This window comes from Pleurodeles waltl, chromosome 5, assembly GCF_031143425.1.
Source record: "Pleurodeles waltl isolate 20211129_DDA chromosome 5, aPleWal1.hap1.20221129, whole genome shotgun sequence".
Classification (NCBI taxonomy): Eukaryota; Metazoa; Chordata; class Amphibia; order Caudata; family Salamandridae; genus Pleurodeles; species Pleurodeles waltl.
Genome location: NC_090444.1, coordinates 1,322,359,649 through 1,322,431,737, shown reverse-complemented (window position 1 = coordinate 1,322,431,737; position 72,089 = coordinate 1,322,359,649).

Sequence of the window (72,089 nt, the reverse complement as noted above, 5' to 3'; positions counted from 1 at the left end):
CCTTTTTGTTTCGGTTTTTTCAGAGTAGGCAGTGGATGCTCTGAAAAAATATTTTTCTGGCCATTCACAGAGGGGAAGGGGTCCCATGGGGACCCCTTCCCTTTTGCGAATGTGTTACCATCCACTTCAAGTGGATGGTAACTGCGAGTTGGTTTGCGACCGCTTTTGCGGTCCCAAAGCAACTCTGCATCGCGATGCGGTCGCAAATAAGAATGGAACACCCCTTCCTATTTGCGAGTCGGAATCACATTTTGCGAGTCGGTACCGACTCGCAAAATGTGACTCTGCATCGCGGAAGGCCTTTTGCGTCTCGCAAACTGCATTTTTCGCCGTTTGCGAGATGCAAAAGGCTTCCTACATCTGGCCCTTACTTACTAATCTGACTAATGCAAGTGCTGATTTGAAAGAATTGAAAGAACCAGGTGTTTGGGAAAAGGTTGGCGAAGGGTTTGGCTCAGCAATATTTGGGATGGGATTTTATTGAAAATATTACAGGGAATATTAATTGTTGCGGTTTGCTTAATTGGTATATGGGGATTGTCAGGACTCCCCAAGGTGCCTCCTGCGTTATCTGTCAGCATTCCCAGGAATTAGGATTCAATCATATCTCTGTTCTTGGTTAAACCTTCATGTTTCTAAGTAAACATAATGTGCTGTGTTACACAATTGGTTTTATCAATGCTTGTCTTACCAATGCTTGTTGCTAATGTGAGTAGCTGTAGACATGTGCTTCTAATTGGTTGTGGTGTAAACATGTGCTTCTAATTGGGTGTGGTGACTCATCCACATGTGGAAACTCAACTGCCTTTCTGATTAGCTATAAATAGCAGACTAAAGCATGCCTCCCTGCTTGGCTTTGTTTTGCTTCGTGATCCCAGTATCTGATTTAGCAGTCCAGACCCTGCTGTCATCCTTGTATTCAGGACTTTTGAAGCAATTAGTTTCTTCGTTCCTGTACCAGCTGACACAAGGCATTCCTCCAGCACTCCGGAAAAGGCTGCAGTTAAGTGACTAGTGTTCTCCAGGGAGTTTGTTCTTTGAGCGCCGCTCTTTCCTAGAACAGCTGGTGTATTTCATACCTCGTATTTTGGCAGAGGGCTTATCTTGAAGAGACAAATGCATTTCTGAACATTCTACATTATTATTGTAGTTACTTGGCTAAATGTGCTTCAGGAAATCTGCTTGAGCTCAAGTACTACAAAAAGTGACAGTGCAATTTTAAAAGAGCATTTACGTGACTTTTCTTTCTCTAATGGCATAACTCTTGGATTTAAACTGTGTCATTCTTGCCTGTGTTTCAGGTTGAGGAAGTTGCTTTTGAAGGGTTTTTCACACACACAGCGAAACCAAACCAAACTGTGCCACCCTAACTGTTTAAACCCAGAGTGGACATTTCTTGGATTGTGTTTGTTCCTTTTTATGCTTGCAGGAAAGTTATACGTGATATAATTAATGCCCTTGTTTTTTTTTCTTGTGCATGATAAGTGCAACCACAGTTCTAATTGTAATGTGCAACAGTGAATCTCTGTGAAGCCAGCCCTAGGGTCGCAGTACTTATTGTTATGGTACAAAGTTTGGGTTTTTGGTGATGCAGTGTTAGTAATTGTGCCAACAGTTATTATTATCCAAGAAAAGTGCTGGAGCATCCCGGTGTTCTTCTACCGCTCCTGTGCCCATATCAGAAAGAAAGATTCAGTTTCAAGGAGGTTGAGTGCACTAACTCTACTATCACTCTGTCAACAACGACCTCCCTCCCCCCAAAGATACAGGGTGCCTGGCTGGACCGGCAAGACGTGGCAGTGTTTTGTCTCTTTCTCTTACAGTCCCCCTTTCCTTTTGGGACGCCTGCTGGGGTTTCTGTGTCCACCAGGAAGTGCTGAGAGGTGTTCCAGGAGGTCAGGGTATACCATCACCCCTGCAGACATCCTGCTTTTCAGGTGAGTGGCCCGTCTTGACATAAAGCCAAGCCTCAACATACAGGGCTGCCTGGGCGATGGATTCCTCAATGGGTACTTTCAAAGGTTTAGCACAGGCTTTACCAGCTGATCAGGATGCTCCATCTTTATTAGATTTAACTAGGGCCCTAGCTGGATTACAGAAGGAAGTTCTTTCCTTAAAGCAAGAGAACCTGGAGTTGCACACTGAATTACAGCGGTATAAACAACAAGACACACCCTGGGGAGGACTCAAACTGAAACAAAGATCTCCAGTACTATAGGCCCCTCGGTTTGACCCATCTAAGCATGTTCCTAGACCTGATTCAGGCCCAACGACTTCCACCACACAACCCATGCAGGTAATGGTCACAACACCAACCCCTGTGCCCTTAGCTCCTCCAGAAAGGTTTTTTGGAGATAGTGCCAAGTTCAACATTTCTCTTAATCAGTGGCAGCTACAGTTTTTGTGTCGGGCAGCTGCATTCCCCAACGATGCTGCAAAGGTAGCTTTTATTATCTCTTATTTGGGAGGCAACGCAGCTAATTAGTCTATTCCGCTGGTGGAGCGCAATGACCCTATACTGTATGATTGCAACCAGTTCAAGGAAGCCTTGTGGAAACTGTTCGCCAAACACTTCTTTGTGCAATCCAGTGACAATGAGTTGCTGAATTTGCGCCAGGGAACAAGGATCTACTGTCCTATATCACCTCTTTCAATCGGTTGGTGGCAGAGACTGAGTGTCCCGAGGAGAAGAGGACCTCCCTCTTCTATCATGGACTTCGGGACGATCTCAATGATGTTCTAGCCCAAATTGTGGAACCTCCTACGGAGTGTTCTGAGTTTATTGACCTGGTGGTACGATTGGATTACCGCTTGAGTGAACGTAAGGGAGAATAATTCTGGGGTGACACACGCTTAGTGGTGCTCAAAACTGAGAAAAAGGAGTCCACTATTCCCACTCATGATACAACTGAGGCCATGCAAATTGGCAGTGTGTGGTGCCCACTATCTAAGGAAGAGAAAGAATGTAGGAAACAATTGAAACTGTATTTATACTGCGGTAAGGCTGGGCATTTTGCTCGGGATTGTCCTAACAAGCCTACTGCTCCAAAGAAAGCCATCAGAGCGGTAACAGGGCCTGAATTCTCTCTTCCAAACCAGGCAGAAAACTAACTGGCTCGATAACTTCTGACACCATTTTATTGAGCGCTTCTTTCAATAAGGTCTCACATCTTCTGGCTAATACCACCAGTCCAGTACCTCGACATTTAACTCTTATTGTGACGTTAGTGTTGTCCCCTCAGGTTCATAAGGTCATTCCCATATTGCTTGACTCTGAGGCTACCGGAAACTTTTTAGACTTGGGTTTGGCTAAAACCCTAAATATTATGACTGTCGGAAAAGACGTCCCTGAACCAGTCAGAGCCCTGGAAGGTCCAGAATTGTCCTCCGGGCTTATCGTTTATCAAACAACACCCTTGTCCATGCTTTGTGCGAACAACCATACAGAATAAATTCAGTTTGACCTCATAAATACCCCAGTATTTGGAGCCATTTTGGGGATACCCTGGCTTCAGTTACACAATCCCAAAATTGACTGGGCTGCAAGGACAGTGACATTAGACTCTAAACATTGCTGGCACTCCTCTTACCAAGACAAACCATTATTAGTGACACCCTTGCATTGTGGGTCCACACATAGTACGGCTATCAAGCCGGACGACACACTGGCCATTCCTGCACCATATAAAGACTTCCATGATGTCTTTAGTGAACAGAAGGCCATCCAGCTGCGGCAACATAGGTCATACGATTGTCGTAGAGACTTGATTCCAGGGGCAATGCTACCATGTAGTAGGGTGTATGTTCTTTCTGAGCCTGAGAATCAATACCTGCGAGACTACCTGGATGATCTATTGGCCAAGGGTTTAATTCGTCATTCAGCATCACCAGTATCGCCGTCTTTGTTCTTCGTGCCCAAGAAGAATCGTGAGTTGCGCGCCTGTATAGATTATCGCGCATTGAACAAAGTGACCATTAAAACTCGGTATTCACTTCTGTTGATCCCGGTACTTTTAGATCAGGTCCTTCAGTCGACCATTTATACGAAACTCGACCTCCGGGGCACCTACCACTTGATCCGAGTGATGAAGGAGGATGAGTGGAAGATGGTATTACGAACTAAATTCGGACTCTTCGAGTACACAGTGATGCCCTTCGGGTTGTGTAAGGCTCCTACAGCGTTTAAATTTTTCATCAATGAAGTGCTGCAGGAGTTTCTGGATATCTGTGTAGTGGTATACATAGACAACATTTTGATCTATTCATCTTTCACTGAGGAACAATTACGGCATGTTAGAGCGGTTTTACAACTGCTTTGTGAGCATCATCTCTTCGCCAAGTTGGAAAAATTTGTTTTTCACGCTACAACTGTAGAATTCCTGGGATATGTGATCACTCCCGATGGAATTTCCATGGATAGGTCCAAGGTACAGGCCATCCTGGATTGGGTAGCCCCAAGATCCATCAAGGAAGTGCAACAGTTCTTGGGCTTCGCAAATTTTTATCTGAGATTTATACCCCACTTTTCTACTGTGGTATCTCACATAACTCATCTCCTACGAAAGGGGGTTAAGTTTCTCTGGGATGCAGAAGCTGAGAAAGCCTTCCAACATCTTAAAAACACATTCACTGGAGCACCCATTCTCCATCATCCTGACCCGGCTCTGCCATTTTCCGTGGAAGCAGACGCTTCCCAAATGGCAGTTGGTGGTGTCTTGTCCCAACAAGATCCTGAGTCTGGGCATTTCCATCCAGTAGCTTACTTCTCAAATAAATTGCAACCACAGTGTGCCTTGCTGGACCGGCAAGACAGTACAGTGTTTTGTCTCTTTCTCTTCCACTCCCACTTTGCTTTTGGGACACCTGCCAGGGCTTCTGTGTCCACCAGGAAATGCCGAGACGTGTTCCAGGAGGTCGAGGGGCATACCATCGCCCCTGCAGACATCCTGCTTTTCAGGTGAGTGGCCCCGTCTCAACAGGTATTGTGTAAATTGTGCAAAAGAATTACATTGAAAAAGTCAAAGAATGATCAGAGGAGGGAAGAAAAGAAAAGGGAAAAATTGTTTAGGGAAAATTTGAGGGGGAAACAAAAGTATGAATGGATTAAATTGACAGAATTTTAGCTGATGCAAAAATTTGAAGGTAATAGTTAGTGTGATGACATATTTCGTCATCAGAGGAGGGATTGCTAGAGCAGGTGTTTTAAGAAAAAATTATTTATGAGTGTTTATGTATTTTGAATAATACGCTTATGTAGAAAATATAATAACGTAGAAAATTAATGCACACATTTGAAAATGTGATTATGAAGAATGCCCACCAATGCTAATGAAATGCACTAATCGATGATTTAATACCATGAAATGTTGAATATATGTTAGACTAATGCAGTAATATGTCATAATAAGGGTTATGCAGTAAGCTTTAGCTTTAAAAATTATAGGCCTTAACTTAGTGAGTGTCATGGCCTACTTACCAGGCCTCATGTAAAAGCTGTATTTCTTAGCACTTAATAAAATAGCTGACTAAGAGAGTTAAACTGTGAATGTCGATTGTATTACTTAAATGTGCTCCTAACGGATGCTTCTCATGAGATCCGACTGCTAAGAGATAATGTTCTTGCTAATGCAACATTTTATGTGTAATGTGTGTGAGACTGACTTTCCCAGAACAAAAACAATGAAGATACTGACTACAGTAGAAGCTGCAACAATATTGTTACCCGACAAGCCGGATGATGAGGACATCGCAAGACAAACCAATCAACGACATGTGAACAGAGAAATATTAGAATTCATAGATTTGGGATTTTAGTTTTATTGGACTAAGTATGATCATACGATTAACTGATCAATAGGGATTTGGGAGGTAGTTTAGCTAACTTTGACTTAACAACACTGCACAAAGAGAAAACAGATCATTGACCATTTTTCTTCCTAGCTCAAAGTTCATTCATTCTGACCATTGCCCATATTGCATCTTGACAAGAGACGTGCTTAATTGTTATGCTTAGAGACTTTTCCCTTTCCTGAACTCTCATGCTGAAGCCTGATGCACTGCTGATCGACTGATGTCCTGAAGATGAAGAATGATTCTGCTTTGCTGATCCATGCTGAGGGTAGGTATATTATAGCCTGTGATGATTATGCATATTTGTTTTTTCTTTCAATGTACCAAATGCTCTGTTTTGATAGAGCCATAGTTAGATGTTTTTCCAAATTGGTGTTACTAAATTGTTTTGCATGAAGCCCAACATGCGGATGCTAATCTGATGTTAGCCAAGGATCCTCAATAATTAAATTATGATAACAGGGACTAATGCTTGATGAATTTCTCTGCTAAACTTTATGTATATCATAACGTTGATGCAGCTGACTTTGTTTTTGATTTGCACCGTAACCTTAGAATGTGTTGATTAGCTCAAGCTTTGATTAGGTTACGTTTCTTCCGCCGCTATGGACAACCAATGTTGTTTCTGTATGTGTTTCATCTGATTTTGAGATTAATCTACATGACCTTAGCATTGTATACAGGGAAATAAACATTTTAAACTTCTACAAAAGGTGTGGTTATTCATGACTGAAAGGTCATGGTGCGTGACAATTATTGACTCCATTGACTATTGATTTATTGATTGCTAATGATTATTGAGTATTGTGTGTTGATTATTGATTATGCACTGGATCTATGGTAAGAACATCTTAATTGCGAGTCAAAAGGTTCATCGACCTGTATGCGTTCCCTTGTAAGTTTACTTATTAAGGTCAGACGCGCTAACAGAGGCATGTAAGCACCCTCCATGTATCAAATTAGTGCGGCCTCTACCCCTTTCAGTGATTTGACAGCACCGACCAAAGCAAATCTCAGATGGAAAGTCCCAGATGAACAACTAACTATTTAAGTGTCACTAGTGAAAAAGATGGTGTGGTCAAAAGGTCAGTGTTGGTGTGTTATGTCGTTAAGAAGATTTTCAAATTGTTTGTGGGCCTACAAACCACTTGACGTGACATGGACTATAATGCATTATTAGCAGTGCTTGAAGCACGCTTCAATAATCAACTAAACCCTTACTACAGATGCTTTGTTTTTACGCAAGTGCAACAGAAGGAAGGCAAATCAACAGATAGGTGCTATGCTCATCGATGGAACCTTAACAGCAAATGTAAAGAAGATGACCAAGTTGAAGAGGTGAGGACACAATAAATACTGGGCTGCCGTTCATTGGTGCTGCAACAGATAGTTGTTTGAGAGCCATGCATGAAACTTGATTCTATCCTCGCTTTTTGGAGAAACATATGAACTTTCAAATGTATGAGCTGAGAAGGTGGAGCGTACCTTAACTCACCTGACAAACAGAAGCCAATTCAGCACTGACCCATCAAAGCATAGACGGGCAATGCCATTTGGGGAGACATGCCCAGGACCTCACAGATGCTCTTGCAAGGACATGAAACATTGGCAAACATTTCTGGGTGTCCATCATCTATGACAGATCCAGGAGAGGAAGAAGAGATATTCGTTATCTCTTTTATGGATACGTCAGTCAAGAAAGGAAGCCATCAACCTAAATGTGAAGTGACAATACAAAGCCTAGAAGTAACCGCACTGACTGACTCTGGAAGAGTCTGCGAGCATCAAGGACCAGTATCAATATTTACAATTAAAACCCAAACCATGTCTAACTCCTATCAAAACAAGAATATATGCTCATAGTTGGTGAGGATGGCTAGTGAGAACATTTGACACAAGAGTACAGCATGATGGCAAATCAGTCAAAGGAACACATACACACTGTTGAGCGGTGTCACTGTAGACGACTTGTAACAGATTTTCTTTGCCAGAAATATAAACATAAAAGACACAGATCTCCTGAAATAATTAAAACATTTGTTTGGGGAGATAGAATGCCTCAACAGGAAGATCATAAAACTTCTCATTGACATCACCATAAAATCAGTTGCCTTTTGTAATTACACATACTCTCAGAATCCCTTTCGGAAGGCAACAGGGCTAGCAGATGTTACTGGACCCAAAAATGGGAGTTGTGGCCTTTTACTCCTGCTGTCCAGGGGTCCAACTTACTTTGACCCCGATTAACTGGGCCTAGTACAACCACTTTAAAACTTGACAGTGGTAGCGCGGGTCGCTCAGTTCTAGGGTTTTCAGGGGGATGTAGAAGCAAGGTATGCACGAGTTCATAAATCAAAATTGTTTGACCCCCCGATAACATCAATGTTCCACCCAATACTTCTTTTGGTAAGAAAATGACTCTTTATTCTGTACACAAACACAACACAGTAAATAAGTATAAGAATGACGCTTAAGGCTATCGGCCAAGCACTAATCTGGGCCAAGTTCCTCCCACAGGTATTTTCCACCCTCCCTCTTCCTCCATGCTAACCGACATGTCTCAGGGTGCTCTTTGGAGGGGACCCCACAGGTGCTACCTGCACTAGTAATCCTCATCCTTTCGCGGTCAAACCTTTTCTCCTTCGCGGTTCATGCTGGTAAGTTGGTGTGACAGCAGCAATGCTGCAGGATGGCTTTCGACCATGCTTTCAAGTCCCTCCTCTAGTTACAGGGACTTCTCTGACATGGGTGACAGCCTCAAATGTCCTAGTGGCTCCGTCCTATTATACAGGGTTCACGGGCATATGCAACAATCTCAATGAGATCCAATACCCTGGGCAACGGCCCCAACAGACCTTGGTGCACCATATGGCATACAGGGAATCAAAGACACACACAATGTCCCTGACAATCTCAGTTTCAACAGGTGATGGCCCCAGCAGGTTCAGTGGTAAAAAGCGGTGGCTCCAACTGTCTCCGTGGCACCCCTGTTGGGATACGGGAATCGTGGACACAGGCGATGGCCCCAATGTTGTGTACTATACCGGGTGACGATCTACAATTTCATGGTAGCACCAACGGTGGTTACTGACTTTAGCCAGAGGGAAGGATCACTCTCTATTAGCACAGAATCCAATTAGACTGTGCACCTCACACTCTGCTCAATAGGATCACCACTGGTCCTTGCTTCCACCAGGCTCTCTGTTCCTCCTCACAGGTCACTGTGGTCTTACCAGGCAGGCAGAAGGCTGGTGCTCAAGGTACAGAGCAACAGTTCTTGGTTTCCTGGCTGATGGCCCCTCACCCAGCTGGGAGACTGGCAGACCTTAGTTCCCAGTCCTGGTTGCAGCAGCACATAGAAGGTGGCACCCTTTCTTCTGATGAACAGTGCTATTGAACAAACTGTGGTACTCATGCTCCCACCTTTATAGTCCCCATCCAGGCACAAATGTGATTCACTATCTCAACGTTTCAAAATCAGGTTACGAAGTCAGGTTCTTTAAAATGATCTCTCCTCTGCCCTGCTTTTTGTTAAAGAGACAGTCTGCCACAACTGGATTGGCTCCAATTCTGACTGACCCACTACACTGGCCAAGGGAGTAACTGGGAATCACAACTGGCCATCAAACTCCACGGTTATATGCCTCATAAAGGTTTAAAGGCCTAAGCCTTCCCCTTTTTCATGGACTTTCCCTGGACTTAAAGTGCCAACTGTATCAGTCCCGCCAACCCCCTGATAATGATCCCAGGCCCCACTAAACAGTATAACTCTTTCTGGAATCAAAGACCCCTTTGATGTGCACAGAGGATGATCTGCTCCCCTTCTTGCAGTGTGACCTTTTCCATTCTAGCCCTCAGGAATGTCAGCAATCCACATCTGTTGTCTGTGGGGTTTTACTCCTCACCTCCTCTAGCCTTTCTATGCCATGGGCTTCCAAAATGGAACCCACAGGATGTTATGCACCATACACGGGCAAAACTGCATCCCAGTGCGCACATGCAAGTATATCGTGCTGTCTGGCTCTCCACACATTCACCATGTAGGCCAAGGGTGGAACTTTCACATGCACAGGCAGCCACACATGCCAGCACGCCAATACAAGTATTGCATGCTGTCCGATGCTACACACAATCGCCATGTACTCCAAGGGTGAGTTAAGTGCACAGCAACAGAACTTTACATGAGTGGGCCAGTTGGCACCACTACAGTGGCACAGGTAACAAGCATTCGTAAATGCATTAGGTTTCGCCGATGTGATTAATAATACAATGTTTTTGTTGTGTGTTGTAGCGTGGTGAATAGTTGTGCAATATAAGTTACTGAAACTCCGTTCTAGTGTCATGATTTGTTTAAAAAAAAGGCAATATATTACACAAATAAAAATTAGTCTTTGAACTTACACACTGTAGCAATCACACACCACCACTCCACTCAAACAAACCTGCCACGACTCCACACATTCACACAAGCAAATAAAGCATAAAACCAGTGTAGCCTGCCCATTTGTAACAAAAGCATTTGCATTTTTGTAGTCTTTGCTTTTCAAATTACGAGGCGTAAGACAGTTGAGAGCTTCCCACCATACAGTACAAACTCAGGTCTGTTTTCTGCACGATAGCATTAGAAGAAAACATACTCTAAAAGTTGCTCTTTGTTATTAATATATGCCAACAGTATAGCACTGCATGCTGACTAAGCTGTTTTGGAGTACTAAAGGACATAGCATGCATCATTAATGTTGCATTAGTTGCCCTTACATGACGTTTTGTTTGTTTATAGTAAATCCACCCTTTTGATTGTTCCTTTGCCCTTCAATACAATAATAATATAATTATTTTACTATCCTAAAGTAAATTATGCCTTTTAATAAGCCCCTCCCCCCAAAAAACTGGCAATTTACCACAAAAAATAAGCAATTTAGGAAAAAAATAAATGGGGGCCAACTGCTTAGGCCAGGGTGTGAAGGCTGTAAAACCACACAGAATTCCCAGTTCTGTGGGATTTAGCACTCATATTTACCACCACTTTGACTTGGGTATGAACAGGAGCAGGGCTTCTGTTTAGGATGCGGGCGGAGGGTGTGGGGGGAGGGGAGGGAAAGGAAGTGCAAGCCATTTCCTAGCAGGAGGGTGAGTGGGGCCAGGGAACCAGTCAGTGGACACGTTTTAAGGTTGAATAAAAGACCTTGCCAGAACATGCATGCTGCTGGATGCTAATGATGAGATTTGGGCCCAATTCATACAGTGCTGTGCAGGGGCGGCTCCTCCATTAAGGCCCAAGAGCGTCGTCCCATCTTCTGACAGCCAGCAGTGAAAACATGAAATAATAAGGTGATAAAGCAATGTTACTATCATTTTATTTTTCATCATCAAAAGCCAAGTCTAGGGTAGGGCGGGTCCATCCTGATGGATAGAAGGAAAGAGGAGTGGTGGGCACTGTAAGTGTGCATTCCAGGTTGGCTGTCTGTCTTAGGACGGCCAAACTGACATACACACTTAGGTGGTCATTTTGACCTCGGCAGTCTTTTTCCAAGACCGCCAAGGGACCGCCGTGCGGAAGACCGCCAGTGTTGGCGGTTTGCCGCTCGGCCTATTATGACTGTTGGCAGCTCTCTGTCCTTTTACGGACTGAGAGCCGCCAACAGCCATACTGGCGGGCGGCGGGGAAGTGGAGGTTGCTCCACCTCCACCGCCACGCCAACAGAACCCCGCCCAGCGAATCACGTCCTGTGATTCGCGTGGCGGTGTTCTGTTGGCGGTGTGGTGTCGGCAGAGCAGGCCCCATGGATCACGTCCCCTCCTGGAGGATCGTCGGACCAGGTAAGTCGATCGTCCGTGAGGGGAGGGGGTAGGGGGTGTATGCTTGCAGGGTGTTGCGTGTTTGGGAATGAGTGCGTGTATGTCTGTGGTTATGTCTGTATGGATGTGTGCGTGTATGTTTGAATGTGGATGTGCGTGTCTGACTGTGTGTGTGGTTGTTTGCATGTATGTCGGTGTGTGTGCGTGTATGTGTGTTGGTGGTGCCTGTGTGCGTGTCGTGTGTGTATGTGTGATGTTATGTTGGGGGTCGAGGTGGGGAGGGGGGTCCTGCCACCTTTGGGGGGTGGCAGGGGTGGTGGGGGGTAGGGGAGGGAGTCAGGGTGGGGGTGGACATGGAAGGAATTCCCTGGCACTGACAGTGCTTACCGCCATGGATTTCATGGCGGTTTCAAACCCCATGAAATCCATGGCGGTCAGCTGGGTCCAAATACCGCCGGCGGTATAGTGACGGCCGCCGGGCTAGAGACCCTGGTCTCCAGCCCGGCGGGCGGAACGGAGAACCGCCAGATGACCATGGCGGTAACTGCCATGGTCATAATACAAAAAAAAAGACCGCCAGCCTTACCGCCGCTTCTCCACCTTCCGCCAGGGTTGTAATGACCCCCTTAGATCCCTCCACAAGAGCTGTGCTGCACAGCTGGGTGGAGAACAGACACAGGCTCCTAAGCCCTGACTGAGTGCCAAACCAGGCCGCTCAGCCCAATCCTGGTGTTTCTCTCATGCTGAGTAACAGTATTACCAGCATGAGAGCAGCATCAGGATTGCAGTAGGGGAGTCTGGGACCCTGTGCTGTGTGCACCAGTCCAGAAGCGGAGGAGTAGAAGAGCACCAAGGGAGTGGCCAGGAGCAGCTGGTGAGTACTGTTTTATTTTTTTCATTATCACAGGAATCTGACACAATGTATGTAGGAAAGTACCATCATTCTTGGCATGTTACCCCCATTTTTACCTGTATGCCAGTATGTTTTTTCCTGTCTCACTGGGATCCAGCTGGTCAGGACCCCAGTGCTCATAATTTATGGCCTATGGTGTGGGTGGTCAGTAGTGCTTGACTGTGTCACTGAGGCTCTGCTAACCAGAACCTCAGTGCTTATGCTCTCTGTGCTTTTAAATTTGTCACTATGGGCTAGTGACTTCATTTACCAATTTCAATTGGCACACTGGAGCCCCCTTATAGGTCCCTAGTATATGGTACCTCGGTACCCAGGTCATTGGGATTCCAAGAGATCCTTATGGCCTGCAGCATTTCTTCTGCCACCCAGACAAGCCCTTCCACATGCCTGCCATTGCAGTGTGCGTGAAATAGTGCACACACTATTTCACAGCCATTTTCACTGCACTTAAGTAACTTATAAGTAACTTATAAGCCACCTATATGTCTAACCTTCATTTGCTGAAGGTTAGGTGCAAAGTTACTAACTGTGAACTAACTATAGTTCAGGACCAATTCCCAGGACTTTGTGAGTGTGGGGACGCCATTAAACATGTGCACTACATATAGGTCAAACCCTATATGTAGCTTCACAATGGTAACTCTGAATATGGCCATGTAAGTTGTCTAAGATCATGGAATTGTCCCCTATTCCAAATATGGTATGGGGGAGCCAATTCCATGCATCCTGGGGGCTCCACCATGGACCCCCAGTACTGCCAAACCAGCTCTCTGAGGCTTGCACTGCAGCTACAGCTGCTGCCACCTCACAGACAGGGTTCTGCCCTCCTGGGGTCTGAGCAGCTCAGTCCCAGGAAGGCAGAACAAAGCATTCCCTTTGGGAGGAGGGTGTTACACCCTCTCCCTTTGGAAATAGGTGTTACAGGCTGGGGAGGGGTAATCTCCATCAGCCTCTGGACATGCTTTGAAGGGCACAGATGGTGCCCTCCTTGCATAAGCCAGTCAACACTGGTTCAGGGACCCCCAGTCCCTGCTCTGGTGCGAACTGGACAAAGGAAAGGGGAGTGACCACTCCCCTGTTCATCACCACCCCAGGAGTGGTGCCCAGAGCTCCTCCAGTGTGTCCCAGACTTTGGCCATCTTGTTTTCCGAGGTGTGGGGACTCTCTGGAGGCCTCTGAGTGGCCAGTGCCAGCAGGTGACGTCAGAGACCCCTCCTGATAGGTCCATACCTGATAAGGTAGCCAATCCCCCTCTCAGGACTATTTAGGGTCTCGCCTGTGGGTTTCTCTTCAGATTCTACTTGCAAGTTTCCAGCAGCAATCCTCTGCCACTACTACTTCATCCTCTGACCTCGGATCGATCGCAGACTGCTCCAGGATCCGCTGTAACAGCAACAAAGTGTCCAGAAGGGCTACTTTTCCTCTGCACCTTCAGCTCCGGCCAGCAACTGCAACAGTTTCCACGGTGTGCACAATCTCGAGACTCCCTATCTTCACCCTGCACCAGAAGGACCGAAGAAATCTCATGTGGTGTGACAGACTCACTTCCCTGCTTGTGCAGGCACCTTCTAAGTCGACGACCAGTTCACTTGGACTCCTCTCCTGGCAACGAGTGTGCTCCTTGTAACACAGGGGGTCCACCACAGACTGTCCTAAGGTCCTGCCTCCCAATTTGGTAAGAGCTTGCCTTCCCCGAGTAAGACAGTACCCCTGTGCACTGTGTCTTCTTCACCTCCTGAGGCCTCTGTCTCTGTGCACTATTTGCAAAATTCCTTCATGCACAGCCTGGCCCAGGTCCCCAGCACTCTATCCTGCGATGCTCAACTCACTGAGTTGACCTCCGGGGGCGTGGGACCTTCCTTTGTAGTGCTGCACCAACTGCATATTGCACCTCCTTTGTCCCCGTGTCCTGGGACTCCCATGGGTGGTGTCTGGTCGACTGAGGGCTCTCTGAAGTGCTGAGAGCCCCCTCTTCCTCCTCACGCAGAGTTGAGGCCCCCAGGAACCTTCCTGGGTCCAGACAGCACCATTTCAACACAAACCGCAACTTTGCCAGAACCAAGGCTTGTTGGACGAATCCAGCACCAAAACTCACCTGCATCCAACATCTCTTCGTGGGACATCCATTGCATAATGCAGTGACCCGCTGACATCTTCCGTGGGTGCATTTCTGCCGTCTTCGTCCAACCGGGGACTCTTCTTTTGCACCCTCTTCTAGGTTGGCAGGGGCACCTGTCCTTCCTGGAACTTCTTCTGACTTCTGGACTAGTTCTCCTTCCTTTTCAGGTCTTCAGGTCCAGGAATCCACCATTTGTTGTTTGCAGTCTTGCTTGGTTCTTGCAGGTGTAGTGTGTCCTAAGGAAACTTGCAGTACTTTACTCCTACTTTTCTGGGCTCTGGGGTGGGGTAATTTACTTACCTTTAATGTATTCTTACTCTCCCAGGGATTCTCTACACACTGCACTTGTCTAGGGGGGAATTAGTGATTCGCATTTCAATTTCTTAGTATATGGCTTGTGTTGCCCCTAGTCCTATTTTCTCCCATTGCATTCTGTAGCATTTCCTATTGTTTGCACGATCCTATGTCTAATTACTTACCTTATTTTGATGTCTAGTGCAGTGGTTCCCAACCTGTGGGCCGGGGACCCCTGGGGGTCCGTGAAGCCTCCTCAGGGGGTCCGTGACTGCTTAAAAAATATAATAATATTAGGTCCCAGTTATCAGAAATGACTCAGTGGGGGTCCTCGGGTTCCAATAATGATTCAGTGGGGGTCCCCGGGCTCCAGTACTGATAAAATGGGGGTCCACAGAAGTCAAAAGGTTGGGAACCACTGGTCTAGTGTATATATTGTGTACAATACTTACCTCCAGAAGGAGTATTGCCTCTAAGATGTTTTTAACCTTGTGTCACCCAAATAAACTACCTTTATGTTTGGTAACACTGAGTATTGTCTTTACTTGTGTATAAGTACTGTGTGACTATAAATGGTATTGCAGGAGCTTTGCATGTCTCCTTGTTCAGCCTAAGCTGCTCTGCTATAGCTACCTCTATCAGCCTAAGCTTCTAGAACACATACTACATTTCACTAATCAGGGAAAACTGGACCTGGTGTAAGGTGTAAGTATACAAGGTACCCACTACAGACCAGGCCAGCCTCCTACAATGTACAGTAAAGGTAATTAACTGTATAGCTACAAGACAGGTTTCCATTACAGGAGTTCAGTTAGGATAGGGAGTGCGGTGTGGCCACAGTGAAAACACTTAGGCTTCAACTCAGGGAGCTATCCTTAAGTCAGATGGGCAGATTTACTTCATTAGTCAGCGATGCTGGAAAAAACATATAAAGTGGTGCAAATGCCTGTTTTGACAGAATATTTTGCGTCTGGATGCTTCTTCTGTTTTCACCAGAAGCATGTTTCTTCTTAATAACTATTATCTGGAGCCATCTAGTAATACAACTATGTGAATTGCCTCTATATTAATATAGACAGCAGGCTTGCTTTTATTTCAAAATCTATATATCGCTTTTATTTCTATCCTCCCTGAGACAGGCTAACAGCTGGGACAGGAATCTTTGCCTTATCCTAACTGTTTGCTCTCTTATCTCAGGTTTCCCTGTCTCAGAACTGACAGTTCTTGATCTTCATTGTGGTTCTCAGCACACTGCATAGTACAGCCAAATGAAAATGTTGACTGCTGCACCGTTCACCCTGAGTCAGATTCTTGGGTGGTGACACCTTATCTCTCCCACCTAATTCACAGCACTGCTACCACACTTGCCTTCTGCAGCTCATCCTTTCTGCCTAGAAACTGCTGCAGGCTAGAAAAAAATGGCATATTCCCTTGAGTGCATATAGTGTGCTCAAATTTCCACCTGCCTACCCCTGTGCCGTATCTTCAATTATGAAGGAGACTGTACTCACAGCGTTGGGCTGTGAGCCTCCATGCATGGCAGAGGCTGCAGAGACCTGCATTATGCCCCTGCCTAAAATACATAGTGGCCACCTGGGGCTTTCCCATGTGTGACACCTTAGAAAAGTCCCTGGCTTAATATTCCACAGCATGTGCCAGGGTCAGGCTTGTTGGAAGGCTCACACTTAGAATGGAATTGAGTGAAAGTGTGTGTGAATGTGTTTGCAAGTGCCAATGAAAGTAAAAGTGAGAGTGAATGTGACTTTAAGGGTGTATTAATAAGTGAAAGTGACCACGAGGGAGTGAGTGAAAGTATGAGTATGTTAGAAGGAGTGAGTGACTGGAGACTGAGAGGGAGTGGAAGCAAGGCAAGGGTCTAGCTATCAATTGCTCAGCATGTGCAATTGCACCAGGGCCCAGAGTCTCTGAGTGAAAAGGGGTGTGAGGGTGTTTGTAAGAGAGAATGAGAACCAGTGAGTATGAGTAACAGTAAGTGAGAGTGAGTATAAGTGAGGGACATTTTGGAAAAATGTGGTGAACTCCTGGCAGGTATTACACCCCAACACTTTAAAAAATCACCAGCCACCACTGGGGTTGTGTCTTTGTCAATCTGAGGGAGAATATTCTGTAGGTCCCGAGGTGTCCATGCCTTACATCCTCACAATGGGGTGCTTGAAAGAACTCCCTAAGGTGTGCGCTGCACATATTGAAGCGGCTCTACAACGTCAAGTGAAAACAGAGCTGGTCAATACAGTAGTAACAACGGAGGTGGAAAAGAAGAAGGTCCATCCCTAACCTGCTACAGCTCCAAAGGTATGCTGCACATGCGGAGGACCCTATCCTCATCAAGGGTCCTGCCCTGCTCATGGAAAGGAATGTTCAGATTGCAACAAATTGAATAATTTTCCCAAAGTATACAGTTCCTCTGCTGCTGTCAAGGGACACAAATCAAAATCAGTGAATTTCATGCCCACACCAGGAGCCCGGATGACAAGAGGATATGGATGATGATGATGTGGAAGCACCGTACATGTCACCATGCCATGCAGCCAGGAGCCCGGCTTTGATCAACAAAGAAGCCTCAATTAACATTGTCACACAATCTGTGCTGCAAACTCTTCCACTGCGGCCAGTTCAGCACCCCACCGCGTCTCAAGTATTCGCTCATGGGTCTACAATGCCACCCCTACTAGCGGGACTTTTCATAACAGATATATCTCAGAGTCCCACTCCCTGAGGGCTAAAGTTTGTGTCACCAACAACAGCTCAGGAATGCTGCTAAGCTACCGTCCAGCCGAACGTCTCCAGCTAGTCTCTTTCGCTTTCAGCATACATCCAGGGAGTGTGGACTATTTAGTAGCTGAGTTCTCACAGCTGATCTGTTGCACTGGTTGTCTCAAAGATTGTCTCATATACCTCTGCATTGATTAATCCATCCAGCCTGTTGCGCTGAGACATCGCAGGGCAGCATTCCACCTGCACCTGAAGGGTGAAAACTGGGGCTGGTGGACATCATTGAAAAACTAGTTGGTCCAACACCATGGGTGTCGCTGATTGTGGTGGCTTTCAAACCTAAACAGCCTGGCAAAGTCAGAATCTGCACTTACCCAATATGGCCATCCAGAGGGAATGCCACCTGACACCCACTGTTGATGACATTGTGGCAGAAGTCAGTGGCTCATGGTAGTTTCCCAAGATGGACCTTTCGGCAGGCTACCATCAGTTAATGCTAGCTCCAGAGTCATGAACATCACTACCTTCGCCACCCACATGGGTCTAAGGAGATGCAAACGTCTCAGTTTTGGCATACCTAGCGCTGCAGTGTTTTTCAGGACATGATCAAAGGTGTGTTGGCTGGCCTTGAAGGGGTCACTGATGTCAGCGATGACATTCTGGTGCACTCCCCCTCCACTGAGGAACATCTTGACAGGTTGAGGGCAACGTTTTGATGGTTGCAGGACAGTGGACTCACCCTTTGCCATGAGGAGTGCGTATTCCTCCAGATAGAAGTGGCATTCTTTGGGTACTGTTTCTCAGAACACAGGGTCATGTCTGATCCCGTGAAGGTCTTGGATATTCAGTCAGCCAACGCCCCTATCACCACCACAGGTGTTTGCAGTTTCTTGGGGAGAGTTAGTTACTGTGGCCATTTTATTCCAAATCTCACTGCTCTCACCGCCACCCTTTGAGAATAAACTAAAGCCAGTGCAGTTTGGGGATGGGTGCCTCCCCAAGAAGAAGCATTCATGGTGACCAAAGAAGCTTTGTCTGCACACATCACCTTGGCATACTTTGATCGTCACCGCAATTCGGAGTTGTCAGTTGATGCTAGCCCCACTGGCCTAGGAGCCATCTTGCCCCAAAAACAGATGATGGCAGATGGGCTGCTGCGGCGTATGCCAGTTGGGCTCTGACAGAGATGGAGCAGCATTGCTCTCAGATCAAGAAGGAGGTCATAGGTGTTCATTGGGGATGTCACCACTTTCATATTTATCTCTATGGACAGCTGCTTGTGGTTCATATTGACCACAAACCATTGACACCACTGTTCACTGGCTCCTCCACCAAACCTCCACCCAGGAATGAGAAGTGGATCCACCAGTTACAGAAATACCGGTTCTCATGGTATACCGACCGAGGTTTCAAAAATGTACCAACCGGGGTCTCAAAACCCTGTGGACTATCCCTTCAGAAAAGCGAGGCCAGCCACTGCCGGTGAGACATCAGACGCAGATGAAGTGGAGGAGAACAAGAGGCTGGTGATCAAACCCTCAAGGCCTCTGCCAATCTCCCTGGAAGAGATTGCAATGGCCACATGTCCTGATGAATATCTACAACTGGCAATCTCTGCAGTGACATCAGGTAACTGGCACAACCTTACTCAGAATGCTTCCTATCGCACAGAAGAGGCACCTACAACTCTGGCGTCCCTGTTTAATGTATGTCATAAACTGCCTTTATGTTCAGAATGGTGTTTACTGAGAGGCCCTCATATAGTTTTTCCAGGAACACTACAACAACAAGTGGTAGACCTCGCTCATACTGCCCATCAAACGATAGTCAAAACAAAGTCAAGACTCAGGTGCAAGATTTGGTTCCCCGGTTTGTATGATCGGATGGACCGCACCATAAGACAATGTTCATTGTGCCAAGCTACTGGTCTGGCAAAACCACCTGCTCCTCTCATCACTCAGGTCATTCCCCCTGTTCCCTGGCATGGAGCTAGTGTGGACTTTGGAAGCCTACTTGATGGTCGGCACATGTTGGTGATCATAGATGATTTCTCAAAGTACCTGGAGGTAGAAATTCTGAAGTCTGTGACAGCAAGCCAGACCATCCCTCGTTTGGAGAAAGTCATGGCTACTGATGGGTTGCTGAATGAATTAAGAACTGACAACGACCCTTCTTTTTCCAGTAGGAGTTTACCGACTACAAGACCTCCAGAGGGGTTCATCATCAGAAGATTACTCCCTGTCAACCACAAGCAAAAGGGGAAGCAGAACGCATCATGTGAACCCTCAACAAAATCCTGAGAATTGTGCTGGCCAATGGACAGAACATGGAGTGTACTCTGTGTGCCTTCCTATGAGAATATTGGCTCACTCTGCAACAAAATACACAAAATCACTAGTCTGGCCCCCAAAATCCTAAATTACCCAAAGACAGCTTAGCAAGACCGTATACAAACCCAACAGTACAGCTCCATTACCTATTTTAAGGTAGATTTAGCTGACCAATCTGAAGCATTTAGAATGTCCTCCAATCTACCACCAAGTTCATTGGCCTTAGACGCCACTGCAGCTCTAGCCAAATGGGCACCAAAATAGGACATGCTACAATAGTAGGAGATGACAGAGCTCCAAAAGAGATCAAGCGCTGATTCACACCTTCGGGTGGACCTCAGCCATTCTTTCTTCATAAGCCTCCAGACAGTTCACAACACGTAGTTTAGGAGAGTTAGGAAAGGAAGGGTAAGTTACAGACCTGGTATTGAATCTAGTGCTACTCAAGCTCACAAAAGTCACCCTTTTGGTATGAATATCCTGCTAGACAAATGCAGGGCCCTTCCATCAGACACCTGTCTGCAAGACACTAAGCAAAGTAACATTTTACACTTCACCACAATCTCCCTTCTAGAAAGAAACTGATTTGAAAGCCAGGACAAGAAACGATTGAGGACCAACTTTATTTCTCAGAAAAAAATTACTTTCGCTCTGGGGCCTGGAAAGAAGAACTCATTGCAACACTTTGCACACTAAGGGATGTTCCCTCCCAGGGGACCCTTCCAGGGGCAGGTGTGCCACTAAAATGGAAAAACGACCAGCATTGACCAAACTGTAGGCCAAGCCCTGCTCAGCCGACGTAGTAAGAAAATTCACAGTGTGGACAAGTCGTGCCCCCATGGCATCCAAACCCTGTCCCATACACCAACTAGTCTATATTAGCCATGTGAAAAAGTAGTGTTTGTTAGTACTTTCAGCCCATGTTCTGTGGATGAAGACTTTAGCTTGTTTCGAAAGGCCTGAGACCAACCAAAATCCCCTGAAACACCAATGAGGGGTAGAGACCCATCTGTGATCAGGTGACACTGCTGCCACCAACGATTCATCAGAATGTTTTGATTGTTGGGGAGAATCCCAAGAAAGTTCCAGAAGAGATGGAAACCAAGCCTGTGCTCTACAAAGATGTGTCATTAGAATCATCTCTTCTAACTGCCTCCTGATATGAGACGCTGTCCTCATTATCATTGCAAATGAGGGAAAAGCATGGTTTTCCAGATTTGAACACCAAGTGAAGGACTTCTCCAGCTTAAGCTAGTGGTTAATATTTGAAGAGAAGTAATCCACTTTACAAGGAGGCCCCCTGTCCAACAGCCTCAGGAAAATCTGGCCGGCTAATAGCCAATCATTGGGATCATCAGGTATCTGAATTCCCACTGTGCTGCAACACTGGAGGAACCCAATAGGTGCAAAAATCCTTGGCCAACTCCATCAGTGCTCAAGAATTTGTCCTGCCCAGCCTGTTGACAGTAGTCCTTCATTAGCATTTTCCCTGCAAAAGAACTTGCCGAGAGCTCGAGGTGGTTGATATGTAAGGCCAGCTACTGTTCTGACCATCACTGGATCTTTGTCCTGTTCTCCTTTGGGACAGGAACTAGCTTCTCTGTAGAGGGGCAGTCTTTGAAGTGGCCCGGTAATGAAGAAGACTCCGGAATGGAGGAGGGAAGAAGGCCAGCCAGCCACTCTAGCTTGAGAAGTGAGATTTTGTGCAGAGACAGAGAGTTCCACAGTTTTTGTTGGCCATTATCTTGAATCATGGGAGATATAGCAAGACTAAAGTCGAATTGACCAGGAACCGTAGAAAGGCAATGGACTGAAGGTGGCTAAGGCGTGACTTCTCTATAAGTATCAAGTAAGACGCTGAAGAAAATAATAGTGATCTCCAGATGGCAGAGCAGCCATTCCCACAACTGATTCTCAAGGAGCTGGTCATTTAGGCACATAATCAGCCTGATTCCCCTTGCCCTCAAGATCTCTGCCAAGGGCCTCATGAACTTGGTGAGGGACCAAGCACCTGAGGCGAGCCCAAAAGGAACAACTGTGAAATTGAAGACCTGAACCCAAGAAGAAAACTGCAGGTAGCGGTGATCAGAATTGTATCAAAATGGTAAGGTAGGTGTCTTTTAAGTCCAGCCTGACTATCCAATTGTTCTACTGAAGAATATCCCTAAGGAGATGAACCCCCTCTATTTTGAACTGACGATGGTCAGCCATCTATTGAAGTCCCTGAGGATGATCACTGGCCGAAACCATTTCTCTTTTTTATGCACCAGAAAGAGATTGCTGAATAATAAGAAGAGAAGACATCACAACAGCTCCCGCCTCCAGTGGTGCACCTTCCATGTCCACAACTGCCTTTTGATCTTCCGAAAATATGAATGGGGCGAACATTTCTGCCTTGGGGTGCATACAATTCTATTTGGAACCACATCTGCAGGACCCAGGCATCCTGTGTGAAAGCCCTTCAGGCTTGAAGAAAACTTGCCAGCCTCCCCCCTATCTTTAGTTGGGAAGAAGGATAAGTCTTACCTATAACCCCAAGTGGAGCATTGGTCGCTCCTCTGAAGCATCCATTGCCTCTGCCTCAAGCCCCTCTGGAGGGAAAAAAGCTCTCAGGCTGGTCCTATAGCTCGGCTGATCTTCTACTCCACTGAAATCTTTCAGAGTTCTGAGAAAACTGGCATCCAACTGAACGGCATCTAATTCTTCTGTTCCTTGGAAAGCTCTTAGTTGTAAAGATTCTTACTGTCTGACTGCACCTTTTTTAGAGAAAGAATGTAGTGGAAAATATAATCACCTAGGAAAAGGTTCCCCAAAGAAATCCTATCAGCAACTGTGCTTGCCTCTGAGGTCACTAGCTCTCCTAACTTAGGGCTAGGTTTGATCAGAAGGGACTGTCTGCACTCAGTAGAGAGCACAGTTGGCATTGTGTGACAGGCAAATCGCCTGCTGTGCCCAAACAGATAATATCTCTGGGGCAATGACATCACTTGTTGGCTTGGCTAACCCCACCATGTCTAAAATTTTAGCAACAGGGCCTGCCATATCCAATGATTTATCCTGACAGGATCTCTAGGACCTGTCTATCCATCTCTTGCGTTCTTTCATGAATTTGTATAGAAAACTGGCTATTTTACTATTGGTCTCTGGAGAAAATTGACTTCCAAAGATGAGCTGGACACTCTGCCTTCAGTCAGCCTCTGACCTCCTCATCCAGAGACTTCCTCAATCTGTGCACCACATAATGGCCGACATTCTCCCACTCAGAGGAAGAAGAGTGATAGATGTCTTCCATTTAAACATTTCTGAATCCACAGGGGATTCCAGACCTGGGTCTGAAATCTTTAGTTGCATATAGAGTGGAAATGGCTGCCACAGGCAGCTGGGACCCAGTTCCTCATCAGAAATCCCTCTTCCAACACCAAGGTCTTCCTCAATCAAAGTGGGAGAAGCCCCAATAGCCTCTTGCACAGAGGGAAATGTATCTGGGGCAGGGATGTTTTTAAAAGGTGTCTTGCAGATGCTTAAATGCATCATGTTAATCCTTCCTGACCAGATTGGTCTTTACTCTCATCTCCCTTGGAGCCAAGGTTAGAGTGCTACCATCCTGGGGGATGACTGCTAGAAAGAAGCAGCAATTGCCTGCCCATGGGCTTTCGGGCCTCTGACACTGCTGTCTTAACAAAGATGGCAGCGGTGTATGGGAGGGTGTTATTGAGGAAGTAGGAATCTTTCATGATCTTCCCATAGAGGCCCTTATCAAAGAGCTTCCCCATAATGTTGAGAAAACGTCAGCCAGGGGCTAGTGTCCTAATCTTCCTCGAAGGCTTATTACAGGGAGTAACATGCAACCTACACTGCTATAATTCTTCACTGGGCCTTTTTTGGGGATATGTAGTTATCCGAAGACTGCAGGTGATTGCTTGTGCTGCTGAGCTATCAGTTCTGCATTGAGAATAAGGAATCTCAGCAAGAGAACTTTTACCAATAAAATGAAAAGGAGGAGTTTGCAGCTCTGCACGTCTCCACAGAGCATAGCTCGCAATGGAACGTTCCTCACGGTAGGATAACCTGTGTGCCGCACCAAAAACCTCACAAGAAGACGCAGTCAGTGCCTCGGCAGTCGCTGTGCATCTGAAAGACAACTTTATGTTTCAGATATGCAAGTGCTGACAATAAAAGCCCACTTTCCTGCGCTCCCAGGTGATGGAAGGATCATACCACAATGCAACGCAATAAGCAACGGGTGAGACATTGAAACATAGCCAGTTGTTCTTCGAAAACGTGTCCCAATAATCGCAGTAGTATCATTAATAAAAAATAGAGGTCAGAAAGAACAAGAAAGGAAACCGAAGAATGAGAAAAAGAAAAAAAAAAAAGGGAGGCAGAAATCGGGGATGGGGTTTGAGTGGAGCATAGTGCTATAGGACATCTTTGTACAGGGGAGCAGGGGGGAACAGGAGGGGTAGATGGTTTAATTTAGCATAGTAGGGAGGGATGGGAGTAAGGATATTGTTTCCTCATCAGGTCCCTTGGAAGGAAGAAGTTCACTCCTCACTGCATCGATGTCCGGGTTGTGGGCAAGTTGTAATGTTTGTAGACGGTGTGCTATCGATTTGAGGTCGGGTATCCTTGTGTTGGAGGGCAGGATATCAGTGAGGTAGTATACGCCTAAGCGGCGAGTTGTCGGGGTAGCGGGTCAGTCTGGGTATCGGAACCTGAGTTCTTTAGCTTCACTCGGCACAGTCCATGTTTGATACTTAGGGGCATATTAGAGTCATTTTTTTGCACAGGAACGCCTACCTTGCATCTCATTAAGGCAAGGTAGGTTTCCACTTCCAAAAAATGACTTTAACTCCATAAATTTGGCGCTAGACGAGTCTAGCACCAAAGTATAAATATGAAGTTAGTTTTGCACTGAATTAGAGTAAAAAAAAATGACGCTAATTCAGTGCAAACAGAGTATAAATATGCCCCTTAGGGTCAAAAAATGATGCTAATCTGGTCAGAATCATTTATTTTGACTCAAAACTGCCTAACTTAATTTTTTTTAAGCTAGCCTACCCTTTGCACCGGCTTGCACCATTCCATAAATATGGTGCCCAGCTGGTGCTAAAAAATGGTGCAAGCCGGTGCAAAACTTTTGGGGGCAAAACTGCCTTAGTGCAGTTTTGCACCAAAAAGTATAAATAAGGCCCTTAGTGTTCTTATGCTGCCTTGGGTGTGTGGGTCTACGACTGACGTTTGCTAATGAGAGTAGAAGAGACCTAGATCATGCCCCTGGTGGAACTGGGGGGGAAGTGAGAGGAAAGAGGGATAGAGGGAGAAGAGAGAGTAAAGGGAAAAAAAAGAGAAGAGAAAGAGGAGAGAAAGGGGAAAGAGAGAAAAGGAACCAAGAAACTAATAAGGGGATGGAAGGGAGGATAATCCATCAAGGGAAAAAAGGGGGGGAGGGGTGGGGGAGGGTGGGTGGGTGGTTTCAGGCGGCCTGCTGGCGTCCCCCAGTGATGGAAGGCCCATACTTGGTTGAACAATTGGGCTTGGTCTTGTAGGTTATAAATGATTCTTTCGTGCATGGCGATACGGGTCATAGCCACGATCCACTCCTCCGGGGTTGGTGAGATAACCGATCTCCAATGACGTAGGATGCAAATTTTTGCAGTGGCTAGCGCTGTGTGCAGTAACCTCTTATGTGGTGTGGTTAAGTCTGGGAGAGATGTCATGTCGTGCAGAAGTATAAGAGAAAGAGGGAGAGGTGCCGGGAGTATCATGGATTCAGCCAGGGTGGAGCCCACCGTGTCCCATAGCGGTCGAACAGTTGGGCAATCGGCTAGAATATGTTTGAGGTCGCAGTATGTTTCTGAACATAGCCAGCATTTCGCGTGTGGGAGAAGTCCCGTCCTGTTTAGCTTTGCTGGGGACCAGTGCCAGTCGTGTGGGACCTTAAAGAGGCAGAACTTTAGACGTGCCTCTCGGGTGCCTCTGTCCAGAGCCTCTAGGATGTCTTCCCAGTCCTCTGGGTCTAGTGTCTGCTGTAGTCGGGTTTGCCATTTTAAGCGCAGCTTATCGGAAAGGGGTTGGGAGTAGAGCTGCCGGATGATTAGGTCGTAGAGGCCCACCATGACTCCCTTATGTTGTCCCCACAGTTGCAAGTAGGCCACAAGCGGCGCGCCGCCCCTATGCTGTCAATCCTTGGCGTTGGTTCGTTGCTGGTCGGGGGGCCCCAGCGCTCCCCCGGCACTGCCGCCCTGGGTCTAGCTGCAACCTGAGGCCGCGGCTCAGCCTCCTGCCGCAGGCCTCGGCGCCCTCCCCTGTATTCACGTCTTGTTGGGAGAGGGGGGGCGGCGCGCCGCTCCCGTACCATCGTTCCTTGTCGCCCCACCTGCCGCCGGTCCGTTGTTGGTCGGGGTGGCTCTCGGTGCACTCCCGGCGCCGTCGCCTCGGGGTCAGCCGCAACTTGAGGCCGCGGCTCAGCTTCTTTCCGCGGGCCTCAACGCCATCTTCAGTGGTCGCGTCCTGAAGGAAGGAGAGCACGCTCTCCTCATGGGCGGTGCACCACTCTCACGCCTCCGATCTGCGGCGCCCCTCCTGCCGCAGGTCCGCTGCTGGTCGAGGGGGCCCTCAGTCCACCCCCGGCACCGCCGCCCCCCGTCCACGGCCCGCCGCCTAGCAGAGCTCGGCTCCTAGGTGGCCATCTTCGCTCGTGGCCAGACCACGCCCCCCAGACATTTCACAGTTTAGTTCACTCTGTCAGCAATTTTTATTAGACGCTAAGAAATACAGCTTCTGCATGAAGCCTGGCAAGACTAGGCCAAGACACTTGCTAAGTTAAGGCCTACAATTAATAAACTAGAGCATACTTCATAACCCTCAATATAAGACATTACTACATAAATCTAGTACATTCTCAATATTTCATAAGTATTAATCTTCAATTAGTACACTTCCTGAACATTGGTGGCCATTCTTCGAGGTCACGTTTCCAAATGCGTACATTATTTTTCTATGTCATTCATTTTCTACAAATTTCATTATTCAAAATACATAGACACTCATTGATAATTTCTAGTTAAAACATCTGTTTCAGCATGCATAATCCTCGCATCAGGTTCTGACGAAGAATCTCTGATTATTTCATGCACGTTTGTGGATGTACTCAAACTTTCAGGACGTTTGTTCTGTGACATGTTTTCTCTCTGCCCCTGGGAGCTGCTTTTCCCACATGAAAATCTTTCTGTGAGTAAACCTTTTAACACGTGTACAATCACCTTTAGTGAACGTCAAAAGGGGTGTTGCACTTGTAGAAAACACGAGCTGAACATCCACATTCAACTAGCTTTGCGATTCGCGCCTCCTCTGTTTAGTGGCATAGATGTGGATTAAGGCACACCAAAAGCCAGTGAAGTTGTAGCCATTTTTCTGTCTCTTTCTCTCTTCCCCTGAAAAGCTCAGGCCTATTGGATTCAGTCCAATCTATACACACTGTCTATGTCGAGTTACTCTGATTCAAGTCAGCGCATGCTATTAGCTGCTCCTCGGAGAATAGTTTCCCTAGTTTCTTCCTTCAGCAAAAGGAATATGTTTTCAACAAGTAATCAGAGTTGTTTTCTAAAACTCCACTGCTGTAACTACAAAATTTAGTATTTTTCGCTTCTGTTTATTACATATCAACAGACAGTATAGCCCAATATTTATCTTATATTGTCAATAAACATTCTCCTATTTGAAAGAAACACATTTTTAAGCTGTCCGCAATATATATGTAAAATAAAAATATGTAAAGGGTAGCGTGTAATATATTCCTACATTGCCGTCTCGGAGTTCTGAGAACAGTGACAAACTACTTTGCCTTCGGCCTTGTGTTTTTTTAGTCACCAGAAACCACCAATGGCAATGTCTGACCATACTGCATGCTAATTATTTAATTAGATTGGACATGCCAGTTAACACCTAATTGTTTAGCCCAGTCACAGAGAAGAAGCTAAGTAGTGGGTTGAAGTGCGTGAGTGAAATCAGGGCCAATCCAAGACATGTGTGGATCTGTAGGAGGTCAAAGGGGAGGGTCCCATCCTATATAAAGAGTAGCCGACTGAGTAAGGGTAGGTCCTTTGTGGGGGTGGGGAGAGATGCTGGCAACCTAACAGGCCATACTTTTATAAGCTCTAGCTTTCTTACAAGGAGGACGGGACCCTGTTTTTACCTCTGGGGAACGTGTTAACTCTTAACTAGCCTACCTAACTTCCAGAACAATATTGTTTTAATCCTGAGAGCTGGCTGAAGATCTCTCAAGGACTCAATGAACAGAGTCTAAAGACACTTGGAAGAGATTGCATATATAGATCTGGAAATTGCCCAATTCCATGAGGTAACTTGAATTGTTCAAGAGTTCTACCGAGGCATTAGACATAGTTTATTTCGTTCGGAGTATTTCCATTATGTTTCTTTTATGTTTGTCAGCAACTGCAGGTGGATGGCAGTCACTAGGAACCTGTTTCGTTTTGAGGATTATTAAAAAATAACCGGGATCTCATTTAATTGCATCTTCACCCTTACGTGGGTGAACACCAATGACGCACATCTGATTTTCATAAACCAAAATAGAAGGCATAACATTATGGAAATCACCAAGGTATAAACCAGATAGTAATATCACATGGATAGACAAAACATGTTATAAGGTGACCCTCAAATAATAACAGAGAATACCTCCTTGATGTCCATACAATGCAGGATTACTGGATTATACAAGTGAAAAGATGGTACCCAAGGGCACGAATTTATTAAAACGGTTGGTCCTTGATTAATCTATTCACTGGATCCTTTGTACACATACCAATTACATCTCCCAGTACATGTCCTGACGTGGCGCTATAGTGATTATGCTCAGATTCATAGAACACAAGAGCAGCACCAGACAAAGAACATTGACAACCAATTCGGTGCAACTCTGTGTTGCAGTGTAATGGTTACGTGTATTTATTAACTTAATTTAAATACAATAAATTAGAAAGAATCATACAAATAAAAGTAACATGGTCTGTGGTCGAAGGGCCTGGTGCTTAGGAACATCAGTTTACTGTACGCCTCTTCTAATTAGTTGAAGCACACCATTTCCCTCAAACCCAAAGCTACTCTACTCTTGGCAGCAATGGCAGCATCACATAAAAATCGATACCTCCAGGCAGACTGCACCTGGAAGGGATCCAACAACTAAGCCTTAGGGCTTCTACTCAACGTTTCACCAGTCGTGTCAAATAGACCCTTTGACCTCTTTCCAGTAATCATTTATCAGACGACATTGCCATGGCCAGTGCAAAAACCACACACCACTCATACCACTTCGCGCAGGAGTCAGAAAAGTATGGATCCATCCTTTTAAATTTCACCTCGGTAACATACATCTGATGTAGAAATTTTATGTAAATTAACTTGTGTTTATAATTCATAGGCTACTGACTACTGAGCGTCTGTCATGGCAAACCTAAGCTCACCATCCCAGGCCTGGTGAGAACACCACACAACTAGGGGTCTAGCTGCCACTCAAATTGCACACATAATAGATACTAAGGCCCCAATTACAAGTTGTATGGTACTTGCAGGGTGCAAGCTCAGAAATTACAGTTATATTGTTACAGCACCCCATCAGAACCATATGGTCATGAGTAAAACCCTCAGAAAAGGGAATAACTCAGAACACATGCTTACCATGCAGTATTATGCACAGTATTGCTTTTTCAGAGGTATTTAATGAAAACATTTACCATCTGCGTGGGATTCGATGTAGGACGGGGAAGGGGATGATTAATTCTGGAAGGAGGGAGGATAGAACTCTCCCTCCATTCAGTGAAAAAAGTTGGGATGGGGCAGAGGCTTGGCTTCTTGTCCAGCCAAAGACTCATTCGATTTTACTGACTAGATTTACTGGTCTGTAAAACTGGTATGTTCCTAGCTTATGACAAGTAAATATCGAGTGCTATTCAGAAACTGCACTTTGTAGAATGATTAGCAGTACTACAATAGTACTATTCGTTTTTCTAAACTAAAGTTCTTCACTAACCTATGGGCGGAGGTCTCCACCTTCGCCTCTCTTATCTTTTATGTGCTGAGATCACCACTATGATTGCTGAGATCTCTGTACACGTATTAGTAAATGTGAGAGGAACAGGGGGAGTAGCTGGAAAATTGGAAATACTTACTACAAAATGGGAGCAATTGATAGAGGAGTAAGAGATTTACATGAGGATAAGTAGGTTTTAGTGAACGACATGCACCCACCCACAAGCGAGAAAGACCATTCCTATTCAGTAACTTCACTTCTAAGGTTACTGCAGCCAAAAAGCACCCAAAACAGAAGTAAATGTACTCCAGTAAGGCCAGCACCACACATGGCCAGCCTCTGGTACTACAACACACTCCAATAGAAAACAATGGAGGTCGGGGCTTAAAATAAAACTCTACAGCAAATGTTGTTGAAATCAATTAATTTATTTTGTCTTTTTAAAAATGTAAATACATTTAATTTAATGTTTACAAACACATATATGAGTGATATAGATACATTTTTTATCATAACATTCACATTTATTAAAATAAATATCTTTAATGTTTTAATTTAAAAATACATATCTTCATTTTTTTAAAACATATATATATATATATATAAACATTTTAATTTAGTTGTGGTTTTTAATACATCTTTAAAAATATTTTTTATTTAATTTAATACGTTTAAATTAATTACATATTTCATTGAAAATTAGGTTAATAGCGATGTAGCATTTTTTTATTTGGTGTACATTTAAAATGAATATATACAATTATTTTACATTAACATTTAGTTTGGATATATCTTTATTGCATTTTATTAAAGTTAAAACCATAAACAGGAACAGTTTCCCCAAATATCTCTTCCTAAATGAGAAATCCCTCTCCTATCTCCCACCCACATACCCCTACTCATCAGACTAATTTATATCTCTGTATTAAATCAAGCAAGGTAAACACAAGTTCTACAGTCTCAAGTGTCCCTTTGTAGTTGCATAATACAGTTGCAGATGCAATTCTTCGAAGGTTTGGACAGCTCACAGCCATTGTGAACTTTGTGGTTCTTAAAAGTAACTGGGTTGTCATGGAAAAGAGCTTAGTCACCTCATTGTATGTGGCAATGCACCGAGCTCACCATCTATCCATCAAAGGGTCCATAATATCATTGCAGTCCCCTCCTACCAATGTTAGGCCATCAGGGAATTCTCCCCACAACTGCACATATTGATCCACAAATCATTGTCTGGGGGGGGGGCAGGGGCGTGTATACAACATAACATGATAGAATCACCATATAGGATACCTGTGACTGCAGCATATCGGCCCAAATGATCCAACCAAGTGTTAATGACTTGGAACGAAATATTTCGGTGTATAAGGATACAAATACCTCAAGATCGCCTCATGAAGCCTGCGTGAAACACTTAACAATAACCAAATCTAGTGGGGCAGGGGCCTTAATTGCCAAGAAGAAGAGTTTCTTGGAGCATTACTACCTTAGCCCCCGTCTCTTGGTGAATTTTAACATTGCCCCTCGCATGATCTCGTCCAACAGCCCCCTAATGTTCTACAACAAGACTATGGACATTACCCCTTTGATCTGCCATTTTAGCCATTTTCCTGTTGCGTGCAATATTGATATTTGTTGGTATGGACGTGCATATGTGTGTGTGCAGGGTTCATCTGTGCATAGGACCAGTCAGTAACAATAAAGATTCCCAAAACATTACCCCCTCCCCATGCCACATAAAACTAGAAGTTTCTATTGCATTCTACAGTGGTAGGAGGCCTCAACCGAGAGCCCCCAACCCTGCTTCCAGTGGATCCCCGAACACAATGTAGTCTATTGACCCTAGAGAGGCTTATGACAATTCAGGAAGGCGGTAATATTCTAGGCAGGTGACCTCACTCAGTTATCAGCATAACATATTACTCTTAATTAAACTCCCCTTATTGACAAATAAAGCATTTTGTGAGTAAAAAAGACTATCAAGCTATTGATATGGACATCATTTAGGGTGTTCGTTCTGTCTGGCGGGTTGCCAGGAGTATCGGGAGCGATTTAGATGCTTCCGGGCTGGCAATGGGGAGCGTCCCATCTTTCACTGTGCAATGAATCAGAGTCCATGTGAAGCGGCGTATGTGGTCTAATTGTCATCTTCTCATCTGTCTAGCGAAATACCTTCTCTGAGGTCTTAAAGATGTGTGTTTTCTCATTGAAGATCACCTTAAGGCGGGCCTGGTACAGGAGCATATATTGTAGTTTCAGATTGCGGAGGTGCTGCTTGGCTGCAGTGAAGGACTGATGCTGCTGCTGTACCAGTTTAGTATAGTCTGGGAAGGTCATAATATGGCTAGTTTGATACAGTAGTTTATCTTGCTGGCAAGCATGGCAGAATATTGCATCAGAATCGGAGTGATCACTGTCCTTGGTTGGGCCCCAGGAGGATGCTTCTGTGTTAAGGCCCTGTGCGCCTGCTCCACAATGAAGCATGTCGACAGGGATTCGGCCGGGAAGACCAATCTGAGCGATTGTGTCATGAAGGCGACCATGGACTGGCCCCTCAACCCTCAGGGAAGCCCATGAACCACAGATTGTTTCCACAGGCTCAGGCTCTGTCCTCTGCATCTTCAGCCATCAGGGACAGTTCTATTGTGACTGCATCAAGTTTGGTTACCTTCTTCTGGTGGGTAGTCACTGAGACTTCCACACCCAAGGCCCACGTCTCAGTCTCCGTAATTCTCTCAACTGCTTGTCTGAGGTCTTGATGGAGTAGTATCACATCCGGGTCCACGGCTTTTTTTTGCATCTGCACTATTGCCTCCAGTAGAGCTGAATTGTCTGGAGTCCCAGATGAGAAGAGATGGCCCCAATCCCCAGAATGGTGCCGCCAGACTGCTCAAATGTATTCATGGTGCTTTGTTTGGTGGTAGAGTTCAGCTTGTCTTTGGCTGTGGTTTGTCCATGTGGCAGTACCTTCTCCAGTGGAGAGTCCAGCTCTGATGCAACCTGCCAAAATCCCTGGTATGAACGGGAGTGGCACGAGCAATTGCTTAGCAAGGGATCAGCGGAGAAACAGTGAGCTGACAGTACACCAGGGTGGGCCACCACTGATCAGTCCGCCGCGCTCAGCTTGCGGCCTTGCCTGGATCCTCAAGCCTGAACCAACGTCCAATGTTCAGGCCAGGATTTGTCAGCGTGAATTCTCCACTAGTACCACAATGTGACCTCATGGCCAGGCAGCCGGCATGGTCCCACCGAATGTTGCACCATGTTTCAGCCCCCAGTTAGGCCCAAGACCATGCCTGCACTTCTCGCCAGGCAGCAAAGCACACAGACACAGGTCCGGTCAACTACCCCGTCACAGGCAAACCACCATCTCCTATATTTGGTAGCCCATCAGTGTGATGCCGAGCCTGGTTGTAATGCCCTGAGGTGCATGGCATGGCCCATTTATGGTGCGAGGGACCCCCAGTGGACTCGGAAATCAGAAGCAATGGAGCGTGTCATCCAGTAGGGCAGTAGGAGGGCCTCCAAGAGTAAACACAGGGCCATCTGCAGTCCACACGATCCCCCCAAATCCTGTGAGTTTACACCTGTCAGTCACAGCTGTGAAAGTCCATGTCAGTGGTTGGCCCAGTAAATGTCACAAGTCGATCTGTGCTCCCCTTGCAGGCCCATCGGCCGGCCTCCCCCAATACCAACACAGCAGCCCGCTGGCTGGGCAAGTCCCAGGCGGGAGGCTGGACAGGTGACTGTCACCTTAGTGCCTTGCTGCTGGTCCGGAATATCTCTGCTGTCTTGTAGGTCCCAGCTGACCCTGAGGGGGCTCTGCAGGCAGCCAGGCAAGAAGCATCATGATCTCTTTTATTAATGCTGCCGCGCCGCCTGGTAGGCCCCACCGCAGGCTTCAGTCCACGCTCACCACCGTACGTAGGAGCCGTCCCAACCAGCTTTAGGGACATCTTCCGCTCCCCAGTCAACCATTGGCTGGTGGTGTGTTTTGGTCACATAGGAATAGCAGTGAGGTGAGGATTACCTAGAATTGTTGTAGCCACGTGGAGCTGATTTGGAATGCAGCCGCCATGTTCCATGGTTCAGCCACATCCCAGAGAACTGAATATTTTATAAAAGAGGGATGTGAACCCATCTAGGCCCAAGGCCCTGGATGGACGGAGCTCTGATATGGCTTTCAAGATCTCTACTTTAGAAATGGGTTGTTCCAATATCTGTTATTGAAACATTGGGGAGCTTAGCACTCTGCAGGTATTGTCTGCGGTCTCTGAGATAAGTGGGGTTACATTTGTAGAGATTGCTTCAGAAATCCAGAAAGCACTCTGTTTTATTTGCCTTCCAGGAATGCATTTCAGTGCTCTTGTCTCTAACTTCAATTATGTAGCTTTGGCTCATCTCGCTTTGAGGAGATGAGCCAACAGTTTGATTGGTCTGTGTCAATTTTTAATATTGGCAATCCAGTATGGTCAATATAGAGTGATCTCTCTCTGTTTCTAGCTACTGGATCTACCTTTAGTGAGTGAATATTTTTTTGCACAACTTCTGGTAATGGGTAAGTATATGAGCTTCCTCTGCATCCCTTAACCCTGCTTTGAGATGGAAGGAGAGTGTTCTCTCATTTTGCAAAGTCTAGCAGCCATAGCTAGGAATTTCCTCCATAGTAGTGCCTTCCCTTCACTGCATCCCAGAGTGTGCTTGCACTCAACTCCACATGGATATTTATGCTTTAATATGTCTACTAATATTGTTGACAACCACCATGTGTTGTAGTATTTCACAAAGGCACCAGATGTCTCTTTTCCTGCCTGGGTGTGGGGATGAGTCCAGCGCACAAGCCGTTGAATCTTGATCAGAGATAGTTAAAGGTCCCTGAAAGTCTCTTGGACTTCTGGGATGTAAGAAACTGGGCTTCTTTGCAGATGCCCTTCCCCCACTTTTTGCCCCTACCAGTGCTCCTTCCTTAAAACAATACTTGTCTAATTGTTTACAAGTGGCACAGGACCTTAGCAAATGGTACCCCTAGTGCTTAGTGCATGGGTTCCAAAGAGGGTTCCTATGGGCTGCAGCATATCTTATGCCACCATCAGGAACCCTCACACAAAAGTGCACCCAGCCTGCCATTGAAGACTGCATGTCAGGGTGCAAACTCTGAGTGAAAACACAACATGGTACACTCCTTGTGTGCCATGCCGAAGTTACTGCAGGCATTATATGTAAGTGACCCCTACAGCAGGCCTTGAAAGCCGTAAGGCATGGTGCATTATAATACACGTAAGGGCATATTTTCATGAGCAGATATGCCCTGTGATACTTAGTTCTATTACTAGATATTGCAAGTGACCGGTCAGCCATCTTAGAACATGTACTGGGCACGGGTCATTACTAGTGACCCAGCTACATGATGGCTGCACAGAAAATAATGGTGTTTGGTATCAAACTCTTCATCTTAATAAATTCATACTGATACCAGTATTGGATTTATTATGACATGCAACCAGAGGGCACCTTAGAGGTGCCCGTCGAAAACCTACTATTCCTCTCATGTGTTAGCTAACTGGTATTAGCCAGCCTGCCACCAAAGACAGGTTTTTGACCAAGTGGTGGTGAGAGCTTCTGCCCTCTAAGGTCAGAAACAATGCCTGCTGTGGCAGTAAGTGTTATCACCTCCACCAACAGGATGGCTAGAAAATCTGCATACCAGGGCCATGGACTCAAAGTCTGCCTTTGGTATGTGACCCCCAGCTCCCCCCCAGACCTTGGAGAGGAAACCCCCCTGCAGTGAGGCCCATATGGCACCAGGACATGCAGGAAAATTAGCTATGCAGGAGGTGGTTGCACTGCCAGACTGGACACCTCTAGGGTGACCAGCCTGAAGTGAACCCGAAATTAGGAGTTCCACCACCTTGTGTGTGGTGGAATTAGGAATTGTGGGACAGGGTGATACCCACTCCCCAAAGGAAGTGGCCATCTAGGGGTGTAGTGACCCCACCGGTAAGTAGACCATTGGCTACTACCTTTCACTGCCCTTAAGACTCCTAAATTGAGTATTTAGGGGACCCCTGATACCAAGACTTCAGATTTTTGATGGACAAAGGGAATAAGTGGACAATGAAGAGTGCTGATCTGAGAAAAGAAGAGCAGCGACTGACTGCGCCAACTCTGCCAGCCTGCCTCCTGCCGGCGTCAATCGTAGAAGAAACAGACCCGTCCTGCTGCAGCAAATCTCCCTTGGAGAATAGGAGCTACTCCCCTGCAGCCACAGGCACCAAAGAAGCAAGGTCTGGTTCACCGTCTTGCTGCTTACTGGGACTACCGATGTAGCAGTCACCCAGGAAGAGGTCACCATGCTCCTACAGGTCAGATTCACCCTCCCTCCAAGTGTGGGGACTCTAGGACCAACCGGAGCTACACAGCACCAACCCCCAGGGTACCGGACCTCTTGCAGCAGCCAGTCAAGACTTCTGCACTGAGGAAAAACGATCTTCACATCGAGAGACTTCAGGGACAGTGAGACCCACATATGGAGTGGCCCAGCTGTCCTGTTTGCCCCCCTTCTGTGGAACCCAAGACAAAGATTGAGTCCCTGACCGCTGCCACCTGACACCTTAAAGTGCCCCTCTACCTGCGCTCACAGCCTGAGTCCGAGGGAGGTGATGGGGCTCATGGGGTCCTGAGACCCACAAGAGCCAAGCGCTTCCTTGGGTCTGGCCACACTGGACTTCCAGTCACCACCTGCAGCCTCTTTCTGCAGGCCCCTTCCAACTGGGAGTGACTCCAGCACTCAAACCTGATACCAAAAGACACCACTGCACCGAGCCCCCTAGCAAGAGGAGAAGGAGGCCATCAGTGTCCTGCGTGCCCAAGGATCTCAATGGTCAAGCCCCCTGTGTGTTCCCCCAGATTTGCCCCACCAGTCCCTGCTTGCAGCCTCTTTCTAACCGGACCGATGTCCATTGAAGTGAATGGGACACTGCAACCCACCTCTGCACCCGGACGTCCCAGAGCTTTCCAAGGTGACCTGCTGGTGTGGCTTTGGACCTTACCCCATAGTCACCTGAAGTCCAGAAGAATAGTCCTGTAAGCTGTTGCCAAGTGCCCAAATGCAGTATTTGTTTCATTCCCATAGGATAAAATTAGGGTACCTTGCGCTAAAAAGCACCTCTGCACTCGGATGCCCCAGTGCCTCCCAAAGTGACCTATTGGTGCTGCCTTGGACCTTCCCCCATACTCACCTTAACTGCAGAAGACTGGTCCTGTAAGTCGCTGCTAAGTACCCATATGCAGTGTATGTGTTTTGTCCTCATAGGATAACATTATCGCTCTAGAAATTGCACTGCTAACTTTTGAAACATATAAAAATTCATAACTCGAAAAGTACTTACCTGATTCTGATGATTTTTGTATCTAAATTCATATAAAAATAAGTGTTATTTTTATAAATTGGTGTCTGATTTCATTATTGAGTGTGTGTCTCACTTAGGGGCTCTGTTTGTGCAGTGAATGCTTGACACTGTCCTCTAACAAGCCTAACTGCTCACTCACACTACCACAAAAGAGAGGTTTTAGGGTTATTATTTTAATCTATGTCTGAGAAAAAAGGTTGCCCTGGACTATCTGCATAGCATCCCCTTACATAGCATCCCCTTACATTGATACACTACACAGGCAGTTTCCTTATCTAAGAGAATGTGGTCCAGTTTTGCATAAAAGTTTGTGGGAAATTTAAAAATGGGAATGGTCCCTATCTAGCAGGTGCCTAAAATGCCATCCATCAACCATGCCCAGTTCTTAAAGATAAAGCCTTCTGTATCCCATAAGGACACAGGTACTACTCTATCTGGACGATGCTGTTGGCTTCTCTGTAGAAGTATAGGGCCCATAGAGCAAAGGGCTGGTCATATCTTCATAAAGTGCAGCCCTAGGAACAGAGAAAAATGATTTTTCAGGACTATAGGGTGGGGGGCGGTGACCTGCTTGGTCTGCTAGAGGTATAGGAAAGGATAGAAGAAGCTGAGGAAGATCTATGGTGTATTCCAGGAGAGTAGAAAATGAAGCCCGGGAAGGCCGTAATGGAATTACAAGGCACATACATGCCTAGCATAGGCAAAGGAAAAGGGTAGGTGTGGGAATGTAGAGAAAAGAAGTGAAAACATAACCCAGAAGGGGATTTAAATCTTGGCAAATGGCGTCTACTGACATGAATCTGGGTTTTTACACCAAGACACAAAATTCTGAAGTTGCTTGTTGAGGCGGAAGGTGAACGAGCATACTTCTAATCATGCCCAGAATGTAGAAATTTCTGAGAAGATTTAGTGATACTGTGTCCAATAGCAGGATTGTGCAGGTGACTGTAAAACCAATCCACTATAAAACTGGCAGTGCCAGGGATGTACTTTCCAGACATAAGGTGGTAGAAGAAAGAGGCAACATCACAAAATAAAATGATGGATGGAGTGTAGAAACTTTTCAAACACTCACCCCCAGTCACAGATCTGGGTTTAATCCATCATTATTTTGCTTGCCACGCCACCCCGAACTGCCAAGCCAGGTCCTTCCTGGACAGGATTCAAGCATCCTGGGAGGAGTTTCAGGGTATCAGCCAGGCTAGCTTGAATCCAGTGGTGCAGCAAGTGAGGGACCCACGTCTGGGCATCTAGCCACTTAGAGCGCACGGGGCAACATCACAAAATAAAGTGATGGACAGAGTGTGGAAACATTTGAAACACTCACAGCCAGACGCAGATCTGGGTTTAATCCATTGTTATTTTGCTTGCCACGTCACCGCCATCTGGACCCAGCCATATGCAAATCAGTCTTGACCCTGCTCCCTATGGGAGCAGTCCAGCCCGAACTGCCAAGTCAGGTCATCCCTGGACATGATTCAGGAATCCTGGGACCAGTTTCAGGGTATCACCCTTCATCAGCCAGGCTAGCTTGAATCCAGTGGAGCAGTAAGCAAGGGACCCAAGGCTGAGCATATTCTAGCCACTTAGGGTGCACAAGGCATCATGACAAAATAAAATGATGGACCGAGTGTTGAAACTTTTCAAACACTCACCCCCAGTCACAGATCTGGGTTTAATCCATCGTTATTTTACTTGCCACGTCACCCCAGTTCGGACCCAGCCATATGCAAATCAGTCTTGACCCTTCTCCCTATGGGAGCGGTCCAGCCCGAACTGCCAAGCCAGGTCCTCCCTGGACAGGATTCAAGCATTCTGGGATGAGTTTCAGGGTATCAGACAGGCTAGCTTGAATACAGTGGTGCAGCAGGCAAGGGACCCACGTCTGGGCACCTAGCCACTTAGAGCTCACTGGGCAACATCACAAAATACAGTGATGGACGGAGTGTTTAAACTTTTCAAACATTCACCCGGAGTCACATATCTGGGTTTTATCCCTTGTTATTTTGCTTGCCACGTGACCCCAGTTCGGACCCAGCCATATGCAAATCAGTCTTGACCCTTCTCCCTATAGGAGCAGTCCAGCCTGAATCGAGGAAGAAAGAGGCCATTGTTTTAGAACTGGTCTCTCCTAATTTGTTCACATAGCAAACTGCTGAAATGCTGTCAATCTGATGAAGGATACAGCAATTTTATTGGCTGAAGGTTTTGATGGCAAATATGCCAACTAGCAGCTTTCAAGATATGATGTGAAGGTAGGACTCCTTCTAAGACCAATGGCTACTAGTAGAGACACCTTAGAGGTTAATGCCCCAACTGAAGTTGTTCACGTTGGATTTGATAATGAGGCTATAAGTATGGCCAAACATGGGCTTTCTGTCCCAGGCTTCCGTGTTTGTCACCCACCACTGTAGTTCCATATGACAGTACCTGTCCAAGATAATCTGAGCGGAGAGTTAAGCAGGCCTGAGGAAAGCTGAGGGTTTTCCTCTGAAAGGCTCTGCAGTGTAGGGGGGTCTGGAAATATTTAGAACACAGAAAGCCTTAGCTACCTAGACTGTCATAGATAAGAACATGTCTTAATTTATTAAAACAAGGAACACTTTCATTTGTTATGACATAGGTCTTTTGAGGATGTTAGGCTCCAGGTTCATGCCTGGTCACCCCTGATGGATCTTGGTGTAAAAACATTGCAGGATTTATTTTTCTCAATGGGACATTATGTGTGTGGCAGCTGCAATACCTCTGCAACATGTTGAATCACTGCAAATAAATGGTTCTATGTAATGGCATGAGCTGGTACCAATGTAATTACAGTAATTGTGACATAATTTATGTTATGAATCCAATGTTAAGGTGGTATATTTTATATTGAATTGGCAACACACAAGATTAATCTATGCATTCAAAAGCACATCAGCAATTCTGAGAATAAGAAAATACCACTAACCTGGTTGGTCAACTCATTACAATTTCCCACAATCCTACAGATATCAAGTGGTTAGTGCTGAAACATGTTAATCCAAAATTGTATGCAGCTGACAAAATTCTCCATAGAAAAGAAGCAAAGTGGATTTTCGTTGAACCTACAGACAAATGTGGACTCAATGAATGAACAGAAAGCTGCCAAACAGCACAGCAGTAACTGTATCTTATAATCCCCTGTTGGTGTTACTCTTAGTTTAGGATCCCTCCTTTTTTAGGTCCATAAACTATGAAGTGCTTTGCACTTTCTACCCATTAAACCCACACATTAAAATAGCAATTGATAATGTGAACTGCCCCGGGTATTACTCTTGAATCTTTTCGCTATCTTGGGAGTACAGAGAAGTTAAACACTGGCGGCGCTTTATATACTCCAACCAATATGGTGCCCTGCCAACGCACATTGCCCATTCTCAATTACTGTGCATCACAGAGGATACTAGTATGTTAGGGATTTGGCTTGTTAGGCCACGCAAAATCAATCATGCTAAGTCAGTTTTATTTCATGTGAGTTTCTTTACATTTATCAGTACCAGAATGGCCTCTGACAGAATGACGCTGATCTTTTCCTTTCATTTGTAACATTTTAGAAACTTCTACAATATGGCGCTGCCTTCCCACAATGACCCATCATGCCGCTGGGGTGTGACGTCCCAAGACTGTGCTCTGGAAGTTCCAGTGGATAGCACAAGAAATCCAATCCAGATACATTTGGTGTTTTTCACAGCACACAACACTTCAGTATCCTGGGAGTCCAGGATCCCTTGTAATAGCCCCTTGATTTACGTTCCAGACCCTTTGGTGTCAATATTATTTGTGGTAGCGGTATGATTTTCTATCTCTCCTGGGGTATTGCCTATGCCCCTTCTTTTCACAGTGCACTTTTTCTTACAATGTACTACTTTCGAGCCTGCTTACTGCACTCATCTTGTGCATGGATTTAAGGAGAGGAGATAGGAACTTCTTTTAGTGGTTAAAGTTAATGGACCATTTCAGTCTATAACAGGTTTGTATCCTGACTTCACCTAGGGCTCTTTTGATGCCTTTTTCCCACAAAGCACTTCCTTTCATCAGCTTTGCTCTACAATATTCAGGCGGCACAGCTCATCCAAGAATGACTGACTCCCATTAGTGTGGAATAGGCCGCTTTAATGAGACAGGTGCAACCTTGGCTCTAATGCCTTACATCCTAAATTCCCCTGGCCTCACTATACATCTCCATAACTATCCAACCTGCCCCCCCTCCTATAAGTAGCCCTAACAAAGCAATCAGTCAAACCTCCAATCACCACTTTCGCTACTCAGATCTCTGCATCCCCACCTCTTGCATCAAGAATTTGCTGTTGATTTATTCCATTCCTCAAATACTTCGACCCTACCCCTGCCCACCCCCCAAAATCTCAACTAGATCTTAAGCGGTCCAACTTTTCTGTTGCGATAACTTGTTAAACTTAAACACCTGCCACCAGAAAAAACACCAAGTGTTTATAATCCCCCACCGAGGTATATTTACAACCCCACCGAGAAGCGCAGCATCTCTGACAAAACACTTTGCATACAGTACAGTTCCACTTTAAAAACTGAAAGATGTACCCCATCCTCCCTAAAAAACTCCACAGTTTTGTATCTGATGTCACTTTGCTCAAAGAAAAAGAAGCCTTCCCCCCTGCAGCTTCCTATTGACCTTCCTGTGGGCTCTGCCGATCATTCCCGGTTTTGCCAGCTCATCCTGGGCATAAATTCAGTCAGTATCACTGTACTGCCTGCTCAGGTAGCCTTAATCTCCTTAAATCATTTTTTACTGCCAAACCTTTCATTTGTACCAAATCGCTTTCTCCTAGGTGCAGGAGCAATATGTCAGGACAAGACGCACCCTGAATTAAACAATTTAGTTTGGGGAACAATTTGTGCCAGAGCATGCCACCTTTTCCAAATCACTTTAATTGTACAAGCATGTCTGGCAATCCCAGTTGATGACTTCCTTTTCTGGAGTCAGGATGCCTCGCTGCCCACTTCATGAACGATTCCCTTCATATCCAAACCATTAATGTGACCCCTCCTGGGAACCGCAATGCAACCTAGGAGAAAACAAGCTCATGTAATTGTTAACCTTGAAACAGACAGCCCAAATGCAAATAGTTCTGATAGCAGTCAGAATTCCAGCACCCTCCCCTCCGAATGTCCACTACCGACCAGCCCCAGGACTCTGCTTCTATCGCCATTCCCAACCCAAAACTAATTGGTTCCGAAATCCCACACCCCTAGCCCAAAATCCAAGCCCAAAACCCTCAAAACCTGTGCCACCGAAAAATGAGATCTGTCCTTGTGACAAAAACGTCCCCTTCATCTACCGCCCGCCTGTGCAATGACATCCACCATGTACGAGGGCAGAATCTTGGATCCGCGTATGCTCTCATTGTAACACACATGCCCCTGCCTGACTAATCTGTTTAGGTCTGGGGGAGCCAAACTTGCACATCTGTGCCCAACACCTTGACATCTCTCCCCCTGATTCCATCCTGAGCCTTGGATCTCACCACCTTCGTACCAAGAAAAGCCCCCAAAAATAACTACAGCATAATCACCTTCATAGTGGCACTGAAATTACCTTCCTCAGTATGTCCAGGGTGAGTGGTTGATGTACTGTCAGACCATTACCCTTCTTCTGGGTCCAGATTCCCCCGTTTCCCCTACCGATGGCTTGTATCCTCACAACAGCTTTCCATAAAATGTGACTCCCGCCAAATTACCTGTGAAAGTGACTGCAGACAGCCCCCTGTCTATTAAAGACAGTATGAAATTACCCCATCATTTCACCAAGCCAGTATGCCATCTTCATTACCATGCCTCACAGCCCCTGACCAAAGAAACTGCTCCCATGCAAGCCTGTACGCCTGATAGGTGGATGCTGACAAGGAGCCCAAAATCTGCTCATACGTTCTTGCAGATTGACCACAGGTGAGCAGTCATCTCTGTTTTTACCTCATTGACCCATGGTGCAAGCCCACAGAACCTGGTCCACTGAAAACAAGAAAGGGCACCAGCAATCTCATTGACCACTCCCACCACATGTCACAACTTGTAAATGATATTCTCGCGCAGGTGTTCCAGATCAAACACACTCAGCAACTGCCACACTTTTGCGTCCCTTGCAGACTGGCGATATACAATGTTAACCACTGCCAAGTTATGGCAAGCCTCAAACAAGAACAAGAAACTGAATAGCCCATCAGCAATGCTTTGTCAATAAAAATCTGCCCCCCAAACTGGATCCCCAGCAACTCATAATCTGCCGGGTAAACCAACAAAAGCTGAAAAGCCAACTTTATATCACATTTCGCCATCATCGTGCCCTGGCCATACTTGCTCAGTAGACGACCTGCTGTGTCTACCCAAGCATAGTGCACCTGGCTGTAAGCATCAGGGATGAAATCATTTATCAACAGTCTTTCAGGCCAAGATAGGTGGTGAATCAGTCTAAATTCCCCTTGTTTTTCTTAGGCACCAGTCTGATCGGGGACATCGTAAAATTCTCCAATGGCCACTCTGTAAAGGGCCCTGCCATCCTCCACCTCCTGAACCTCTTCCATCAACTTGTGCCCTACCAACTGCTCCTGCCTTTTTACAGACTTGAGATTCTCCACCCATTGCCTCACCCGAGGGACTCCATACCACAAACTTAAAACCAGACCCCAGCAAATCTTGTTCCGGTTCAGAACCCAACAACCTGAGCCGGTGCTACAACATATCCAACTTAACTGGCGTATGTGACTTTTCCCAAATAGTACTGACCTCCTTGCCCCCTATCGCGGTCACCGGTCCCTGATCACTACTCCCCTGATTGGATAAACTTGCTGCTCTGTGGCCCACACTGCATGAGTATGTGCTTTCCCCTGCACTTCGAGCACTCATGCTGATATTTACAGAACTCCTGTAAGCACTGTTCTCTGTTATAGGACCAGCATGTGCCAGATGCCCCCACCTGTCCCCTTCCTGCCACTAAGGTAGGGCACCCTCAAAAGGGACTTATAAATAATTGGCCAGGCGCTCCCTGTATAAGTTGATGGGGCTGGCCATTCCGGAGTCATTATTTGCAGGAAAAGCTAATTGTCCAGCTGCCCCCATATACATCCATGTCGTCTGCTAAGCCCACTCTGAACTCCTCATCGTAGCATACCCATGCCTAGCCCCAAAATGTCACCTGTGCCTTGCACACTACAACTAAGTATTTGAAAAGTGCAGGCACTTTTTGCAATAAACGCTGTCTGCAAGGGCTGGAGAGGTCCAAGGGGCCTGGAAGTTTTGAAGTCCTGCGCCCGCTGAAACAGGAGACACCTTTTTCGCACAACCGTGCGCGAGCCACACCAGCGATGGCCCACTGAAATCAGGAGGATCAGCAGGGGCTGATGCAAGACCTGCTTCCCCAGAAAATTACATGCTGTTCGCCTCCTCCGGCCCGCCCCCCCTTGCCACCCTGATGCGAGTCTCTGACAGCTCCCACGTGGCCCCCCACCAGGGGGCCCGTCCGGTCCCTGCACTGCAGGGCCTCCAGCAACTACATCGACCCCAGAGAAAGGCACAGGACCCGGGGCCTGTGGCAGGTTACTGCACCCCCGCCCACGAGCAGATCCCTGGTGGGGAACATGAGCCCTCGACAGCCGGACTGCGAAACAAAACCACCTACGTCTCTTTCACACTTTTGCAAACCATTATTCCTGCCAGCCTGGCAACTACTGACGGACCACTCAGCAACTTAAGTTAACCCCTCACCCACCCCTGTGGAAATTTGCCAATCAAGTTGCCCCGCACCTTTGGATCCTACCACCTGCCCGAGACTCCTGGGAGGGCATGGGGGGCATGGTAGGGCATTCTGCACACCCTCCCGAGACCAGCGCTCTAAAGGATGAGTTGTTTGAAGGAACTAATGCCAAAGACCTGCTCTGATTTAGCAAACATGAATAAGCATTTTATTCACAAGGTCCAGCAATTTATATTATATGATGGTTTCAATACTTTGTGCCATTACTCTCCAGCCATGACAACATGAAGCTATGTTTCCTGTTTGAAATAGAAGCCGGGCATCAAGTTTATTTGAAACAGATCACTGACCACTGGCAGTTACCCTTGAATTTAGTATGATGGAACTGGTTTAGGTTTCGGTAATTACAGTGCTAATTTTTATATCGACTGAATAATAATGTAGTGGTCTGTTCATTTTTCAGAAACATTTGACTGTTTTTCTCTGGTTATTTTTCTGGTGTTCTTTCAAGTCACTAACACTAGGTGATTTGTCCTCCGGTTCTGACAAAGTTGCCATACAGTGATTTTGCAATGAAACACATTATGGGAATTATATTATGGTGTTTTGATGGTGAAATGTTTGCGTTTTGTTGTAACTGCTGGAACAAGGGAAAGTTGGTGCCTTTTGCAGTTGTTTTCTTTCATTTCTTGGGCCAGGAATGCTGTCATTTTTCCCATTCCTGAGCACTCTTTACCTCAATACATTAGTTGCTCAGGATGCAAATGCGCAGGTACCTAAGGCCAGATGTATCAAACTCCCGGTTTGCATTTCTTAAATAGTGAATTTTAAGAAATCGCTATTTAAGAAATGCAAAATGGAGTGTATGAAAATTGCGAGTCAGTAATAGCGATTTATAAAAATTTGCAATCGCAATTTGCGAGTTGCAAATACCGAATCGCAAAAAATAGCAAATCAGTATTTGCAAATCGCAAATTGCGAAAACGGCAACCTGGAACAGCCTGATGACATCACAACCATGAAGTGAGTTAGTCCATGCTTTTTCCAGAAGCCCCACCCACAGGAGCAGGCAGAGAGACCCAGCCATGCACCAGGGAGGCAGACTTGAGAGCCAGCCAGGACCAAACAGGATAATGGCTACTGATGGGAATGTGAAGGAGAAAGTATAGAGGAAGTGCAAACTCAAATTCAGTGAGCAGGAATTGGAGGTGCTCACCGAGGAGGGGGTCAGGAACCACAACAAACTATTTGGAAAACACTCACTACAGGTACCTGAAAGTGAGAAGAGAAAACTGTGGTCAGACATCCAGATCAAATTATGCGAAGTGGGTGTTGCGCAGCGCTCCGTCGAGGAGATACGCAAGCGATGGTACAACTTGCGTTCACATGCCAAAGAGAGGGTAGCAAGCAGGCTGAAGGAGGCAGGGAGCACCGGAGGAGGACCACCCACCCAGACACCGTCTACAACAATGGAAGACATGGTGGAGTCCACACTGCTTCCTGAAGCTGTCAGTGGTGTCACTGACATTGACACCTCAGGCACACCCAGCACCAGCAAAGGTAAAGGCACTAATGATGTGTTTCCCCATATGTGCATTTACAAATGACCCTTAGAAAATAGCTATGGCACTATGCTCGTGATAAGTAGTCCATGCCACATTTTACATACAACACAACAATGCAATATGGGAGTGGTAGTCCACAGCCCTAAAGTGCAACTACCACATAAGTAGCAAGATAGTGTAAAACCAAACAAATACACAACACAAAAGACTGTCAGAGATACTATGCCAGGGTAACTTTAATCCCATTATGCAACTGTGTGAGTTCATATCCAAGAATGACATGCTGCACATTGGTGTTGCAGATGTTCCAGGCCCTGACGCAGCAGAAGGTGGAAATGTGGGGGATAGCGAAAGTCAGCCACAGTCTGACTCAAACACCAGTGAATTCTTCAAACAAGCACCAACTAGATGCAGGGCAAGAGTACTACTTCTCCCTGAGTATAACCTGGCCTCTGATGAAATACCGGATGAAGTACCCACACCAACCCCAGAGGCTAGAAGCACCGACAGACAGCAGTGCCTGCCCCAGCATCAGTCTACTCTCCTCAAGAGGTGTCGCGAAGAAGGCAGACAGTGCACAGAGGAAGGCAAGAGCCCATCACTGTTTGGTGGCCTTGAGGCTTCCATGCTGAAAGTGCAGCACCTGCAATGTAAACACATGAGGTCAATGCACAGGCAGGTGGTGTCAATCGATCATAACATGGGAGCAAAGCACAAGCAGTTTGAGTCTCACAATAATAACTTGGGATCAATGCACAAGCAGTTGGAGTCACTCAATGAAAACATGGGATCAATGCACAAGCAGTTGGAGTCTCTCAATGAAAACATGTGCAAGCTGCATGAGGGACAGCAAACATCAGCAGACCACACAAAGGAGATGACAAATGCCATTAGGGAACTCTGCACTGTGATGCAACAGGAGCATATCAGCCACCGTAGGTGCCATCACCAATTGATGGGCAGGTTGGATGGATTCTGCAGATCTGTCAATCGTCTCACTACCACCACTGCTTTGGTATTGCGACATGCTGTGGGCATGCAAGTGGAGATGGCACATTGCAGTCGGCACGTTGGACAAGGATTGGTGTAAATCACCAATGTTTTGGAGACAATGTAGACAGCACGGAGTGCTGCAAACAGGGAACTGGGTGTTGGGGATATTGAGGAGATCTCTAGCCTCAGCAGTCTCACAGCCCCTGTGATGGATCCTATGTGTTGCAGTACCAGATGCAGTTCTGTCTTGGAACCCACAACAAGAGGTGCCACCGAGATCACTGAGCACTCAAGTGGAGTGCGTGGACATAGGAAGCAATGTTGAGAGGTACAGGAGACTTGCATATCATGTAGCAATGCAGTGATACTATGATGCTAATAGTGTGACACTGTAACTGCCACTGTTTGTGTATAGTGCTTACCTATGTCCTAATCACACATATATTACCTGAAGTCAAGGCAATAAAGATGCTACCTACAGCAATACATAAATGTTGAAGTGGTGTTGTCATTACTTACATCAAAAATAGTTGCACGTGATCTCAGCACATCTTTGGCTGCCCTCTGCTGCACTGCTGCTGTCTGCTGGCTGAAGGGGTGGAAAGGGATCATCATCTTCATCTGAGTCAGGCTCTGTAGGTTCCACTGGTATGCCTCTCGTTGTTGCGATGTTGTGCAACATAGCACATGTAGCCACGATTTTGCAGGTGTTTTCGGGACTGTATTGTAGTGCACCACCACTATTGTGCAGGCATCAGAAATGGTTCTTCAGCAGGCCGAAGGTCCTCTCTACAACGCTGTGTGTCGTCCTTTGTGCTGCATTATACCTCCTTTCACTTGGCGTGGCAGGATTCAGATAGGGTGCAAGTATGAACGGGCGCACTGCATAGGCACGGTCTCCTAGAATGACAGGAGAGTAAAATGAGTATTTGTTATCCATGACATCACATATATATCAAGGTGACATTGTCAACTATTACATTACCAAGTAGATATCCGTCACCAAACTCCCCAGCAAGTAGTCTTGTGTGTATTCCACTGTGCCTGAAGATGTAGGAGTCATGTGTGCTACCTAAGTATCTGGCCACAAGATTCGTAATAATGTTGGAGGCATTGCTTATGACTTGTATGTTCATGGAATGTGTACTCTTTCTGTTCCGGTAAACATAGTCTGTGGCCGATGGTGGACAGATAGCTACATGTGTCCCATCGACGCAGCCAATGACATGTGGGAATTGGGCAATCTAGTAGAAGTTGTATTTGGTTTGTAGCAATTCCTGTGGGGTGTTGGGGAATCTTATGTGCTGATGGATTTTGCTTAGCATGGCATTGAGGAATGCATTGAAGAAGCTTGAAAGTGCATTCTGTGAGGCACCTCCAGCTGCTGCTATGATCCCTTGATAGCTCCCTGAGGCTAATAGGTGCAGGGAGCATAATACCTGCACATGGGTGGGTATGCTATTGGACCTGTGTGTGTTTCGCAGCAGTAGGGGTTGTAGATCAGCTATCAGGTCAAGTATCATGGCTGAGCTTAACCTGTACTTATTATATATGTCCTCCTCTGTCTGGTCAAAAAGGGTAATGCACACTCTGAAAATGCGCCCCTGTCTCCTCCTCCCTCTCCTCAAACCAGCCAGGATCCTCATCCTCCTCGCCATGACTTTGAGTGCAGTCATTGTGGAAAAGAGGCTGAGTCATTCTGGGCCTCTTTATATAGTTTGTACCTGTTTACCACCTGATTTCAATTTGTGGTAAATTGCACATGCAAAAAGCCATTCTGCGAATATTCGCAATTTGCGATTTGTTGATGTATTGCATTGCGATACGGAATTTGTGAATCGCATTCTGCAATTTGCAAATTCATGTCGATTTTGTAACTCGCAGAATGCGAATCGCAAATTCACATTGCAGTTACAAGGAATCGCTATAAATACAGTGCTGTTTTACTATTTCGGCCTAGTCTGCAGTGCAGTATGCCTTGAGTGTATTTCTAATGTATTTTTCACATTCCCACATCTGTGTGCTATAGATTTTTTTATGGGCTTGTGGATGGCTTTGCATTCATGCAAAATGTAGGCTATTTCTTGTCTGAGCTTTTTGGTTGCTAGGATTGGGGTGGCTCCTGGAGTCCAGGCCTATGCAGCCAGACATTTCCCTTTGTTCTCAGCTATCTTCTTCCCCAGTTACTTTTGCATCATTTACATGTGAGTTTGTTTATGTGTGCGATTGTTGATTATTTTTTTCCTACATCTCTTAAAAATAGTTTGGAGGGGTAAATGCTGTCGCCTTGGGCCCTTTCTGATTGGGGAAATTTTAAAGTTGATTTTCTTACTTTACATTGAAGATTTACTTGCTGTGGGTAACTACCCACAACAGTCACTTGGGTGGGCTCAGACACATTTGGGTATAAATTCATGCAATCTTTTTCCTGCAATACTGCAATATATTTTGGAGAAGGAAGGGGAGGAGGAAGGTGCTCCAGGCAGGTTAGGGCAGCCATATTCTTTGTTTTCCATGTTTCCTTCTTTTCTGGCCATGTGGCATTTGACTTTGTTCTTTAGGCAATGCTTCCTATTTAGCTGACCATATGGGTGACACCTATTCTTTCTTTGCTCTCCATGCCGCGAATGAAACAGCTACTCAGTAGCAACACTTTTCTAAAACATCCCTGTGGCAATGGAAACATTTTAAGATGCAATATTGTTGATTCTATCCCATGTAGTGTCAGAGGTAGCGATTGCGAGAAGGCCTTTAGAAAATTAGAATCAAGTTACATATTAGAGTTGGAATTCAAAGAACTGTTGGAAATGGCCCTTTCTGCAGGGTCACCCCCAAACCTTTTGCATACCTCCTTCTCTTTTTCTGACCTGTTTTGTTGGCCTTAGGACTCTGGGTACTTTACCACTGCTAACCACTTCTAAAGTGCATGTACTCACTACCCTAAAACATAGTAACATTGGTGTGTTCACAATTGCCATATTTTATTTTCTTGTAAGTCCCTAGTAAAGTGCACTATATGTGTCCAGGGTCTGTAAGTTAAATGCTACCAGTAGGCCTGCAGCACTGATTGTGTCATTCACTTAAGTAGCCCTTTACACATGTTCCAGGCCTGCCACTCCAGAGCCTGTATGTGCAATTTTGCTGCCATGTCGACTTGGCATTCAAAATCCCTTAACAAGCTTTAAACTTCCCTCTTTTATACATAAGAAACCTGGAAGGTAGGCCATAGGTAGGCCCTAGGTAGGCCTTTTGGGCAGGGTGCTGTGTTAGTGAAAGGCAGAACATATACCTTTTAGTTTTACATGCCCTGGTAATGAAAAACTCTCTAATTTGTTTTCACTATTCTGAAGCCTACCCCTCTCATAGGATAACACTGGGGATTCCTTAATACTTTTATTTTGTGTAATCCCTGATTAGATGGAGGTGGACCTTTCATGTTTTATCTATGGAATTGTAATGATAAATCCTTTTGATGAGAAAGTCAAATTTATAATCCCTATTTTAAAAATACCACTTTTATAAAGTTGGCATTTTTCTGCTCCTAGCCCTGTGTGCCTGCTGCATGTCTCCAATACACACCTGGGGTGGGTGACAACTGGGCCTTGTGCATTCCTTCTAGACAGCCACACACAATGGGAGATCAGCTGTGACTTGATGGGCCTTAATTGGCCATTAAATGGCTTGATGGGTGCGGAGTTTAGCACTGCCTCACTCACACCTGAATGGGCTTGTCCTGTCCATAAACAATAGGGCTTAATGACCCTGCATTGTCACTCCAGCAAACTTGGAGCTGGGACAGGAGAGGCAGGGCATCTGTGTACTTCAAAGGTATGCCTCTAGAAGCTTTTACCAACTTCCAGAACCAGGGCACCACCACTTCAGTACACCTCTGGACATGTGGATACTCTGACAGGAAAAAGGGCTGCTGTGCTGCTGAAAGGACTGTCACTCTGCCCTCCGTGTCTGGTAGTGAGAAGGACTGGACCTCCATCTCTCCAATCCAGAACCAAAGTGACTTTAACGGCTTGCTGGCTCATGTCCTGTTTTCAGAAGTCTCATGGACACAAAAGACTTCCAACTCACCTGCTATAGCACTCCGACTCTGCCATCTGTGAGTTTGCCCTGCCAAATGGTACCACCCCAGTCCTGGACCCTTGGAAGTGGACCTAAGGTGCTCTGCCTTCTGTGGTCCTCCCCAGAATCTCTGCAAAGTCTCACAAACCAATGTCACGCAGACCGTGCACCAGGAATTAAGGTACTGGGTTCAGCAGGCCTAAGTGGGTCCCTGTAACCTGCCCACACTCTATCGCAGTCAGCCTGCAATTTTTCCTAGTTTGGCGCAATCAGATAACCACAGTTAGAGCTTTGTGCTTTTGTGCCCTATTTTCACCTAAATCTTTAAAATTGCATATCTTAGAATCTACTTATTGGAATTTTGTTCTTTCGGTCTTGTTTTACTCAGATAAATATTCTGTATGTGCTTAATTGGGTGTTGAGTCATTTTGTGTTGTTTTCATTGTGTTACTGTAATTTAAGTGTTGCACAAAATACTTTACACATTGCCTCCTAAATTAAGCCTAACTGCCATGTGCCAAGCTACCAGAGGGTGAGCACAGGTTAATTTAGGGTGTGTATCTGACCTACCCTGACAAGGACTGTGGTCCTTACGTGGACGGGGTGCATACCTCTGGTAACTAAAGACCCAATTTCTTACATTGGTGATTAGCAGTCAGAATAGGACTGGTGTTTGTGCAGTGCCTTACAGTAATTTGGTGTACACTACTACCCACATCTATGACCAAATTCAATCAATTTTCTCTGACCCTCAGTTGCATCTGTTTTTCCCCACTCTATCTGATTGACATTTCAGATTTTTCAATTCTCCCTGATTGGCATTTGTACTTTTCCATAAATCATGTCTCTGACTGGAAGTCTCATAACTGCATCTGCAATCCTGGATTTTGATTTGACTAAGCTGGAGAAGTATACAGGGACCCAGCTCAAGGATTTTTGCATGGTGTTTGAGGTGTCTACCAAAGACTTCTCTAAGAAGGTGGAGCTGCAAAAGGCGCTGAGGGTCTTGAAAGAAGCTAGGAATGCAGCCCAGGAGACCCTTGAGGAGGATGATTTGGAAATTGAGGGTGATGAGGAGTATGGCCAGGGTTTAGTAGGGAATCTGGGGCTGCCGGTGATCCAGAGGAGTGATGCCTTGCAAGGAACAGTGATTCCTCTCAGCCCAGGGAGCAGCATCTCATCAAGACACCTGTCCCCAGGGGAACCGGAAGACAGGGGGGAGGACAGACAATCAAAATTAGAATTGGCTAAGCTCCAACTGGAGAAAGAGAGGGCTCTGGAGGAGAAAGGATTGGCCATGGAGGAGGAGGAGAAGAAAAAGAGATTAGCCTTGGAGGAAATGAAGCTCATGAGCCCACTTGAGCCTAAAATAGCTGGACATTAAGGACAGGCAGGCTGAGTCCAGCAGTGATGGTGGCAGCATACCAACAGTGTCTGCTGGTAAGGAGAGGGTACGCATTCCAAAGGCTTTGTTGTACAGCTATGTGGTGGGAGATGATATAGACAAGTGGGTCGCTGCCTACGAGGGGGCCTTCAAAGTACACAAGGTTCTTGAAGATTACGGAGGGGGTAGCTTGTGGAGGCATATGCCCACGGTGGGAAAGTACACACTCCAACTATTAGAAGCAGAGGACTAGACACAGTACACTCCCTTGAAGGCTATACTCATCAGCGAGTTTGGGTTAACTCCAGAGAAGTACCACCAGAGATTTGGGAAAAGCCACAAACTTCCACACAAACCTGGGTAGATTTCCTTGATTATTCGAGCAAGGCACTTTAAGGATGTGTGAAGGGGCAGCAAGGTAGATGACTTTGATTATGAGGGAGCACATGTTTGAAGTTTGTTTTACAGAGCTGTGCCAACACCTGGTTGACAGCAAGCTGGCTGACCCCAAGGAGCTTGCTGAGAGAGCTTGCTGAGAAGGCAGACATCTGGGTCAGCAGCAGAGTGTCCAAAAGGGTACCTGGCATTACTCTGAAAAATGGTGGCTAAGGTTCCCCTCAGCAGGGTAAAGGGGAGGCCAGGGGAGACCCAGACAAGCCTCAGGTTAAGGGGGAAGAAAGTGGTTCCCATGTCGCTTCAGAGAAGAAGGAGGGAGGTTCTGGTGGGCGGTGGCCCAGGGCCCCACCTTTCCAACCCAGCTGCTTTGATTGTGCTCAACTAGGACACAAGCAGGATGACTCTCCCTGTCCAAGGAAACCACTCACTGGTGGAAACTCTACAGTAGTGCCCCTACCTGCCTTACGGCAGGTATGCCTCAAGGGTAGGAAATAGAACATGCCCTAATCTCCCTTAGCTGGGAAATAGGCTCAGCGGGTGAGCTGGTGATCCCTGAGGGTGAGAGTCATCGCTTCCACTAGGTAGAAGTGAATGGGGTTCCAGTCACTGCTCTGAGGGACACTGAGGCTAGCCACAACATGATAGTGGAAAGGCTAGTTTCCCCAGAGCAGCACACCGGCCATGTGTGTGGGGTGACCCCAGCTCATAGGCAGGACTTTTTTTGCCCTATGGCCTTCATAATCCTGGAGTGGGGTGAAGAAGTGACCCCGAGGAGGGTCTTAGTTAGTCCCCAGATGCCCATAGACTGCATTCTGGGGAATGAGTTGCCCCTGGTGGTAGGAGAACTGAGAGGAGTGGCGCCTAAAGGTGCCCTGACAGTTCAGTTTTCTGGGGGTACCATTCCTAAACGAGGGTACTGGAGTCCAGATGTAGGCCAGATGTAGGATCAGGGTGAAGGAGGACTTGCCCCTGCCCCCTGTTCACCCTAAGGGTATAGACCCTTAGTTGGAGGACCAACTTCAGACTACCACCCTAGAGCTGGGTGGGAAGTGAAGTGAAAAAAGGATGTAAGATACCTGGGACAACTGCCCCCCACTGCCATAAACCACATAGGTCAGAGACCCCTGCATGGCTTGGGGACTGGCTCTTGACACTGACAGCTGTCAGCGGCCTCTGTTGAATGTTGTCCTTATGGACAGAGTTTTCCTTGGAGTGGGGACAGATGTCAGCCCCCAAGGGTGGTATGGCCCACATCACTTTGTTGGCCATGGAGGAACCATCAGCCTACAGTGATGTATCTGTGAGAAAATTCATGTAAGGTGTGCACAGATGAGAAGGGTTCCCCACGGGTCAGCCCAGTGGCTCAGGAAAGCACAGACAGAGGGATCCAACTGAGTTCTGAGACGCATAGAACTGGCAAGTAGCCTTGCAATAGTAGGCCGCTGTCTATGTTTTATTGCCCAAGCAGGGAAGCCCATCAAGGTATTAATTAGTTTCCCTAGGTTTAGGCTGGAGGTTATGTTGGAAATAATCCTTTCTGCAGGGTCACCCCCAAACCTTTGCCTTTCTCCTCTTCTTTTTCTGACTGGTTTTTGTTGGCCTTAGGACTCTGGGTACTTTACCACTGCTAACCAGTGCTGAAGTGCATGTGCTCACTCCCCTAAAGCATAGTAGCATTGGGTGTATCTGCAATTGGCATACAAATGTGCTTGTAATTCCCTAGTAAACTGCATAATATATCTGCCCAGGGTCTGTAAGTAAAATTTGACCAGTGGGCCTGCAGCACTGATTGTGCCACCCACCTAAGTAGCCCTTTAAACATGTCTCAGGCCTGCCACTGCAGAGCCTGTCTGTGCAGTTTCACTGCTATGTTGATTTGACATTTAAAAATTCAAAACCCCTTGTCAAGCCTTATCCTCCCCTTTTATTACACATAAGACACCCCTAAGGTAGGCTGTAGGTTGGCCATAGAGTAGGGTGCTGTGTTAGTAAAAGACAGGGCGAATACTGTTTAGTTTTACATGTCCTGGTAGTAAAAAGCTCTCAAATTAATTTTGCACCACTGTGAGGCCTGCCTGCCTCATAGGATAACACTGTGGATTCCTTAATACCTTTATTAAGTGTAATTCCTCATTGGAAATTAGTACCTATGTAGTTGTTATGATAAATCCTCTTTATTGGTTAAAGTCAAATTTACATTCCAATTTTTAAAATGCCACTTCTAGAAAACTGGAATTTGTCAGCCCTTTGTGCCTGCTGCCTGTCTTCAATGCACTTCTGGGCTGGGTGACAGCTGGGCCTTGTGTATTTCCTCTAGACAGCTACACACAATGGGAGATCAGGTGTGACTTGAAGGGCCTTAATAGGTCATTAGTGTCTTGATGGGGGTGGAGCTTAACACTGCATCACTTACACCTGAATATGCTTGTCCTGTCTACACACAACTGGGCTTAATGATCCTGCATTGTCACTCCAGCCACCTTGGAGCCTGGACAGGGGAGGCAGGGCATCTGTGCACTTTAAAGGTATATCCCTAGAAGCTTTTCCTGCCTTCTAGAACTAGGGCACCAATGTATAAATACTGGATTGCAGGCACCACCACTTCAGTACACCTCTGAACATATGGATAATCTGCCAGGAAAAAGGACTGCTGTGCTGCTGAAAGGACTGTCACTCTGCTGGACCCCTGCTCTGCTGACCTGCTGCCTGCTGCTCTCCTTGTCTGGTAGTGAGGACTGGGCCTGCATCTCTCCAACCCAGAAACAAATTGACTCCACGGGCTGGTTTGCTGGTTTGCCTCATGTTTTCTGAAGTCTCAGGGACACAAAAGACTTCCAACTCACCGGCTACAGTACCTGGACTCTTCCATCTGTGAGTCTGCTCTGCCAAGTGGTACCATTCCAGTCCTGGGCTCTTGGAAGTGGACCTAAGGAGCAGTGCCCTCTGTGGTCCTCACCGGAAATGCTGTGAAGCCTTGCAAACCAACGCCACACAGACTGCGCACCAGGATTTAAGGTACTATGTTCAGTGCACTTTGCACTTTTATGCACTATTTTTACATAAATTGCATGTCTCAGGATCTACTTATTGGATTTGTGTTGTTTTGGTCTTGTTTTACTCAGATAAATATTCTCTGCTTTTCTAAAATGGCATGGAGTCTATTTGTGGTGTTTTCACTGTGTTACTCTAATTTAAGTGTTGCACAAATAATTTACCTCCAAGTTAAGCCTGACTGCTCTGTGCCAAGCTACCAGAGGATGAGCAGAGGTTTATTTAGGGTGTGTGTCTGACTTACCTTGACTGGGATTGTGATCCCTACTTGGACAGGGTGCATACCTCTACCAACTAGAGACCTATATTCTAACAAGAACCCAGCAGTTTGAATATAGATGAGGAATTATGTATTAATTTCTAATAGGAGGCCATAATTTACAACCTGTTTTTCGTAAGTGATTGTGCTACTGTACCATGTCATGCAAATGTTTTTAAGATGTTTTCTTTTAGATGAGCAATACAGCAATTACAGGAAGATGAATGATATACAAGTATGATAGCCCAATGTGGAGAATTGTGAGACAATTAATGCACAGTACAGAATTTTGTTAATTATAATGAGTTTATTGATGTTCAATGCAGCAGGTTATATTATATCATGGACAGTGTGTTTATTGATAGCCCACTGGGAGTAATTCTGAATAATGCACAGTACAGATTTTTATAAACATGTAAAAATTGGTTAATCTCTAATTGGCATATTTAACTATTCTGTAAGGCCACAGTGTATAGTGTAGAAACTACACCCATGACACAGAAAGTTTTCTGGCAAGTTTGATTTATTTAGTTTGTGCTATGTTAATTAACCATTGTAATTAAAAAAAATTGTACAGGAACACTTGAAAAGCATGGATCAATATTGCATATTTATGTGTGTCTGCATTGCTTCATGACTCAGATCACTCAGATACATCAATGGCATCCCCCATCCTAACCCTCAATTACCCCATCAATGTATGAACTATTGTGGACCAAATATAGATATCTTCAGCTAATTTATCATCTGTCCTGATTATTTTCATCTTGAGTTCTTCTGCAGTTGCCCACTCCAGTAGGTCTTTCTCCTAGGGTGCCAAAGTCAGGCTGTTTGATTTAAGCTAGTGTATGGCAATCAGACCTTTTGCCAATACCAAGCCCAACAGCGCAAATTTGTATTCAATTAGCCATTTTCTGGGTATAGAAATAAGGTTAAGTAAACAGTGCTTAATATGCAGTTCTGAAGATAAACCCACAATATCTCTATGTCTAATCAGTCTGCACACTGCAGCATCCCAAACTCCGGTAGTTTCACAGACTACATGGGTGTAGCGACCCAGCACCCACTTCCCTGTATCAAAAGTAGAAAGAGCATCTTTCCCTCAAATATCTTCTCAGTAGTCTTTTCTGCCAACTTTTTCCTCTGTTACACCACTGCACTGAATGCTGAAACTGCACAGTGATATAGTATAACCCTAGATCAGAAAGTCCCAGGCCACCCTCCAATCTGACCGGCTTGAGAATGGATAATCTCATCCTACTTGTTTTACCAGTTCAAACCAAAGAATTCAATAGGGAATCTAGTGGAGCATAGAATCTCACACGTTTTGTAAGTGGTTTAGACATTTGGGTAAAACACCATCTTTGCAAGTGCAAAATGACCAATAATATGTAGAAAGTAATTGACTTCTGCAATACCTGGAGAATTCTACCCAGACTTCTGTCGTACTGGAGTGCACATGTATGCACCATTTGCACACCTATGTATCTAAACTGAACACACAGTTAACAGATGCAGAATGGAATCAGATATGTCCACATGCCCAATAGATCTCAAGTAATGCACGATTCAAGTTGACACATAGTAATTGCCTTCATCGCATTTATTTAACAATTTTGAAATTATGTTGAACTACTCCAATTCCCACCTTCTATTAATATTCGAGAGTGCATCCGGTGTAGTCTCTGCCAGCCTGCCCAACAGAAAGACCACTAATTGACCCAGTTAATACACAGACTTTGGCATCACCAAACATTTCCAATTCTGCAATCCGACATAGACAACAGCATCTGTGGATCATGTAAATACACCAGTGTGACATCAGCATAGATTGAGACAACATGTGTTAACTTGTTTTTCTCATCCTTCGCAGGATTTGAAAACGCTTCCCCGATTTCAATGGGATCTTTGGACCCAGTGAAGAGTATTTGGTTAACCAAACACAATCATTTCAAACCCAACAATAAATGTAAACACCATGACCCCTGAGGCCATAACAGAATACACCAATCAGTAAAAAGTATCAAAGCTTTATTTTATAACCACAAAGCCAAAGTCACGAAAATAGTGCACAAAATCAGATTGTAAAGATAAATAAACACCATAGGTTGACCAAATCTACGAAACAAGTTTAATCTACTCAATATCAACACCATTAGACATTCAAGAGGAATAATGCATATATGCTTCTGGCAGGTAGGTTGCTTCCTCCTCACCTCCGCTACACCCAGCTGCCTTTTTGAGTTGTCAAATCTATTTTTCTATTTTCCCCGTGTATTTTGTCTCTGCGTCGCCGCTGCGTCCCCACGGCCCCGCCCCCCCTCCCTCCACCTCGAGTCTCCGTTCCATCTTTTCCTTTCCCTGTGGTTTTCCGCCTCAGAGCCCTGCTGCCCCACCCCACCTGCCTTTCCATTGGTCGAGCCCCCCCCTCCTCCCAGCTGCCACACCCTCCCACCTCCCCTCATATGCCAGCCGCAGCGTGGTGAAGGTAGCGACCTCTGACCCTGCTTCTAGCAAGTAGGTTGCTTCCTCCTCACCTCCGCTACACCCAGCTGCCTTTTTAAATTGGCAAATCTATTTTTCTATTTTCCCCTGTGTATTTAGTCTCTGCGTCGCCGCTGCTTCCCCACGGCCCGCCCCCCTCCCTCCACCTCGAGTCTCTGTTCCATCTTTTCCTTTCCCTGTGGTTTCCCGCCTCAGAGCCCTGCTGCCCTGAACCCCTGCCCTTCCATTGGTCGAGCCCCCCTCCTCCCAGCTGCCACTCCCTCCCACCTCCCCTCATATGCCAGCCGCAGCGCGGATGCACCTCTGGTGCGCCAAAGGCGCGCCAGAGGCAAGCCCGTCTGCGCGCATCCGTGCCAAGAATGCGCCCAGCGCCAGACCCCCTGGCCAACACGCCCCGTACCACCAATCGCCACTACACTGCATATGACCTCCACGCCCTCAATCCAGGACACTCCTCCATCTGCTTCCAGTCCACCCGACGCGCACCAAAGGACCCTTCTCCTGCAAAGCCTGCAATTTCACCTGCAACCTAACCTCCAAGCTCCAACTCAAAGCCTCAGACAGCCGCCTTAGATGCAACCTACTTAACACCCACTCCATCCACAAACATGCAATCGAACTCTGGAACCTACTGACCACATCCTCGCCCGATGTCGCATTCCTCACAGAAAATTGGATGAATTCAGCCTCGGAACCAGACATAGCCATAGCCATACCAGAAAACTACAAGATCACCAGAAGAGACCGCAGCAACAAACCTGGAGGAGGAATCGTCATAGTCCACAAAAACACCATAAGAGTCTCCACCAGCTCCCACGACACCGTCAAATCCGCTGAGCACCTCCATTTCAAAATCCACATCAATGCCAACACCACCCTTAGAGGAACACTGGTCTATAGACCCCCAGGCCCCGGACCACAGTTCTGCGACAACATCGCCGACACCATCAGCTCCCAAGCCCTCGCCTCAACGGACTACATCCTCCTTGGCGACCTGAATTTCCACCTAGAAAACAACAACGATATCAACACCATCAACCTAATCGACAACCTTGCCAATCTCGGCCTCAAGCAACTCGTCACGTCACCCACCCACACCGCAGGACACACACTCGACCCCATCTTCTCAGCCAGCAACCACGTCTCCTTCAGCCACACCACCGAACTCCTATGGACTGACCATCGCTGCATCCATTTCTCCTTTCAGAAGCCGGTCACTCACCACCTCACCACAAAACCCCCCTGCCGCTACTGGAACAGAAGCTCAACAGAACAGCTGATCTCCACCCTCACCCAGGCACCCACTCCCAGGACCCGGGACCCCAGCACAGCCGCCACCTACCTGCACAAATGGCTAGAAGACTGCGCCAACACCCTCGCACCACTCAAACAACCCTCAGACTCCCACCACAGACCCAAGGCCAGCTGGTTCACCCCCGACCTGCAGGCCTCCAAACGGGAATGTCGAAGAATGGAGAAGACCTGGTGCTTTGGACCCACCGAATCCAATCACACCACCGTCGAGACTGCCATCTGCAATCATCACCAGCTAATCCACACTACCAAAAGAACCTACTACAAAAGCCGAATAGACACCAACACCCACAACAACAAAGAGCTCTTCGGCATCATCAAAGAACTCTCCAACCCCAGGACCTGCTCCCACAAACCCTCGCCATCACAGGAACTCTGCAACTCCCTCGTCACTCACTTCCGTCGAAAGATCAGAGACATCCACAACAGCTTCGAACCCCAGCCAACCACAAACAACCAAGAACCCGATGCATCAAACAACACCAACCCTCTATGCTCCCGGACCCACGTCAACAATGAAGACACCATCAACACCATGGCCTCCATCCACTCTGGCTCCCCCTCGAACCCCTGCCCGCACCAGATCTTCAACAAAGCCAGCAACTTCATCGCACCCCACCTCTGCGCAATCATCAACAGCTCCTTTGAGACAGCCACTTTCCCGGAGAGATGGAAACACGCCGACGTCAACGCCCTGTTGAAGAAACCTAAAGCAGATCCACAGAACCCCATTAACTACTGACCTATCTCCCTCCTCCCCTTCCCAGCGAAGGTCATCGAAAAAATTGTGAACAGCCAACTGTCCCGCTACCTGGAAGAGAGCAAAGCGCTCGATACCTCCCAATCCGGATTTCGCAAGAACCACAGCACGGAGACCGCACTCATTGCTGCCACAGATGGCATCAGGACCATGCTCGACAAAGGCGAAACCACAGCGCTCATCCTCCTGGACCTTTCCGCCGCTTTCAACACAGTCTGTCACCACAACCTTCAAACACACCTTCACAACACCGGGATCTGCGGCAAGCCCTCAACTGGATCTCCTCTTTCCTCTCCGACAGAACCCAGAGAGTCCGCCTTCCACCCTACCTGTCCGAATCCTCCAAAATCGCCTGTGGCGTCCCTCCAGGATCCTCCCTCAGCCCAACACTTTTCAACGTTTACATGGCTCCCCTCGCCAACATCGCTTGATCCCACAACATCAACATAGTATCCTACGCAGATGACACCCAGCTGATCATCTCCCTCACAAAAGACCCCACAACAGCAAGAAACATCCTCCACAAGAGACTTCACGCTATCGCCGACTGGATGGAATCAAGCGGCCTCAAGCTAAACACAGACAAAACAGAGGTCATCATCCTCGGCAGCAACCTCTCCCCCTGGAACGACTCCTGGTGGCCTACCTCCCTCGCAGCCGCCCCCACACCCACCACCCAAGTACGGAACCTGGGAATCATCCTTGACTCAGCACTCAGCATGTCTCAACAGGTCAACGCAGTCTCCTCTTCCTGCGATAGCACCCTCCGCATGCTCCGCAAGATATTCAAGTGGATTCCCGCTGAAACCAGAAAAGCAGTCACCCACGCCCTAGTCAGCAGCCGACTGGACTTCAGAAACGCGCTCAATGCAGGTACCACAGGCAAACTACAAAAGAAAATGCAACGTATCCAGAACACCTCCGCCCGACTCATCCTTGACGTCCCACGCCGCAACCACATCACAGCCCATCTCAGAGAGCTACCCTGGCTACCCATATCAAAGAGGATCACCTTCAAACTACTCACCCACACACACAAAGCCCTCCACAACACAGGTCCGGCCTACCTCAACGACAGACTCACATTCCACACCCCCGCCCGCCAGCTCTGCTCCACCAGCCTTGTCCTCGCCTCCGTCCCCTGCATTCACCGCACCACCAACGGAGGAAGATCCTTCTCTTACCTCGCCGCCAAGACCTGGAACTCCTTACTGCTCCAACTACACCAGACCCAAGACCTCCTGGCATTCAGAAAACGCCTCAAGACATGGCTATTCGACCAATAGCTCCCCCCCCAGCACCTTGAGACCCTAACGGGTGAGTAGCGCGCTTTATAAATTGTTTGATTGATTGATTAATAAGGACATAATTTGCGACAAAGAAACATTCTTTAAATCCTACTGTTAATACATTAGTCAGATCAGATTACAAAGATTTCAAAATCAGGATTTGGACGTAGGTTATACTTACTACTAGCCAAATTAGGACACACATGTGTGGGAGAGGCCTAACACATGTGGGCAAAATTAAAAAAGAAAAGAGAAAAATAATTTAAAAAATCTTCTATCTTGGGCTAAGTTAAACTAAGTAAAAATAAAATAGGCAAGTGTCAGCATTCTAACTTTAACCAAAGAAAAACAGATCAAGGGAAAATAACATTTGCATTGGAATATACCTCTCCTAGGGTCAGCATTCAATTAAGTTTTGTCAGCAAAGCATGTAGATCATCAGCAAAATCCGTTAGAGGCACCATCAAGGGAAAGTGCAGAACACGGGCTGCACATTGAAATTAGAGAAACATCGAAGGGGCAAGTTAACAGAACAAGATTCTAAAGGGGACTGACTGAAACCTACTAAGTCCATCCCTTAATCAAAAATACTCCTAACGGTTTGATTGGTCAGTTCAATGAGTCCATATTATTTAAAAGGGGCAATGTTCAATTGGAATTTTAACACAAATCGAGTTTGCAACATGTTAGAAAATTCTCAGGTTTGGTGAGAATTTGTCTCTCCTTTCTGTGTGAATCCAATACTTTAACAATTTTATACATCACTTGTTGCAAGCCAGAATCTTTCCCATGGTACAACATGATTTCCACAGTTCACATGAATGGGACCCTTTTCTATACATGAGAAACAAACCTAATGGAAAAATTTATGTTAGAGGAAATAAATGATTCATCTGTTTTACATGACTGCAAACACGAAGTCTGCAGGCCTGGGTATGCTAACACAAGAATTATAATGCATTAATATCATTATTAATAAAACACACACAACATGCAGACTTATAAATTGAGCATTGATAATGTATTATCAGAATATGCAAAACATTTCATTAATAATCGCAATCTTTGTTAAGGCATCACATTAGGTATGACAAAGACATGCATTTATTTATCTGCACATGTAACTTTATACTAATAAATCACAAATCGTTATCAATCAAATTAATTTCTACTAGTACTCTAATGTATAAAATATATTTCAACATAGTTTTCATTCAGTTAGCACATTGTCAATTCTGGTAGGCACAATGTCCATCCCTAAATAAAACATGAACACTTTTAAAATATGTGTCAATGTGGCTTTTCTCTATGTTAAGCTTTTAAAACGTGAATATAAGTGACACCTTATGATGATGCCTGGGTCATTAAAGGCATTACTAAAATGTACACTCCAACAGTCCCTTCACTGGGGGCAATCTATGACATCCCAAAAAGGAAAGTATCTTTTCAGTGAGACAACTCAAAGCCTTGTGGTTTGATAACGTATAGGCCTTGTTCTACTGAAACTCTCACCTCTCTTCAGATTCTTGTGATAAACACTTCTTCTCCATTTCAATCTCTTCCCTCTTCTGTTTACTCTTAGCTCTTTGTACCTTCCAAAATGTGTATAACTTGTAAAATTCAAGTGGGACTAAAGCACACAATGCCACAATCATAAAGTTCTCAGGATCATCCTCACAGTTCAGTTTCCCAAGTCTCCAAACCATGATCCACGGCTTAAAAATCCTTTTCCTATTGCCTCACATACATTTGTCTCCTTTAAGTCTTTTAGGTCATTTTCCAGATTTGTCATGTTAGAGATAAACTTCCTTATTGCCTTACTGTGGTGCAGTATAAATGTGAAACAATGTTGCATCCGTAATACTTTACAGACTCTGCCTTCCTTCATCAATAATATGTCTAACGCAAGATGATTTTGCAAAACCATTGATGTCACAGCAACCATCTCTGTGTCCATGAGCAACACTGCTCCTGCATAATCAGTGGACATCTTGTCTACAATTGTTGACAACTTTCTAATCTTGATATCATTCAAAATCACGCCAACTGATGGAATAATGGCACCAAATAGAAATACAAAATTTCTGCAGCACTAGCTCCTTTCTTTGTTTTCGATTTTGGTCTTTCTTTCCAGTCTAGATTGTCAAAATTGTCCACATGATAGATTTCTGGAAAAACTACCCCTAAGTAACATGTACCATACCAACCTTTCAGCAGTTTGTAATAGATATTTTTCCCCAAATGAAATAGACACCTGGTACAGCAGGGTCTTGTCAATTTAACAAAAGATCCTAAAGACTGGTAAAGAAAACCAAATACCTACATTCACTAGTCCCTACAATTTTTGTGTCTGTTATGCTGCGGATCTGCGGCTGACCTGCGGTGTGCCATTCTTGAACTGCGGGGATGTCTGCAGTTAATTTTTTGACCTGTGGGCCCGCCGCAGTACTTTTTGCGTTCTGCGATAGCATCGCGGATATATTCCGTGATGCACAACTATTTAAAAACTCAGCGGGGATAGCCGAGTACCAGCAGTGACTCATATTTACTGCCACAGTGCCTCCTTACTTGTTGGGATCCCTGGGGCCATGTCTTTCATGTTTTCCCAGTTCTGGTGCCCGGGAACATGTTCTGTTCCTTTCTTCTTTACAGGTTCCTTTGCACATTGTTCTCAGCATGCTATGGGGTGATTTGTTTTTCCCAATCTAACATGGCGTTCTCCCTGTTTCTTCTTAAGGAGCACTTCCCTATCCAAGATGGCAATATTTCTCTTTCCTGTTTGATCACTTCCTGCAATTTAGTATATGAGGGGCTGGTTTTCTCTTTATCCTTGCGTTGCAAACACTCCTTGCTTTATGGTGTGTCCTCACTCCTGCTGACTGTTCTGTTGGTGTTCCTGTTGGCATTCCCAGTTGACTTCTCCTGCTTTGTTCCTGGTCCTGCATCATCTTCCTGGTCTCTGGTTCCTGGTTTCCCTCTGGATCCTTCCTTCCACCTTTGGAGTGCCTGTGGTCTGGAAGTTTTTTCCCTCTGGGGTTTTTCCTCCGTGGGACTCCTTCTAGGAGGAACAGTATGCCTTGGCGTTCTCATTGTCAGCAGCACCATGGCTACTGGAAAGAGTAGCTCCTATGTAGGACAGACCAGGACATACAAGAATCAAAGTCGAACTCCTGTCAAATCTAGGAAGTGTGGTAAAATGGGGTCAGAATGTGACAGATTGCAGTGCCCAAAATCCAGTTTCAGTCTGAGAAATACGGAGGGTCCCTCAAAGGAGACAGCAGAGACAACCCAGACATTTATGCATATCGTTCAACAACAAGCTCAGGAGATGCAGCAGTTACGTGCTGAAAATGTAGCCTTGTGCCAAGAGTTGGCTACTAGCTGTGCGTTATTCTGGTGATCCAAATAAGTTTGACGTTTTCTTTTGCCTTTCATCCGACTCAGTTTGCTCAAAATAAAACCATGGTGGGATATTTGATTAGTGCCTTATCTGGTCCTGTTATGACTTGAGGGACATCCTTGGTAGGCATGGATGATTGTCCAATTATATGGCATTCATCGCTGCTTTCAAACAAATATTTGAAAGATCCAGCTTAGAATCCTTTGCAGAAAAGGTGGTATGTGATATCCAGCAAGGTAACCAGGATGTTTTGTAGGATATAACATGTTTTCGACAGCTTGAAGCAAAGACAACATGGGTAGACCGTACCTTGGTTACCCTTTTTCGTAGAGGGTGGCCTGAAGACATCAAAGATGAATTAGTGCACTATACTCGAGTGGATAACATGGCAGACCTTATGGACTTGACCCTATCCATAGAACACCGCCTCCATGAGTGCTGTTTGTAAAGACTTAGAGAACAAGTCCAGTCACACACAGGAACAACAGGAGTGATGCCTCGCTGAATAGGCAGGCTCCAGTCCAACATTCCTACAGTCCATGGTGAAGACCCAATTCAAACAGTCATTACCCTTAGGCCATTATCTGAATCTGAACGGGAACATAGACGAAAACAGGGACTGTATCTGTACTGTGGTGGTTCGGGCCATTTGATTCGTACCTGTCCTACCCATCCTAATAAGACAGTGGGAAATGCCAGATCTCATCCTCTATAAGAAGGGAGAGGATGGGATGGTCTGAAATCCATACTATCTGTTCCTCCAAAGAAGTTACCTTTTCTCTCCTCCTTTTAACCATGTTGTTACGGTTACCTAATGGAAAGGAAGAAAGGATGTTTGCCTTACTGGAGTGTGGTGCTAGAGGCATATACCTTGATGAAAAATGGACCATAGAAAGAAGTTACCTCAAATCCCCAAGGAAACACCAGAGCAGGTCCATACAGTGGATGGGACCCCTCTTATATCTAGACCAGTCAGAGAAACAACACCATCATTATGTTTGACGTTTGGAATACACCATGAGTACCTGTTTTGATTTGATTGCCTCACCCAATCATATGATGATACTAGGGATATGCTGGTTGACACCTCATAATCCCTATATTAATTAGGAGCACTTTCCCATCCAAGATGGCAATATTTCACTTTCCTGTTATGTCACTTCCTACTTTTTAGTATACAAGGGGCCGGTTTTCTCTTTTTCCTTTTGTTGCAAACAGTCATTGGTTTATGGTGTGTCCTCACTCCTGCTGGCTGTTGCTGTTCCTGTTGGCATTTCCTGTTGACTTCTCCTGCTTTGTTCCTGGTCCTGCATCATCTTCCTGGACTCTTATTCCTGGTGTCTCTCTGGATCCTTCCTTCCATCTTTGGAGTTGTGTGCTCTGGAGGTTTTTTCTCTTTGGGGTTTTTCTTCTGTTTGACTCCTTCTGGGCGACACAGTCTGCCTTGGCGTTCTCATTGTCAGCAGCACCGTGGCTACTGGAAAGGATCACCCCTACTTAGGACAGAGCAGGAAATACAAGAATTGAAGACAAACTTCAGTCAAATCTAGCAAGAGTGGTAAGAGGGGGTCAGAACATGACAGTGTCAGTCTTTGACTGTGACCTATATGTACATAGCTTACCTACATGTTGCCAATCTAAGGTTAAGAGTCCTTGTGTATCACTACCAGCAAGATGGGTAGCATCCTTTTGCCAATTCAGTAAAACTACTCCCTTTTCTATGTTGGTGTACATTGCTTTTCTTTTTTCATCCACTTGATTAATGAACTCCTTCTAAACTTGTGTGAGCATACAGGTTAAATTATTCATGTGTGTGTTTGCAGTTCCAAACGTCAGGGTCAGAACAAAGAAACCTCCCACAATATCAATGTTTTTTGCTTTAGCAATACTACTCAGATGCTGACTAATAGGCACAAAGGAAAACATTAAAACTTAAGCCTCAACCCATTTTGAGAACACACACACCACCACCAACACATATTAATACATTGGCAACAAGCATCTCAATGAAATCAAGTTGCATTCAGTTGAAATGACATCCTGATCTTCCTATGTGACTCAATGCATTTCCCTATGTTCACCTGTTTGCACGTTACACATCTGTGACACACTGTTTCTGCAGCCACTCTGAATCTGGGGTTGTGCCATGTTTGCCTGAAAAGTCTGATCATGGCATCTCTGCCAATGTGTGCCCGACCATAGTAATACCCTGCCATTAAAGGCAACAAGTTATTTGGCAACATTGCTTTTACCTCACTCTGCGTTTCTCTTCAGTCACTTCTTGCAATCTTTTAACCTCTTCCCAGGTATCAATTGCTGTCCTTAAGAAATGTTGGTTTGTCTCAGTGGTGCCACTACCATAGCTCTATTCCACATGAAAGGATTTGCTACGGAGTGCACAATATCTGGCTACTTGGTCATCATAGGCATAGACTAACGAGATGTAATCACTTGACTTTTGATGTGTTCCACATTTCACAACTGCATTTTTCACAGGTAACTGTATTGCTTTCAACAACTGGTAAACTCATCATTTTGGATAAGTTATCCAGAAGAGGTCATAAAACCTTTAGTACCATAACTGTCTGAAGTCATGAACAACCCCAAAACCATTTTGACTATCAGTGAAAATGGTCACTTTAAGCTGTTCAGAAAGACAGCACACTTTAGTAAGAGCCACAATTTGGCTGCTTGGGCGGAAAAGACTCCTTGAATCCATGACACTTCAACTACTCCTGAGATTGTGCAAGCTGCATAACCATCTCTCAGAGTCCCATCATTGTCTCTTAAACAGGAGTCATCAACGAACATGACGTAGTCATTTTTGTCAAAGATTGTGGGCCATATTTATACTCCGTTTGTGCTGAATTTGCATCGTTTTTTTCGACGCAAATTCGACGCAAAACTAACTCCATATTTATACTTTGGCGTTAGACGCGTCTAGCGCCAAAGTTCATGGAGTTAGCGTCATTTTTTTGCGTGAACACCTTCCTTGCGTTAATGATATGCAAGGTAGGCGTTCCCGTCTTAAAAAATGACTCCGATGCATATGCGTCGTATTTATACTCCCGGGCAAAAATGACCCCGGGAGTGGGCGGGTCTAAAAAACCTGCATTAGCGCCGGATTTTAACGCCTGGGTCAGGGCAGGTGTTAAGGGACCTGTGGGCTCAGAATGATCCCAGAGGTGCCCTCCCCTGCCCCCAGGGACACCCCCTGCCACCCTTGCCCACCCCAGGAGGACACCCAAGGATGGAGGGACCCACCCCAGGGACATTAAGGTAAGTTCAGGTAAGTATTTTTTTAAAAACATTTTTGTGGCATAGGGGGGCCTGATTTGTGCCCCCCTACATGCCACTATGCCCAAAGACCATGCCCAGGGGACATAAGTCCCCTGGGCATGGCCATTGGGCAAGGGGGCATGACTTCTGTCTTTGCTAAGACAGGAGTCATTTCAATGGGGGTTGGGAGTGAAAAAAAAATGGCGCAAATCGGCTTGAGGCGATTTTTTTGCCTCAGCCTGACTTGCACCATTTTTGGACGCCCATACTCCATTTTCCCCCTACGCCGGCGCTGCCTGGTGTACGTCGTTTTTTTTAACGCACACCAGACGGCGCCGGCGGCTAACGCCGGCTAACGTCATTCAATAAATACGGCGCCCGCATGGCGCTTCAGAATGGCGTTAGCCGGCGCTAATTTTTTTGACGCAAAACTGCGTTAGCGCAGTTTTGCGTCAAAAAGTATAAATATGGGCCTGTATCTTGAATATCAGGTCTTGGTTTGGTGCAGCGTTCAGTCACATTGAGACAGTCGTGCTCCACTTCACCATAATCATTAACATTTTCAACATTGCTGGGCATAACCGTTGCTGGATTCAACACAGTGCAATATCTAATATTCTCATTTGACAAGCCTAGAATCAACTGTTCATAACTAGGCAAACGTGCATTGGTTAGATGCTGAGTCTTAGTTTGTGTCAAAAGGTCTGCAACACAGTGGGACACAAAAAACTTCAGGGGGTGACTGTTGGAAGGTGGGTTATTAGTTGTGTGGCCTGCACAAGTAATGAGTCTGCACACGACCGCCACCGGGAACCAAACACCCCATTGTAGTGCTTAACTCTCATAGAGTAGCATTGCAGAGCAGTCCAAGGCTTACTCAAGGGAGATGGTGTGGGCTAGTAATCCCCATTCATGAGCACACAAGCATGACTCTCAATAAATGATTGTCCAGTCTATGCTTTTTCTTTTGATAAAGTAAAAGTACATTTATTACTCACACACACTACTCAATACTATGCAACAATCTACAAATATACACAAAGTGATGGGAATCATTCTGGGAAAACATTGTGTAATCTCTCATGTCTTCTCAAGGGAGAATATAATCCAACAACCCATGTGGCAAACAAATCCCACGACATTTGAACATTTGACATTAAGGTGAAATGAGCACACCTACATTTGCAATTAAATACCTCTATCTTGCCAAAAGATGGCTATCAGTATCATTATTCAAATTAGCATCATCAGCGCACATATAGAACCATATTCAAGCAATTTATCCATTAGGATTACTTTTGGATTACTCCTAATTGACCATTGAATAACAGTTAAATATATTGGATAATATTAGCCTACACCTCTGGTAGACACAAGCTGGAACAAAAGTTCACATAAGCTTGGGCTTTAACAACATGTAGAGCCTTTGGGGGTTATCATTCATTTGTCCCACCCTACCTAGGGTGGGGACACCAACTGCATTAGGGGAAGGCTGTGCTGCTCCTGCAGCACCCCCTGTCCATGGGCATATATTTGGTGGTGGCCCCATCTCCCTGGGACCACCACATGCTGGTTTAGGGGACCAAACAGCGGCTCCTGCCCCGCAAAGCATGCTGGGGCAGCCGCATAGGAGATGAGCGGCTCTCCCGCTGCGCTGGGGAGAGCCGACGTGCAGGAAAAACTGAGGCTTTTTCCAGGGGGTGCCCGGTCCCACCCGGACACACCCCCCCCAAAAGGTAAGTGCTCCCTTGTTGGAGGGCAGCCCACGGAGCCCACCCCTGGCCGCCCCTGCTGGCTCCCCGCATGGCCAGCACCTCCGTCTGCTGCCACGGGAGCTGGCCCTCTCTGTGTCGTCTGCCAGCTCCACTCCCCCCTTCCTCCCTGCAGCTGCGGGCCCCGGGATGGGGTCCAGGGCCCCTCCTCGTCCCTACGGGGAGCTCAAAGGCACTCCCCGATGCCAGCATCTTCTTGGGGCCCCGGGATGGGTCCGGAGCGCCTCCTGGGAATCTTCACGGGGGCGCGACTGTGCCCCCCGACTTAACTTCTGCTGGGGGCCCCAGGATGGGTTCTGGGGCCCCCAGGGCCCACATTCACAGGGAGCATGACGGCACTCCCCGGCTTCTTCTTCGGCCGGCCCCTCGACTGCCGGCTGCCATCTTGCGGGGGTGTGTGACGGCGCCCCCCCACTCCTCAGTCTTCACGGAGCCCCGGGATGGGGTCCGGGGCCCAAACCTCACATCTTTACCGGCATTGCTTCGGCCGCAGGGGGCCCGGGATGGGTCCGGAGTCCCTACCCACCGCGATGGCACCTCCCCCTATCAACTCACTTCGGGCCAGGCTTCACGGGGCCCCGGGATGGATCCGGGGCCCCTTCCTCATCCAGAGGAGGAGTGCCACGGCACTCCCCTCGCTCCTCTTCCTCCTGGGGCAGCCCCTGGGCCCTGGCCCACCCCGGGGCACAGTCTTGAGCAGCTGCGGAGCCCCACGCGCTTCGCAACTGCTTCTCCAAAGGTCAAAGGTCGCCATCCTTTTTCCTGGGATATCTCGTTTCGCTCCTGGTGACAAGCCCTTGCCACCA